This window comes from Lepeophtheirus salmonis, chromosome 7 (assembly GCF_016086655.4).
Source record: "Lepeophtheirus salmonis chromosome 7, UVic_Lsal_1.4, whole genome shotgun sequence".
Taxonomy (NCBI): domain Eukaryota; kingdom Metazoa; phylum Arthropoda; class Copepoda; order Siphonostomatoida; family Caligidae; genus Lepeophtheirus; species Lepeophtheirus salmonis.
The window spans coordinates 14863010-14928909 of NC_052137.2; the positions used below are offsets into that span (position 1 = coordinate 14863010).

Here is a 65900-nt window from a genome sequence, read left to right on the forward strand (position 1 = left end):
TAAGTAAAGGCAAGTGCAAGTTTTTGGCCACATCCCCTCCCATATTATTGCTTTACACAGAGTGGGATTTGTGTATATTTCCTTCTCTTATGTCTGCTTGCAGCTGATCTAATAAAATGTCATGACAGGTAAGTTAATATCCTCCCAAACATTTTTCAAATTATCAGGATTACCACGTTCATTCATGGTTTTTTTATTTTGACATACATTAGGACATATTTTATGTATCGTTATTATATATTTATAATATAAACCTCACTCTGATCAGTTCATCACTAACAAGACTTGTGGGAAACAAGAGGCTTGCTGTTTAAAGGAATCTATATTCATAATTTTTTTATGCTTAATGAACACACTTAGAAAATTTATACATGAATACATATATTATGTATTTATCGTTTTATATATGTACTTATTATAATCACATGACGACTATATTTTAATGACACCAATCAAAGATTCAAAATTCAAATGCAGTTACAGGTGTACATAGTCTAGTCTTATTCGCGTTCCAGTACAATTGTGATACCAGAAGAAAAAGATATTTCAAATGGCACTACACTAAATTGGAATAAGCTCTTGAACTATTACCATTACGCTATCAAAATTGATACCACTTTTAACATAACCCACCACATCCCAATTAATATTAATATTTCTTGTTTTGTCAGATTTTATTTTATTGTATCATTGTCTCATCTTAGTGCCATTTATTGTCCAAGGGATTTCTCAGGGGATGGGCTGGAGGAGCTAAATCCCCCTAAAATTAAGGAATTTTTGATTTATACTAGAATTTTCGATGATCAGTATGGAAAATTTGATACAAAATTCAGTGTAAAATTTTTTTTTATAGATTTATTTTCTTTAAAAAACGTCATTCGGGCATATTATGCAGCACAGAAAAAAAAAATTTGTTTTTTTTTCCAAAAATTTAATATTTAAACTTCTGCAATTTTTTTTCCAAAAAATTTAATTTGTAGATTTTTTCTAAAAATTTGGATTATTCCTTACAAATCCAAAAAAAAGTAACCCTAATCTGTCCGGCTGCTTCCTCGATTCAAACGAATGCCCATCAGAAAGAAATAGACTGATCTTATTGAAAGTTGATGTGTGTTCTTCTGAGAGATGCTACAAACTAAGTATAACCTCGATACACACCAGTAGGCTATCTTTCGGACTTTGTACGTACTTTTCAAACAACCCTCGTAATTAGACAAAATTCATTGAAGATAATTCTTTCCATTGGTCTTTAAAATCCCTAAAACTTAGAAATTCTTACTGCGCATGACCTCCATCAAAACCTGACTACTTATTAAATCATAGAAAGTTTTGTTAGCCCAATATGAGATCTGTGCACAAGGTTTTTAATAGCTTTAAAGCTTGGATAATCCAGATTTCCACAGGTTGTCTCTTTTTAATAGTCCTTGTAAGGACTATTGAAAGCTCTTTAATAATGTTCATTATTCATTTGTTGAATACTCTTTTTTGGCAATACTTCAAGAGTTCTAATTATTGAACATGGATATGACGGATCACAATATTCATGAAATTAAAGACACTAATTTATTTGGTGTTTAATCGAGAAAATCATCCTCAGATAGTCGATCAATAATTTTTGCTCTGTTAAGTACCATGGCTCCCATTGCTTCAAGCAAGCTAATGGTGTAACAGTTCAAAGGCAAGATCTGTGAGCAATAATTATATCTACCTCTACGAGAAATGCCACTTTTTCTATTAAAATCCTATATTTGATTGGTAGCTCCTTGTACTACATATGTCTTCATGTGATTAGGTATCGTATATCTGATTCCCTTCGAGACAACAGTAATAAATAAATAAACGTGGATAATGTTAGACAGAATACAGTGTACTTAACTGTTCTGAAACGTTCCTGTAAAAAGTTTGAGGAACACTGTAATAGAAACTTCCTTTGCTTCATTTATTTTATAATAATTATTCATAAATATATATCATGTACTTATCATTTTTATTTTATGATTAAGTACTTATGAAGCCAATAATTGAAAAATTGAATTATATCTATTCCATATCAAATAGATTCAAAATATAAGCTAAAAACCACATCCTTCAAAACATATTATAATTTGTAATACATATACCATAGGGAAATCCGCCAACAACAGCTATTCAACGTGAACCCAAAGAATATTAGTTCCAGACATTTCCTTTAATACAATAAAATAGTTGAATATTATTTTTTCTTATTGAGACGATTATTTTTTATACTAAAAAAAGTTCAAGTATCCATATTTTCTGCTGCATCAACATAAAAATTTTTTGAAAAAAAATTAAGAATAAGATAATAATTTTATAGACATATTTGTTCTTCATATATCCATATACAGGGGGCGACTGCAGGGGGTGTCTGGAGGGGCTGTAGTTTCCTGCAAAATAAGAAAACTTTTTTGTCAGGATGAAAAAAATAATTGCAAAACTTGAAAAAAATTTGTATTTCCATATTTAAAATTAAATTTTTGAATTTTTTTGTGGAAAGCCTTGGATTTTGGAAAGTTTTTTTCCAGAAAAATTCAAATTTGTATACAAAGCTATAGACTTTTTTTATTATTTCCAAAAAATTTAATATTTGAAACTTGATATTTGAAATTTTATTTGCAAAAAATTTAATTTTTGAAATATTTTGTGAATAGCCATAAATTTAATTTTTTCCCCAAAAACCAAGCCTTCCCCAAAATTTATTCTTGGAGACACCCCTGATACAAGTAAAAATTTTATGGATATATTTAAGCTAATTAGAGGCTTTGTATTCAAATTTGTAGTATGAGTTAAGATACCCTAGAATTTTAACAATAGCTTAAAATTTTTATTTGATTTATAAGACTAATGTGTGCCCCAATATGGCATTAAAACCTTAAAATCTATCTATTTCTTATTCTTTTAATTGAGACAATCAATTTTGGCTAATTAACTTTTTGATTACTATTTTATTTTTAGTTATTTACTATAATATAATATTACAGTTTGTATTTGTCTGTATGTATGTCCGCTAAAAAGACGACTAGCCAGGGTTATTCATTTCACAAACGGAGACAAATACAGCCCTTATTCATAAAATAAAAGTTGTTCAGATATCTGAGTTAAATACCTAACGCTATGTTTCATTCTGCCCCGACAAGATTTTTGACTCTGAAGGGCAAGTTTGTTTTTTCTCTAATGAGTTGATTTTTTTTTTCATAAAAAGAGATAGCTTCCCCTTGTAACAAAGTTTATTTCTAGTTATTTTAGTCGAAGATTCGAAAATGCACCAAAAAAATTAAGAATCCAAAAAAATAAAAAAGGGAAAACGAATATATATTATATATGAATTAAAAAAGAGAATTAGGAATAGAATTAGTAAGTTTGTCTGGGTATGTATTAATAAAATAATAATTAAATATGTATATATAACACGGGTATATACTAGTTATGTATATTATGTTAATAGAAATTGAGGATAATTCATAAAAGAATACAAATGTAATTCAAATTTAATTTTGAGAAACATCATTCTAGCTTGATTTCGTGTTGACATGTGGTCCACAAATGCAGTTAAAATTGGGCTCGACCAATAATTTAACAAGCCCATTATACTTTACAACAGCATTTTTTAAATCCCCATTTGTTAGCGTTATTTAAGTCATAGAACACGAAAATGACCATCAAAATTTTTAATTTTGTATAAGGTTTATCCTTTAGTTATAATATAAAATAGTTAAAAAAATATTTTTTTCCAAATACAATTTTGAGTTTGACTGGATTTTTGTATAGTTAGTCACATTTTGTAGTAACTGTATTATAGATAGGTTTATAAATATTTACTAATTGCAATAAGTAATGAATATTTTAGTGGCAGATAGATTAACTTCAATTTAAATATGCTTCATATACATTTTATTTGGTTAGCATTTATATTATTATGGATTAAGTCATCTAATCGACTTATTGATATTTAATTTCTGAAATTTTTGTCCTCCTAAAATATTCATTACTTCTTACAATTGGATAAATAATTCTAAAAAAATTTCATGCACACGAATATTTATAAGATATTTGTAAAGTTAAACTGAAAAAATCAATCGTAATCAAACTTTTTTTATTTGTGGCAAATCTTTTTAAGTTGTTATATAAGGTTATCCTTTTATTTTAGCGATTATAAAAAAAAATATACAAAAAATATTAACTTCCAAATAAGACCCTCCATTTTACTTGATTTGGCATGATTAGACCCATTTTATAGGAAAAATATTCAAGATTACTAAATAAATAATTAATTTTTCGAAGACGGAATTTTTTGTATTTATTACTATTTTCCTTTAATTTTCATACATATAGTTAGTTCATTTCAGAATATGGCTCTGAATCTGAAGCATACTCAAAAATGTGATTTAAAAAAATAAAATAAAGACTTTAGAAGCCAAATCTAATACAACTTTTAGTGGGGGTTTAGCCAACAGGGGTTCCAAGACCTGAATTTTGTTGCATAGTGTTATAGCTCGTTTGATAAAAATCGGTAGTCGAATAAAGTTTCCGAAGAAAAAAAGATCAAAAGTTGTGAAACTATCCATTTTTTCAGATATGAAATGACTTTTTGTTAACACATAATAATAATTTTTTTTAAATAAATTGCATCCATATTTATTTTAATTATTATTTAATATTATTTTTAAAAAAGAAATACAAATTTCTTTTGTTTCCAGGTTAAATAATTTTTTTAATAATTGATGGTTCTTTCTTTTGAATTTAAGAACGTGCCTCGTAATTTTCTTGTAACATTCCTCATTTTTGATCATAATACAACTGTTGTATTGTGATAAAAATAAATATAATTTATAATCCATTCATGGAGAGGGTCTGTGAGGGAAAGCCCTGGGTAGATACTAGGGTTGGCGTACAGAATGGAAATCTTAGAGGGTTCTGAAACAGTAAACTTAAACTAATTTGTTTTTAGTTCGGTCTGAACAGGACTTGTTGTAAAATCTATGTCATTTATTTTACAAAAAGAGAGATGCGAGGAAACATATTTATTTGCTAACCTTTTTCCTAGAAAAGGAAATTTTGATCTACATAAATTTCGAACACATTTTGGTTAATAGTGAGACATTGGTCCATACCGGACTTAAATGAAGTAAACACTGAAGACCAGTGTTGGATCAGTCTAAAAAGACTGCAGTTCTATCAGTACGGTCCTAGTCAAAATTTTCAGTACTAGCAGAGGTCCTTATCGGTCTTTTATTGTAACTACACAGCGCAAAAATGATGTAGTTACAAACTACTAAGACGTCATGACGTGAAAATTATTTTTAAAGATGAGTGTATAAGTATTCACGTTGCAAATATAGCCAAAAGAAGAAAGGGATTAGTTGGTTAGGAAAAAGCCTCCCCAACTGAAATTGGGTATATTGATGATATCAAAATTTGATTTAAAGTACAAATACGGCACGATCAAATTGACTGAACAGTGTTTTAATTTTATATTAGACTATTTAATTAAAAAGTTATTGCCACACTATTTGTTGTAAATAGCTATGGATTTTTGAAATGTTTTTCTAAAAAACTTAATTTTGTAATATTTTGTAAATAGTGGTGGAAGTTGTTTTAATTTCTTTTAACCAAGTTCCCCCAAAAAAAAGTAATAATAGTAATACGGCGAATGGCCCTCTATTGGATTATTCCCATCCCAAGGAACTGTAAATCCTTCATTTAAATTTATTCATCTAATGTTTTGAGTTAAAACTTGTGCAATGTCCTTTTCCATGTTGCAACATGTACAAAATCGCAACTTGTACAAACCATATAGAAATTTAAAATAGATATATATGCGTAATGGGATTTTTCTTCTGGACTCATACGTCAAAATGACTTTGAGTGATTCTTCCTTCTTTTTCTCTTCACTTTTATCACCCCAAAAGAAGTTGTAGCAATGTTTCTTTTCCCTTCCTCCTCTCTCTCTTGCCTATCATTATGTAGGTATATGTTATATTTTATTATAGGTACATATAACCGCCTTCGTGTGAGAGATCTTCTTAGTGCTTCAACTAATTATTTTTTCTTTTACCATAGCTTATAAATAGGTATATTAGACGTTTATGTGTATGTGTGTAGGATGGGGGAGTGACCTGCTCATTGATTGGATATGTATGTTACCCTGGTTCTCTTTTGATTTGAAGGCAAGTCATTAAAAATAAACGGTTCTCAGTTCTCTCACCTTCTCTCACTGACTAGTATATTTAGATTATCATACATACATATCTATGCACATTAGGGTGAGCCTAATCTCAGTACTTTGTCAAAACTAGATTAACCTCTTTTATACTGCGTAAGAATGGGTAATTTTATTCAAATATGTTAATATCTACCTTGAGAATAAAACCGATTAAATTTTGGAAAAAGTGACAAAACTACATAGAAAATTCTAATTGTTAAGCTTTTGAATGTACTTATTAATTTTTTTTCTTACATTTTATAGGTTCAGATATAATTATTAAAAATATTGGAATCATTTTTTCGAAACAACAACTCAAAACCAATTTATCAATTGTTTAAATAATATATTTAGGTATATTTTTATTAAATATATCTTTATTCAAAAGTAATAACAGTCTCGACAGTCCAGCGAAGAGATTGGCAGCTCTTGACGATGAAGGCTGTGCCCATGGTGTACTATGCCGTAATGATGGCAGGTTGGAGTGATTCTAAATTTTGGGCAGACATTCTTTGCCAAGACGCCTCAAACTGCAAAGTTGTTGGGGTGGAGGTCAGAACTGGGTGTAAGAACTGGCCACATAGAGACAGGCCAGAAGAGAGTAATGTTATTGCTGCAGATATTAAGTTATTCTTAGTTGTAGGGGATATAATGGAGATCTTGACGTTGTAGGCTATCCGGATTGGATATGACAAGGGTATCTGCAGCCTTCTTGCCACTGACACTGGTGTAGAGGAGATTGCACATTTGTAGCTGTATGTTGTTGTGAAATGGAACAAAAATAAACAAAGTTAATTTTTGTTCAGCTGTCGTTTGGTTACTTAATGAAACCTTTGTAGTTAAAAATAACAGGGATGTCAGGAGGAATGTATATGTATATATTTGGTTTTTGAATATTTTTTGCAAAAATATTCCGAACATTAAGTTTAAAAAAAAAATATATTTAATTTTTTTCTTTGCTGCATAGTTTTTCCAAATGACATTTTTTTTTACTTCTATTTTCGCGATTTTTTTTTCATCCTAACCAAAAAAAGGATTTGTTCGTTAAGTTTATAGACAGTGCTCCAAAAAGGTTAAGCTTGTTTGGACAACACTGTGGCACATTAGCTTCACCCTATCGTACAGTATGTACATATACCCTACCCGGTGTGTAATGTATGTCTTAACATCGGATGGTAGGTAGAATAACTGAAATGTAATTATGATCGAAGAATTAGTTCAATAACTTATAATTTATGTTATTATTCTCTAATTTAATAGGTGTTAGGTGTTCAATTTTATTTGTCATATTATTATGACTTTTTGAAAAACAGTCTAATTATATGATACATACATACAATATAATATGTCTTATTTTCTTTTATGGGTAGGTATATTTCAGGGGGTTGTATTAAGAAGAGTTCCTTAAAGAAAAAATAATAAAACAACATTCAACAACAATAACAAACTCTGGATCCTTGTAGTCTGTCAAATCATGTTTTGATTGATGGAATGAGTAGAAATGATTTGCAAGAAGAAAAGAAGTTAAAGGGGCTGTTTTATGTGTACTGTCGTAGCACAGAGTGACATATAGTGTCCCACAAAGGCAGTGGTACTACAAAGGCGTGGCTGTAGTCCACAAAATTTAGGAACTTTTGATTTTTATAAAAAAATAGTCGTTATTTGGGCAAATTGTGCAGCCGAAATTTTTTTTTTTACCTAAAAAAATTTAATATTTGATTTTTTTTGCAATTTTTGTAACTTTTTCGGATAATCTAATATTCAAATTTCATTTTTGAATTTTTTTTTCCAAAAAATTTAAAAATAAATTAATCTTCTTCGAATAGCTATGAATTTTTCAATTTTTTTCCCAAAAAATTCCATAAACGACAAAATTTAGTCTCTCTACGTTGTAGGAAAATGAACTGATGGAACTATTATCAGCCTGAAGCTTCAACTCACTCAAGTAGAACTATCTTCATTCTTGCTACAGGCTGCCAGTCAATATTCCTCGCAGTAAAAACGGGCAGTACAATTTCTGTTATTTTCACCACCACCTATTTATGTGATTCAGGGCTTTCAATTATGACTGTCACAAAATCAAAGACAAGGAACAAACTGAAAGCAAATTTGAACCCTAATCTACGTGTCAGCTTCTCACACATCCAACCACGAAAGGAAAGTCCCAGGAATCTTCCTGACAATAAGCAGAATATGTATTTTGGCCATTACATCCATTACTCATTTATTTGGAAAGTTATGCTTCGGAAATGTTTTGCAATCGCAAATGCGTTTCTTGTTGCAAAATGTTGGGAGCCCCCTATTGAAACGTTTGAATAAGGCATGAAATTAAAAAAAAAAATCATACATCAGTCTGTCAGTTCTAGAGCAGATGAAAGAAAAAAGAGATAACGTTGAGTGACGTAATAAAAGATCAAACTTTATTAGATTTAAGACTAACGTGCAGTAGTGAACGGGACAAGACCGAGGCTGAACTGGACGTCAAAATACTACGTACTCTTGTCAGGGCCTTCCGCAGGATTATATTTGGGAAGGTGGGCTTGATTTTAGATACTTTTTGGAAATAGTGATTTTTTAGTAGTGATGCCAGGGTACTGATGTATTTAAAGTGATACTAAAACTGTTACTGAAAGCGCCATTGCATTATTCAAACATTGATCTGAACCTCCCCTAGTACTAAACAAAATTCTCCTTTATAAACAGAACAATAATGGAAATTGTTCATTATAAAAAAAGTCCTCAATCGAACTGTTTAATATTTCAAAATTTTGGGAGCGTTAAATCCCTAGCAAATACTTAGATAGAGTCGGGATCTCACAAACTATTTCAAATAGGTACCTGGTGGGTTATGCTATAAGAAATGTACCTACATAGTTGCATGAATAATGTACTTATATATATGTATTCACAACTTATATAATGAGTTCATTCACATTTAAAAATAGTAAGAGCTAAAAATTAAAAACAAAACAAAACAACAAAACTTTTATTTAAAGGTATTTTCATTGCAATACATAAACAATCTGGAATCGCCCCCTCCCCTGTATTAATAGTCTGTGTACAACATGTTTCTACCTAACTAATTGAGACGCATCAAACAAACTGACATGTCTTGACTTCACATCATCCATCATAAACTTTATTTTTTCATTTATTTTTTTTCTTACCCACTTGTATCTGTGTGTGTTAAAAAGAATTGTTAAATATATTATTTGTGCCGATAAATGTGTAAAAGTGAATGTATATGAGTAGACTCATGGGTTGAACAGATAGCACGCTATTATATTCATTGTATCACGCAACCTTTTTTCAAAAAGAAACTGAGAAAAAGACTACCATAAGTTGGTAGATAGCAATCCCTCCAACTATTATTCAATAATAATTATTTTTGGGAATGATTCACAACAAAATAACAAGAGCTCAGGGGAATTTAAATTAAGCTTATTTTCCAACTTGTGACCTCTATATGTATATTAATTTTTCTGTGCTACTATCTTCATGTACAGAGTTTTCATGTGACGTCAACATTATTGAATTATATGAGCAATCTTAAGGGTCAACACGTTTAAATTTTATAAGCATAATTACACTTTTGCATTGAGATTAAAGATAATGACAGAACTTCTACTGTCCTATTTATGGATGACAAATAAAAGTAATTCAGCTTTTTCTTTCAAAAATCTCCATCTCTCCTCAGAGGACATTGCTATTTACACTTTTGGGGAGGGATTGGCTAGATTTTAATTATTTTCTTCAAATTTTCCAACTGATATCCCTTTTTTTTTTACTCTAATATATAATAACTTATTAATTTCTAAATAAAGTAAAGGCCTTGTTCCTGAAAAATGACTTTGGTCTTTGAAAATAACTTTTTATAAATATGTATCCAAAGACTTTTTTCTGATTTATTTTTAAACTTTTTTTTACACTTTTTAAGAAAGTGTGCCCAGATTGCATTTGATAATGTTTAAGTTTTAAATATAGAAGATTTTGTCAATATAAAGATTCTTTCTACTTTTAAAAATACCTTTTATTTTTTAAAGTCCATTTTGTTTCTAAACATTTTGTTTATTTTTTTTCGACTCATATATAAAATAACATTTTTTTAAGAACGAGATATCAATTTTTTTATCCAATCATTACATAATTACTCCAAATTTTGAGGCCATTATAAAATTTTTCTCATCTCTAATAATCCACCGTTGCTACGGCCCTGCCTCGAAGACTTTACTCCCTGCAAAAAATCGCATAAAAATGCATAAACTATTTGGTTGATCATATTTTGTGTGTCACAAGAAACACGGTAGATGTTCACCATTTTCCTCAAGACTAATTATGATTCTTATAAAATGGAGTAGTATAGACAACAATGCTGACGTCACACATAGAAAAATATGTTGTCCTAAATATTGGGTGTATTTTATAGCCTGCCCATTATTATAAAATTGGCAAACTGAAGAGGGAATATTCTTTTCCTACGCTGTTGTCGTTATTATTTCACTCATGAGGAGTGAACTTCCTTTTCTGCTACATACAGCATATCATTGATAAATTCAAAACCTGATTGAACATTCGTATGCACTCATAAAAGAAGAGGAGTTACCCCGAGGATTTGTTGTGGAGTTATATTCGTAAGTCCTTGTTGAGTAGGATTGAGGATCGACATTCGACTAATTCTTGCTTATGTCTGTGTTTATTTCTATCTACCCCTCCTTCGTCACAGCTGATTGTAGCTGATATAATGAAACGTCACGACAGCTAAGCTGCTCTCCTTCAAATATTAAGGGTTACCATGTTGATTTTAGGATTTTTTTACACACCCAAAAGACTCCCAATTAACATCACTGATTTCTTTAGATATTTAAACCATTCACAGGGATATATGAAAATAGAAATAAATGTAACATACAAATCTGAATTTCCTAATTGAATAAATATAACTTCTTTTTTCCTTCATTATTTTTTTACATTTCTATAATCTCATCTATGATTCTTAATTGATGATAATAATTACACTACATTCAACATCCATTAGAAAGTATGGATCCTATGCTTTTAATTATTAGATCCCTTCAGGCCGTTTTTTGTTATTTTTATCATAGTAGGTAGGGATAAGGGAGTACTCAGTACATATTGATAGTAATGATAATTATGAAGCTACACACACATATATATAGAGAGAGATATTAAAGACCTTGAGAGGATAATTAGATACGCAAATGATGATTATAACTACTCTATACATACAAATTATACTTACTTATCAACTATGAATTAATTAATATATGTAGGTAGGCAAACGCAGAGATATTACCCAACCTCTGCTCCTCATGGTTGTCCGCTGTAGCCCCTCCCCCTCCGACCCCAAATTAAGAATTTTTTGCTTTTGACTAGATTTCTTTTGGTGTTGATAGAAAAATTTGACGCAAAAATGGGAGTAAAATTTTTTTTTGAAAGATTTATTTTCATAAATAAAGGTAATTCGGGAAAATTATGAAGCAAAACAAATTTTTTAAATTATTTTAAATATTCTTTCAAAAATTTTTTTGTAAATAGCTATAGATTTTTTTATATTATCCCAAAAGTGTAATATTTGACTTTTTTTTCCTAAAAAAAAAATTGATTTTTTTCCTTAAAATTTAATAACTGAATTTTTTTTCCTGAAAATTAATTTTATGAGAAAACCTTTAGATTGTTGAAGTAAAAGTCCGAAAAATTTAATTAATAAAATCTCTTCCCCCCACCAAACAAAAAAAAAATGTATATCATCTTGTGGACGCCCGTAAAAAGTCATTTTACGAGTCCAATAAGTCCTTTAGCCAGACTTAGAGATGTAGAGATATAACCTCTATTTGAAGTCTCCCGGTACGATATTTAAGTAAACGTTTGTTATCCCAAAAGATTTGAGACCCAAACCAGCTTTAGATACCCTAACTTTTACAGATCATAAAAAAGATCTGAGGGATTTTTTTTAGTCTTAAAAATCTAATAGTATTAGTTAATACTTAGTCCCTGTTAAAATAAGTATTATTTATTAATAACTTAAAGTCTATATAAAAAATCGATATTTTATTAAGGCAAATAGGATATATAAAATATGCACTAAGATTATGGAACACATCTTACAAAAGTAATTATTTTTTTCATTATAATACGAACATAAACTATTGTTACTTGGTTATATAATGTATCTTTTTATATAACGGAATTGTTAAAAAATGAAAAACACCCTCATTGACGTCACTAGGGATCGATTTTACCTTTTTTAAGAGCTGACAAGTGGGATTGGACTGGATAAGGACGGACTGTACTGTACTGCGGCCCTAAGTAAGGATCAACACACTAGACGTGATGTCCTTTAACTACACACGCTCGTTAGAAAACTCAATCTAAAGTCACATACATCATTTTTTATATATACTTTACTTTTCTTTTCTAATATGAGGCCCTGAGCTTTAGCTACACACATTCGTTCTTAAAATTGAGACCTCCTCAGAGAAAGAGAAAAACATTAATTAATTAATTAATATGGAAGATAATCTGTTGCTTGACTTCTTCCAAATGATTCTATTTCTATAAAGTTGAAATATCTGCGAGATTGTATATATCTAATCAACACCCTTATGAGCATTGAGCATCTCCATCATCCTAAAATGACTTTCAAAAATCCTATATTTTCCATTCATTAAGTAGGAGATACAGTACTGAGACTCTGTAGAAACAGGACCGACTTAGCTATAAAAAACAACCACCATCACTCTTATTGTTTTAATTGCCTCTGTTAGGCTGCAACACAACACATAGATAGAAGATAATGTTCATGGAAGCTGAATAAATCGATGATTCGTCAGACTTACTACAAAATACCCGTAGTACTAATAACAGCTATGAACTCAATTTCTTAATAATGAACTTTATTTATATACAACACATCTTTTTTCCCGTTGGCTTGTGTTGAGTCATGCCTCGTCATCAAAATGAACATATAAGCTAACCTAAACACTAAATATAATAATTAATACTTTTTAATGTACTCTACATTGCTATGTAAAAGTATATTTGTTTGAATAAATCTCAGCTTAATCAACTTGTGAAAATGGATCAATCGTTTAATCCTTTGTTTGTGAGCTGGGATATTACACAACCCAAAATTTATAAAAATGTTTTTTTTTCCTTTGAATCTACATTTTATTACCTATACTTTTGAGTATGGTCCAAAGCTATTCAAAAATATATGGAATTCTTCATTAATCTTGATAATTCATTGTTAAGGATTTATTCTTAAAGTAAACCATTTTTAATCGAGGTTTAGTGAACTTCATTAACTGTTTTGCTTAAAAGTCCTCCCTGTGTTCTTTCTTGGATTTTACAATGTGAGGAAATGGAATATTGTAGATATTATTTTGTATAATGTACACAATTTCATCAAAATAGATGGGGTCTTATTTGATTCCCCAAATACTGAATGTTTTCAAGAAATATTCTTATTAAAAACAAAAATGTAATGTTTTTACTATTAGAATAACAAATTAAATATTGTCAAAACCCCGCAACCTTCGTTTAGAGTATTTCAAAATAAGGATTTTTTCTCGAAGTTTTATATTAATAGAAATATTTTTAGCTTTTTAACTGATATATACGTGTGTAAAGTTAAATGGCCAGTTTACTGTCAGAGTTATAAAACATGTTGACCTACGCAGGGCGAATATATTTCTAGGTATGATGCAGTCTTTTGATCAAGACTAAAATAATTTAAAGATCTTCAGGGATTGATATTAAATATGGACCAAGGAAAAGTATTTAAAAAAATAATTCTGGAAAACCAAAATTCCACACTAGATGCATTGGTGCTTTGATGCTTGATGTTTTTCGATGACGACTATAAATCAAGTGGCTAAAATATTTTTATGAAAAGATCTGACCTTATTAGAACATTAATTGGAATATTCTGTCAACAAATCTATCTAAATCATTAATAAACCTAAACTACTCAGCCATTCATCGTCAAAATAAATTAATTAGTAGATTATATGGTTGAAAGGACCATATTAGGGCCAAATTAAGTCGCTTAAGTAAAATATACATTTTAACCAGGGATATCTCACCTTTTAATATCATTGAGTGACTGCATCACCACTTGAAATATTTCAAAATGGCAAAATCTTTTTTGAAGACCAAACTACTTCAAAAAAAAACTAATCTAGCAACGCTGCTAGAGTTTAAGAAAATATTTCCCAATGTTTCTAACTCCAGAGTATTATATGAGTTCTACGCATTTTAATCATATTGTGACATTTTTGCTATAAAATATTTCTTTAAGGTAGAATGAGTAGCAGGCCACACTTAAACTTTAGGAGGACCACAGTGCAGTCCACGGGCCAGAGGTTGAATATCTCTGTTCTAAACTATAGCTCACATTCTTAAGGTATCTTAACTCATTCCACAATTTGATCACAAGGCACATAATAATTTATCTAATCAAGTCCATGAAATATTCAGCTGTATTTATATATGTAGTTTGTCAACACAAAATCAAGCTAGAAAGATTTTACCTCACAAATGAGTAATTTCCATTACAAGAATTTCTTATTAACAAGGGGTTAATAAGAAATTCTTGTAATGGAAATTACTCATGCAAATTAAATTGAAAGTTGCAAAAAATTACCGTCACAATAAAGGAATGATAAATTGATCATGTTTATTTGAAAATGTCATAATTGGACCAGATTAAGTCGAAAAAATAAAACAAAAGTTTTTTACTTTGGTTAGCATTCTTGAGTATATTAACTCATCCCACGAATTTGATCACAAAGCACATAAAAGATATAATTAAGTACATAAAATATTCAGCTTCATGTAAGATAAACTTTTATATGAATTAAATGGAGGTATGTGCATTATTTACTTATATTAGTTTGTAAGAAATAGAACACCCTGAAGGATGATATTGTTTAATATATAATATAGGTGTATATTACTCACGTAGAGGGCGCTGTAAAATTTTTTCTCTGCATGCACCATTTTTTTAAACAACTAGTTTAAACTGTTTACCCCCCTTGCGGATAATATATATTTTTTAGTTTGCTCTTGACCTATTATAACTTTTCTATCCCGGGATAACGTATTTAAACCCTTACAAGGAGGTTTCGTGCTGATACACATTTCTCGTAGCTAAGATAGTATTGGTTGAAACAGGTATCCTTTTAGTAAATGAGTTAATATAAACATCCCTTTGTCAAGGAAAGTCGTAAGGAATTATTATTCTACTCCACTTAAATAAAAAATGTTGTTAAATGTCTTTTTTCTGCGGCCCTCTCCCTCATCAGTGTCTTGAAGGTTGATTGGTTGAATTAAAATTAAATCTTCTTAAGTAACTGTGAAAAATTCCAACTACAATAATTAAAAAATAATTATTTAGTTTGAAAGAACAATTGACAAACTACTACCCGCTGATTTTGAGGCTTTTTTCTATTTTTTGTTGGAAAGGTTACTATCGTGTATATTTAATTTAGGAAAAAATTCAAATTGCTTGTGTGTGTGTCTCTATGGGTTTCTGCACAGTTGGGCCTAGGAGGCTGAAACTTTGCAAGGGTAAGGCTAAGATGTGGGTATCGATTTTTTTAGGGGGGTAAGGGGTGCTCATCTTATGGCATACCTTAAAAACAAAAAAAAAATATTGGAGCTTAGGAGACTAGATAGGGGGGGTCAGTTATAAATCAAAAAGTGACTGGCGTCTCAAAAAACAACTATACGAATAAATATATTTTCTAAATTTATTCAAAATCAAAAAAGTAATGAAAAAAAAAAAAAAAAAAAAGTAGGCGGGGAAAATTGCAATATTTTTTTTTCAGGTGCAAAAAAATGGTTTTCAAATCGATATTGGATCCGTGGATAGAACAAAGTTTGAAGAAATTTGCCTGGAAATTCGTTTGCATATAAATTTGATACATAAAAAGTGATGGTTATCAGTCATTTTCTGAAATAATCTTCTTTTTTTTCCCATCAAAGGTTAATTTTGTTTCATCAAACGTCAATTTTCAACTTTTTAAAAAGAAATACCACAAGTGATGTATTTTGGACATCATATTGTAACCCTTAACATTACATTGTAGCATTTTCAATTTTTTGGAACGTTCTTTTACATAATTTTTTCAATATTTGCAACAATAAACCAGTTATTGATAGCTATTTTTTCGACGGCATTATTCTCCAAAACTGTTTTGGTTTTGCAAGGACGAAACAAGTCTTTGTAAGTTTGAAAATTGCATCGACCATTTTCAATGTGATTTCCTACTCCCTTTTAGGCCCAAGCAATCCCAGATAACACATTCTAGTATACAATAAACTAAGCACAAACTAACTTACTGTACTAATAACTGAGGTATTGAAGAAATGACGCATTTAAAACAATATTATGCTGAATTGATATTGGAAACGGTAATTCCAGTGCTATCTTACTGATATTGCCTACTGATAAATTAATAAACCCGAATAAAATATGTATTCTTATAAAAGAAGTTGTATGTGCATTATAATTGCCCTTGGGGACATTTTTAGTCAAAAAGTATCGAAATACAAATAAAATAATATTGTTATCGTTACATCACTACTCGAGACCAAGCCAAGAATAAGAAATCGGAGATTCGGAACCTCGACATGAGATCAAGATTAATCTTGATAACTACATATACATAGTCTCTGGTCTCTTGATGTTATTCAGCGTCGTAACATAAACAATATCCATTATGCTAGTTTGGGTATACATAATAAAATTATGATTAGGTACTGAATGGAAACGATATTTATATTTCCAGGCAATTGAGTTTACAATTGTAATTTAGTTCATGACCAGGCTCAAATATATTAGCCAAGAGCAAAATAATAAAAAAAACCTCAATTAAGCCTGATATGTAATAGAAAGATATGTTTATATGTTTGTTTTTCAGTGACATGAAATTAATTTTAAGACGATCAATATCCATTTTTTAGTTCACTTCAGATGTGCAAGAAAGTTCGTGCGTGGATCTAGGCAAATGGATCCACAGTAAAAATGTTCTCTAAGGAGAAGATTTTCACCGTGGGCCAGGTCGGAACAACCGTTGGCTTAGGGGATGGCCAGAGGAGGTCAAGAGGGGTGTTCAGTACAAGCATCCGGGCCAAACAATGGTCCTGAGGGTAGTGGCGTCCGACAGCAAGAACATGCATCTTTTCTTTTTTAAAGTTGGGAGAAAATCGGCCAGGAGGCCTACTACAAGGTGCTGAGGTATACCATAGTGCCATGGCTCAAGGCCGCCCATCCAGAGGACAATTATGTGTGGACCAAATATGGTGCACCCTCACACACATCGGCCAAATGCGATAAGTTCTGCTCCGACAACATGGCAGATTTTTGGCCCAAGGACTTGTGGTCATCATCTTGGCCGGATTTGATCCCGATGGATTTGGCTGTGTGGGGCACATTGTAGGGGAAGACTAACCAGACATCTCACCAAACGTAGACTCCCTAAAACCTGTTAATTTATCACTCTTTTATTGCGACAATCAATTTTGGTCACTTAAAGTATAATTTGCAACGCTCCCAATGTGTTCATAAAAATAATTTGTGGATGAATACAAAAGTAATCCAGACTCTATCTTAAGAAAAGTCCTTTTAGCTTGCTTTTGTGTTGACATACCACATATATGTATGATCCTTTCCTTACTTCCCTAGGGGAAAAGAATGATTACTTTTTTTTACCAATCAAGTTCATAAAGTAATAAAAAAAAGTTTATTTTTAGAACAAAGACTCTTAACAGACATCAATATAGTTACATGGTTGTAATTGTGCTCTCCCACTGGTCAATAACGCTGTTTGCTTCAAGTACCAGCCCACTTCTACAACTACTCCTCTCCTTACCTTTATGATCCCTCTCTCACTGTTTTTTTTTATAGTTCTTTTAGGTTGAGACAATAAAAAAAATCGTCTTAATAAAAAATGTGAATTGGTATTTTATTTTTGTTCCAACAAAAATTCCAATTAAGAATATTCTGTAGGACTTACACACCTATGTATTAGACTGCTCTGATTTATAGATTATTATGGTTTTCCCTCTGCCCCAAGGAAATTTCTGTTGCGGAAAATCAAAAAGATGACTTTGGCAAGGTTAACTCCTTTGCAAGCCATTTTTGACGTAGTACCATTCATTTTTCTTTAGAAAAATGGTATTTTGGAGTCAAAATTGGCCATATTTAAGCCTTTGAACTATTCCAAATATGGTGGTATATGCCAAAAATTGTTTTTTATATACTTTTTTAGCATTTGTTGTATGAGTTAAAAATATTGTGTACCTTTTTTTTGAATCATTTAAGAGGTCTAAGATTGATATGATATATTCTGCCCTCAGAATCAATGAGTAATAATAAGAGTTTTGAAGAAAAATAATTTTCAAGCAAATTATGATTAGGGGTCGCATCCAGGGAGGTCGAATAAAACACAGTAGCGAGACATATTAAATTGATTAAAATTATGATTTTTGGATGAATAATATCACATAATTCTACTATAGAAATGCTAATTTTTCTAGTTTTCAAGTTACACTAGAAAAAGTTAATTTAAAAAGTAGTCGAAATTTTCAAATTCAGGAATACTTGATTTATTTACTCATCAATAAAAACTTTCATATTTCTATATTACATATCTATTAACATTGTGATCTCTTAAAATTCTTCCCTTAAAGTCGCTAAAATTATATGCTATGTATAGAATAATCAAAAACTAATGGCTAACACTTTAACTGTAGCAGTAGATTACTAGTAAATTGATAAGTTAAAGTATTATAACATATATTTGTGATATTAAGTTAAAAAAGTATGGGTAAAATAAAACTAAAAAAAAAAAACTAAAAAGAAACCATTAATTATTACAAAAAATATTTATTAGAAATTTTAATAGAAGTTATACATAGAAAATCAAACAAATTAATGATGACAAATGATACGATTTAGAAGTTATTAATGTTAAATATTACAAATTATTCACGACCAATGTAAATTATATATATTTACAAAATATAATGATACATTTTTACACAAAAATAAATATGCTAATTATTAATAGGAATAAAAATCCGTCTTCATCCCTTCATACTTCAAATACACTAGAAAGACTCATAATGATCTTAAATAAATTGTACATCCACATGTTCGAATCCATGGATCATACCCGAGTGTTTAACCAAAGAAACAGATGTTAGACATACAACTTTTACACTTTTTGAAGTTAAGACCTTCCATTGAGACCATTCAGGCTGTTGTTCTTCGTTATTCTTAAATCCTGATACAACTTATCTTGCAAAATCAGGCCTATATTTTTGATGTACAACTCAAATGTCGCAACTCCTCAGATATGTTCTCCAAGAGATAAGACCGAAGCCAGATAGAGAAAATCGAAGAAAGATCCTTCTAACATGATCATCCATCTCAAGAGAGCAGATTCGACTCCTTCCTTACGAAAGATATTCCAAGATTGCAATATTGAAGAAATATTTCAAATAGAATTAATATTTACTTTATTTGAATTTGTACAAAGCACAAAGTTATAAATTGATATTAGTTATTATTATTCAATTACGAAGTATAACGCCTTTATTGTTACATTGAAATAGTGAACATTATTAAGATCATTTATTTGAGTATTATAAAATGTTATTGTTATACATATTTGTAATATTTTGTGTAAAAGGCAACGGTTGTTGGAAAAGACAAAAAAAATTATATTTAATAGCATATTTTTTTGTCAAGACTATAAATACATTTTTAAAATGATAAATAACAAAAATGAAAATAATTTTGTTTAAGAAGTAAATACTATATCTTTTATAAATAAAGTTTGTTCTTTTAGACAAAAAGTTAATCCAAAAATTATACCTTTTATTAAAGAAAAAGGTCAATCAAATTTTTTCCATAAAATATATTAAAAAAGTTTTGTCCGAAAGTAATCCGAAGAATAAACCTCGTACCCGGCTTGTATGTATTTACGATAAGGCTAACCGAATATGATGCTTCACGCATTCAAAACCTCCGACAGAAATACTACAAACATAATACTTACCAATAAAATCAATTGAATACAAATCTGACTCAATTTGATACAACCTCCTGTAGATATGGTTTTTAATGGAGCCTACATAATCACTTTATTGTATATTTTTGTATATTATTACCTTACTGTAATTGAAAATCGTGTACTATCTATAATAATCAAATACATTTACTTATAAATAAATTAGTTACGACTATTAACAAGACCAAGACTGACTTGATTGGTCAATAAAAAACTTATTTTTCTTTCAAGTCACGTACATACTAGTGTTGAGACTCGGTCTTTGACCGAATTTTCTTTGGGATTCGGTGTGAAGGGATTTTGGGAAAACGGATTTAGATATATATATTCCATCTCATTCCGTAAACCCAATTTTAATCCTTTCCAAATAGTGGACAAGTTTATTCAGTTTCAATCTCTGAACCCATTTATGAGCTGTACAAATATGGATTATGCAACATATTTAACTTCATATAACATCATTGAAGGTTCATAATTCTGAAGCATAACTGACCGTCATCAATAATTCAACTATAGACCAAATATTAAATGAAACCAATCCATCATACCGAAGTTTTACTTTTGGACCATTTAGACCAAAATTCTTTGAAGGACTGGAACAGATTGGTTCATTAAAAATCTCAACAGTCCCAGACCGGTCTAGGATTTCCAGACGTTAACCTACAAAATAATATTTACAATCTATATACTTTGCTATAAATCCTATTGACTTATTTTTATTTTTCTAAACAGATTCAGATCGATATTTTAGTTCGAAGTGTGATCTTAGAACGGGTATTAGGTACTTTTGCCTCCAGAATATTTCGTTTTAAAATATAAATAAATAATTTATACGCAACATTTCGTACTATCGATATTTTTCTATGTAATGAGTTCACACCAGAGACAAAACACTTAATAAAATTAGTATATTTATAAAAATAAAGACTCGAACAGAGGAATTGGTAATCACTACTTTGTTATTGATCAGATTAAACATGATGGATTAATCACGTTAAAAATACTCAAGGTTTGACGAAGAATATTATTCCGTAATTAGTCCAATAAAAAAAATAAAAAACATTTAACGCGTTTTTAAGTAATTCAAATTACATTTTTTGATAAAGATAAGGTTAAAAAGGAACATCAATTTCAACCACTAATAACAATAACGACGAACAAACCTCATTTATTGATATTTAAAGGCGAAATATCCTTGAGGTAAAATAGCTCTAAGGAAAAACGGGTTAAGACAAAATATCCTGGTGAAAAATAATTTAAGGCAAAAGTACTGGGCACCCTCAGAGCATATATCGAAATTTAATCCTTTTCAAATCGTAAATTGATCATTTTGGCCTCTATCTATACAACAATTTTCTCTCTTATATTGAGTTTAGAGCTGTAAAAATATGATTTATGTAACATTTAATATTTCAAAATATTTAAAAAAAATTTATTGAACTTCATGGTGCTTCTGTACAGATGATCACAATTTTGAAATATGTATGAGGTCATCAACAATTCATCTATAGAATCTGTCTAAATCAAAGACTCTTTTAGACCGAATTTTTTCATTTGGGAATGGTCTAGACATAATTTCTTTAAAGAATCGAATTAGTTTATAAAAATCATCTTAGACCGATCTAGGATTTTCAGACCCAACGCCAACACTTGTATATAAATTATACATACATGAGTAAAATCAACAAAAAACTAAGCAAATTTTTGCATTTCTAATTTAATTGGTATAATAACTTGTCAAAATTTGTACATACATAAATATGTACTTATTTTTGCCAAAAAAGAATTTTTAATCAAATTAAACAACCCTTTGTTATTTACCATAAAGGGGAAACAACTTTTAAATGCATATTTATGTACAATGTATGTATGTTGGTATTTTGGCAATAAAATGAAACTTTGACACTTAAATATGTGTGCATAATTCGATCCAAATTTGGCTTAATGTATGTTTTAAGTATTCAACAATCGTTCAGACTCGGGGATGTTATGTTATTGTTAAAAGTTTGCGGCGATATTTCGTTCAAATTATGTTGCATCAAATGATGTTAAATGGGACATTCTCAGCTGTTGTTTCCCTTGTATAAATTTAAACTAAAGGTTTTAAACAAAGTCCCAAAACAAAGACCACGAGATGCGACATATTATTTGTCTGCTAGGAGCGTTGAATATTACTCATTAACTATCTACACTTCTTCCATGAACTCACCCTTATACCTGAATCAACAAGTCAAAATCAATGAAGGAAAGGAAAAATTGTTTAAGGCATAAGTAAAAATAAATCATAAAGTGATGTCATTGGTAGGATAATTAAAAGCGACATCTCGCGTACGAAAAATATATCACAACGATAATGTATATCCTTAAGTTTCTGACGGGTTTCTCTACGTCATTCTCAAGTTATATTTTAGTAAATTAAATATTAAATCAGCTTAAAGTAAAACACTTTTTTTGTAGGTTGAAACACATCCACATAGACTGATAAGTTCCGAGTTCAACAAAGAAGACACATTTTTTACCGTTTAAAACTTATCCATCAAGAGCAACACAACCATTTCAGCGCCGCTCTAAAATTTCAATGCCTCTTCTATAAACGCATTATCTTTTCCCTCAATGTATGTAGTTCTCAGTATCAGTTATAACCCCTTCAATGGAGCGAAAGTTCTTACAAGCAAACATTTTTTTTAGATTTGTGAATAGCCAGTAGTCTCCGGGAGCCCAATCTGGAGAGTAAGGTGTATGTTAAAGGAATTCGAAGTTCAAATGGTGTAGTTTTGACATTGTATTTTTTTAATTAATTTGTGACAGGATTAGAGTTATCGTGTTAAAAAGTAATTTCTTCTTCTCCAAATGGGGCCGTTTTCCATGATTTTGTACTTCAGACAGTCTAATAATATTCACTGTTGATGATATTTCCCAGTTTCTGTACTTTGAAATATTCTATATAAGTTAACTCTCCAAGACCTCTTCAGTCTTACTCTCCGTTTTTCATGAGCGCACCCACACTCAATATTTAGATGTTCTCTCCTCAAGTAATAAAAAACAATCATAATAGCTTGAGAAAAAATTATAATATGACATAATGAGGCAATAAGTACTTTATTGTCCAGAGCACCACCTGGATAAGATTTAGCTACATACGCTGGTTGCTAAACCTATTTTGAATTCACATACATTATCTTATATAATGTACTGCTTTTTTTTTTTTTTTTAATATGAGCTTTAGCTACACACGCTCCTTATTAAAAATGAGTCATATTTTATAATATATAGTTGTATTAATAAGGATCTCGTGTCTGTGAATAAAAAATGAGAGCAAGCCAGAATTATTGTATTACTGAATTAAGAACTTTGCTTCTAGTGTTGTGTTGATCCTTATATAGGACTGAGGACCACGTTCCAGCTACATTCAGTCCAGTCCAGTACTACTTGTCAGCCCTTAAAGAAGGTAAATTCGATCCCTTGTGACGTCATGGAGGGATTGTTTATACTTTTTTTTATTATTCCGTTAGACATACAATAATCTAAGCACATCATTAAATATAGTTGTGCGATAGATTTTTTCCCCGCAAGATATCAACAATGATCTTAATACATACTTCATATACCTAACTTATTTGCCTTAATACACCATTGAAATTTTCAGGACAAACACAAAACTAACGGTTACTATAAGCTGCCTGCTATTTGGGGGAAGTAAATTAATTACTGCTATAATGAGAACAATTTTCTACATTTAAAATAGCATTAGGTCATAATAAAGATTGCAATTTTATTTAAATTCATAAATATTTATTTAATAGTGTATTTTTAAACAATTTACTCATAAGATCGAGGAGAATGCTTACTTCGGAGGAAGACCATAACACCAGGGTGACCTATTTAATAATGAACAAAAAAAGGAACTGGAAAAAAATATTTTTCTTTACAAAAATAACATCCTTATTTTAAAAATATAAGTGGACCTAAACACCTGCAAGACTTAATTCATTTTTATATCCTGTTCCTAGACTACTCTATACTGAATAAATATATATAGTTATGAATGCTGTGTGTATTTTGGGTATGTGAAAAAAAAAAGAAACCGAAAATCAACATGGCTACCCTGACAATTTGTAGAATGTTTTGGAGGAGAGCAGTTTAGTTGACATGACGTTTCATTAGATCAGCTACAATCAGCTGTCATGAGGGAGGAGGGGAAAAAGGAAATAAACTAGGAGATAGATTCCGATGGCAATCCTTAATTCTACTTTGATTCCAACAAGGATATGGAAATATAACTCTGTAACAAATTCTCAGGGGTTCTCTCCGTCTTTTATCAGTATACAAGAATGTTCAATCAGGTTTTGAATATAATTGATTGTAGTGGAAAAGGAAATTAAAATACTCAAGAGCTAAATAAGAATGACAGTAACTAAGGAAAAGAAAATTCATTCTTCAAGCTACCCACTTTCCCTTCCCGAAAAAACAAAACAACAAAAAACGGCTTGCCAAAAATACACCAGTTTTCATCATTATACCTATAATTTTTTTTTTTTTTTTTAGTATGATGGCACCCTCGATGCCAAAATCTCTGCTTGTATTACATACCTACTAAATTCGTTTGTGTAGATTTCAAAAGTAGGCGGGAATTCAGTCATCAGTAGGACCATCTATTAAAGAATGAACAAAAAAACAAACAACCGATAAACCCTGCAAGTTTTGCCTTTTCTACTCTCAAAATGGTTATATCACTCTATGTACGTTTTGCCCTGGCCCTTATGAATAGGTTAGTGAATAAAAGACTTGGGGAGCCTACGGATTTGTTTGAAGGAGCACATTTATTTTTTCTTCTTGTAATATTCTTAAATATATATTTTTTTTCAGAAAATAAAATATTGAAATAATGAGTAAATAAATAATAATAATAATACACTGTAAAAAAGAAGGGAAAACAACATAATTCTTGCAAATACAAAAAACAACAACGAAAAACAAAAAAATAAGGAGTTGACGGACCTAATAATAATAAGTCTAACAATATGTATTTAAAGGACATTAGTGCATGAGCATCACAAAGTGTACTCATGCACAAGTCCATCCACTACATATCCAAGTATACGTACTAAAAGAGCTCCCATTTTTATTACAATTCATAATTATCATATTATATCATCATGGTATGTATTAATATTAAAAAATAAGCTCTATGTATGTAGATAAAAAAAATTCAACAAAAATATAGGTAAATATGTTTATAGTAATTCATTATCAATTATTATTGTAGGTTGAATCGTACAAAATTAATTAATCCAGAAAGAAAATTAAAAAATGATCAAAAAAAAAAAAGTTTTTGTTTTTATTCAATTTTTTCTATATGTGTATATAAATATAAGAGGAGTAAGTAGAGTCCGGGCCAGTGCCACAAAGGAGGAGGAGGTGGTAACCCCCCATGGAGGCACTAAAATGGGATATCCTTCATAACTTATTTTAGAGGGGAAAAATACAATTTTCTTATAAAAATAAAACAAATTGAATGTTGACAATGTTTGGGAAGAAAAAAGATATAAGAGGGCTCGACCTTTTCCGTAAAAAGGTCATTTAAATAATAAAATAAAACATTCGTTAAAAAAACGACTAAAATTACTCTAAATTTGATTAAAATGGGTGTTTTATAAGAAATAAAATGAAAAGGCTCGTATTGTTTTTTCCATTAAAACACCAGCTATTATATTAGCATTAAAAAAAAGTTGTAAAATTTTAAAATAAAAATATCCCATTTTTAGTCCCATAAGGAGGGGGGAAGTCTCTCAATGAAGTCATTCAAAATGGGGTATTATTGTTTAGAAACTTCTAGGGACAAAATATACGACTTTATAGAAATGTATATAAATATTTTTTTCCTTGTAAAAAACGTCATTAAGTTGAATATTGACAGTGTTATAAAAGAAAAGGACCTTAAAATAATGGACCTTGTTCGAGAAAAAAAAGTTATTTAATAAATAAAATATACCTTTTTATAAAAAAAATGATAATAAGTCAATTAAATTTTATCATTTTAGGGGGAAAATGAAAAGGCCCGTATTGTTTGAAAAAGAAGTATCCCCCCTCCCAAAGAAAAATCCTGCTAGCACCGGTCCTGAGTAGAGTGCACATATTATTTATATGAAACTATCCGTCGTCGTATTCAATCTTTTTTTTAAAACCGGGAGTATGCAAAGATAAAATGAAATAATAATAATAATTAAAAAATATATAAAAAGAGGTTTAGAGAGAATATAATATGTTATCTATATGTATGAAGAATAAAAAAAATCTGGTTTTTTTTTATACATAGAATAAAAAAAATAAGCAAGAGCTGTAGTTGTTGATTTTTCTTACAAAAAAATGTTGTATAAATAATTGAATAGGTAAAAGTAGAGCAGTCCTCTATGCTTTAATTTATGTTAATGTAGACTGTAGATGTTTTTAAGTAATATATATATATATATATTGCAGTCAAGGAGAGAGAGAGAGATGGTACATCCAAGTCTTGCACACATAAACGTATGGTAAAGTTCCAAAGTTTTTTTCAAAAATCAAGGAAGTAAAAAATATACATACTCATCATTCCTTTCCTTTTGATGTCGTCATTTAAAAAAAAACAACAAAAAAAAGAAGTCTAAAAATAGTGTGTGTCAAAATATGTATGTGTTATAAGAATAATATATTATAAAAAGTTTGGTAACAAAAAATAGAATCATAAAGATAAAAAAATTAAAATTAAAAAATGTTTAGAGGTTTGATTTTCTTGTCTTATACTAATGATGAAGAAATAAAAATCCGCGTATCCCTACAGCACGATATATATACCTTCATCCTTCCTCATTTGGGGAAAATGTAGGCTGCCCAAGGTATGAAAACAGTTCGTACACGGCTTACATTTACATGTGACTGACTATTTAAGTGGTTGGGTGGGAGAGGTTGAGTGAGTGGTGGTGATTATATATATATATATATATGTTGTGTACAAGTTGCTAACAGAAAATGAGAGGACTCATTTTAAATGAAGGATTTAGAGTACATTGGGATGAAGATCATGCAATAGTTGAGCATTCCATCATTGGATGATTGACATATTAGTGGTCTAAATATTGGCTGTTTTAATACAAATGACTAAAATATAAGAGTATTAAGTTCAAATGTCCAAAGTTATAAACACATAATACGTAATTAGATTAATCCATCTTGTAATTAAATAATCCAATTTCACGACGGAGAAATTGCAACTTGCATATAAACATGTATATACATAAATAGAGGTGACTTAATAATGGTAATCATTAATATATATTATATAGTAAAAATAATTGTAACTTTGGAAATTTAAAAATAATTAGCAATATGTTTTGTTTGTGATTTATTCATCATTTTAATTAATTAATTATTAGAGTCAAAACGAAATGAGAGGAGCGTAGTTATATGACTAGAACTGAACAGTCATACAAATTATCTAATTAATTGCTGCTCATTTGACCTATAAGTAACAAGTTTTTATACTTGCTATCACTAGCTTGAACATTCATTTTTAAAAAGTCTCTACATCGAATAAAAATATATTATTATTTTGTAGGTATTTGAATTGTATCAAAAAAAATAAATTATATTTTCCTCAAATTTTTGTCTTTATAAAAAGCAAGTTCTTGCTATTGTTATCATTATAGTATCTGTTCTATATAAAAAAAGCATGCAAAAAATGTGCCAATTACTGTTTATAAACTATTTGACTAATATAACAAAAAACAAACAAACAATCCCTATATTGTCGTTATTTAATAATAATAATAGTATTGAACTAAACGTGTACTACAACAGAGAATGTATAATGATACGTTTTTTTTTTTTTTGCTCTTAATGAACTTTGATTTCTTCTTGAAAAAGCTCTAGAAAAATGTAGTAAATATGTGTAAAATATAAATATATGATTTTTTTGGTCTCATTTTTAAGCATGCATTTTTTACATAAAGAAAAAAAAAAGTTTAAAAAAAATTGACTAGCTTCAATAAAATATATGCATGTAAATATTTGAAGATATTGTATACAGTATTAAAGTAACAACGAATAAAGAAGAAAGTCTAAGTTAATATGATTAATTAATGAATAGGAGTCGTATGTTGTAGGAGGAGATGGTGGAGTTGGTGTCCTAAAGAAGAAGGAATATTTCCCATCTTACTATTTATTTTGTTTACTATTTTTGTTTCTTGGTTTTGCTTCGTTCATTGTTCTAATTCATTATTAGGGGGACATAACTTGGTTTGTCTTTGTAAGGGGGGGTATAAGTAATGGGAGAATGATGAAGAAAAAGGAGGTAAGACTATTATTATAACATATGTAATTAATTAATTAATATTATTATGTTGTATTGACTAAGTAAGTGAAAATCTGGACTATTATCATGATGAGGAGAATAAAAATAAAAATTTAAAATTCAAATAGTGAAAAAGGGAATAGACATCATCTTTGCTGCTGTTGTTGCTCTTTAAAAAAAATATCAAAAAAATATTAGGCCTTTTTCGGTATTACATATTTCATTTTTTCTTCTTATGAGGTTAACACCATCGATAGGGCACAGTCCTAGGTCTATCTGCTCCTTCCTTCACAAGAGGCTTATGGAACTCTCTTCCTGGTCGAGAATGTATCGTTGCCCAACATTGTTCGCAGTAATACTATGAGAGGAAAAGAAAAAAAATGGAAATATTATATTAAGGAGTCAAACAAATTGGAAATCTAATAGGTAGAGACGTGACTATTGGTTAAATACTGCGAGTATAAATTTAAAAAAAAGGGTATGTGTTTGTAAGAGTAAGATATGAATGTTAATCCTCATTACAAGCTGTAGTTATTAGACGTCAACGAACAAGCAAACTTTAATTTAATAATATAGAAATAACTCCCTCAGAAATCCTTGGTCTTACTCTCCGTTTTTCATGAGCACACTCACACGGAGTTACTAAACACTTAGATGTTCTCTTCTCAAGAATAATAATAATTTAAATGGCGTGATGAGTAAGGATATGATAATTATATCCAAATCCTCGCAAGCATACGTTTAAAAAAAAGTAATCGTTTGTAATCAGAAATATATTTGTGCTCTTTTTAATTATTTCTCCCTATTTTGAAAATTCAAACGTATTATGTAGAGAGTGAGGAGCACTATACTTTATTTAGTGATATATTAGAGCGTAATATTTGTTGATCCCATATTGAAATCCAATTTTTCTCCATTTTCCTAAATGTTAATGAAAAAAAAAAGTTTTCATTGTTATATTACTTGAGGGTTTAAGCCCCCAAAATGGCCTAGATCAAGAATCTCGTGAAAACGATATATATATATATATACTCCTTTTTCTTTACTTTTTTAACTTGAGGTACTGAGCTTTAGCTATATACCCTCTTAGTAAAGAATGAGCTCACCTTAGACAAATATACAAACTTTGCCTTATTAATAAGGAGTCTTCCCTATTTTGACAATTCTAACGTATCAGCGAACAAGGAGCACAATAGTTTATAGTCATCTCAGTCAGCGAATAAGTCGTCTATCATTCATACCCTATTTTTGAGACATTTTCCCATTGCTCACCGCAATTTAGCCAATATTCACATCCCTACTAACAGTAGTGTTGAGTCTCTGGTTTTCTCTCTCTTTGGTATTAAGTGATTTACTCAACAATTATTTGTACCGATATTTCGATTCAAACTACGGTTCAAATCCTAAAGTACCCATGGACTGAAATTTCCTTTTCTAAAAATGAATTGCTCACACCCCACCTTTTTGTAGTTTCGGTCATACAAAAACTGTAAATGGTCTCAGACCCAAATCCAACACTAGTATCTAATTAGAGTCCACTTATCGTCCTCATCAACCTATTATATACATATATACATACACTCTTGGTACATATAAAATATCTGTGTCTCAAAAAAACTATATATGCGGTTAAAAAATAAAGTAATTCCAATTTTGAAACACGCAAAACACAACAAACATCTATATCATGATTACTTATCACCCTGTATTTTTTTCTTTTTCTTTTATTCTCTTTAAGGCGTATCTAAATAGACAATTATTAGTAGGTAACTCGCCTTTTTTCTCTACAACACATACTACTCAGTAAGTACATTTACAGCGTGAGGTTTATCGCCATCAAGAGAGGTTTTCTTCCTTTCTTTCTTAAATATCTAAAGCCAACCAGTCTGCTGGTGGTCCTTTCTCTTTCTTTCTCTCTCTTTCTATCTCCATTTCTTATAATAAGAATCAAAAAGAAGAGGATTTGTCTGTAAAAACATTGATGTGTGTATACATGCATTGGAGACTCTCAATGAGGCTTAGAAAACGGCCATGTAATGTGTGTGCGAGATAAAAAAGGAGAAATCTCAGAAACAATGGGATTTTTTTCACCCCCATTTACATATTAGGTTCACCATATATTTAATAAATATGTAATTCCTGCTCCATATTTCCATTTTTTGCTTTTTCTATCCAAAAAAATACCTAGACATTAAACTCACTTTTTAAGAGATCTAAAGTACCCAAAGTCGTTAACACTAACCTATGTATCCCCCCCGCACGCACTAGCCTTACATTTACGGTGGTACTAAACGAACAAGGTGGTCTTAGAAAATTACTTGGATAGGTTATTATTATTATTTTTTTTTTTTTGGTGTGTTTATTAATTATAAACACGACAACTAAGGTAAATTGAGTAAATTAATGGTGTAAACGCACATCAATTAATATATAGCCATTAAGGTTGAGCATAACATTGATAGCGGCAATTCAATTCGTCTTTAGTTCGTAGATATAATACACTACTAAAACTTCAAATATTTTCTCATTGCTATCCAGCCTATTTAAATACCTCAATTTTAAATGTATAGTCTTTTAATAGAGCTCTAATAATGAGCCGTAAAATCCTATGTTGTTGATGATAATTGAGGACTCTATAATTAGTTAGATAAAGGACGCAAACGCAATAATAAATAAAAATAAATCCCTATTTACTTGCAAGCATGTAACATTAGCGCAGAAAAAAGGAGCGAATTTTCCTCCACAGCGTGTCCCTTGACATTCATCGCACAACTGATCATCCAGGACGTAAGGCTTCACTTCAACCCTTTTGTCAATCTCTCCATGCTGCAGTTGAACAAAGCGTGCAGAAATAGCAGCGATATAGCTTTGCTGATTTGAAAATGCTACTCGACCAGCTCCTTTGGGGTACTTCAATTCAGGATCTGTATCAATCCCTGCGTAGCAAACACCTCCATAAAGACGATCCATAATCATGGCCAACTCCACTGCAATAAAACAATTAGAGATAATTACGATAATTGCAGAATTTTTCTGTTACAAAACATTATTATCATAAGATGAGGTGAAGAAGGAGGGTGTAACGCCATTTGTGAGGCGAGAATGGGATTATAGGTATGTAATCACGATTATTTACCTATGATACATACCTATAGACAAATACATAATAGATGTAGATATAAATATCTTTCTAATAGCTAAAACAACAGATGGGTGAGTGAATGATTTTGTGGGATTTAAGTACATAACATATCTAACCAACCAATCTCTCAATTTTTGTGAGACTAATAAGAGTTGAAATGTTTCTTACTTTGTCAAACAATCATGTGATACAACTAAAAGACATAATTATCTCAACAAATCAACCAATGATATACAATATTCATTCCATGCATATATATATATATATGTATCTTGTAGGGATTATCACCTCACCTGTCATAAATAACAATAATAATTGAATAGATACAACACATTTTGAAAGACAAACAACATTCAATGTGTTTATCATAATACTGTTATGTTGTGTGTCTATTACAATTTACAAACAAACAATAATAAGTAATTTATTATATTTAATAATAGCATTGACTACATAGGTACTTGGATCAAATATATGTGTAATAATTGATTGAGATGTTAGACAAAAAAAATAAAAATAAAAATAGAAGAAAGAACTCTTTTGTACATATATATGTGTTATCACGATACCCATATTTTTAGTACCAAAATTGATATGAGTAAATGTATACTTTGTTAAGTGTAAAAAAGTCGTTAAAGGGCAATTCTAAAACACTTATAGGGGTGTCCGCAGGGTATTTTTTTCTTTTTGAGGGAGGCAAGGAAACCATTTTCATTATTACTGGTTTGGTCGCACACCATTACCTTTATGATATCTCGCAACCTTCCCCCCACCCAATGTCCAAAATCTGTTAGTAGTTAGCCAATTCTGCCCCAGTATGGGATGATTATAAAATATTTGTTAAGAATTCTTCACCGCTTAATGTGCTGCTAACTATAATTCAACCAATCAATGTTCAAAGCATTACCATGTCATTCCCTTTATTACATCACGCAGCTTTTCCTCCGAAAATAAGCCGAAAAAGGGTCTAAAATCAGTTGGTAGATAGCTAATTCTTCCCAAATATGTAATAATTTTTCACAACTTAACAAGTTATTGGTTATAATTCGACCAATCAACGTTCAAAGCATTGCCACGTCGTTACTTTTATTGTATCCCGCAATATTTCTTCCGAAAAAAACAAATATTGCAAAGGCACAAAATCAGTTGGTAGTTAGCCAATTATTCCATATTATGGAGAGATTGTTCAATAATTGTTCACAGCTTAACAAGCTGCTAATTATAAATAAGCTGACAAACGTTCAGAACACTACCCTTCTGTCGTCTTTATTGTAAAATGCAACCATTTCTTCGAAAATAAACCGAAAAAAATACCTCACATCAGTTGTTACTAGTTAGACATTTATTCCAAGGTATGGAATTATTATTCAATTAACAGCTAAAAAGTAGCAAATTCTAATTCAACAAATCACCGTTCAGAAAACTAATCATAAGAAAAAAAGCAGGCATATCGACAGCGGACAGCAATGTCAACTTGTTTTTTAGTAATATATTTGTTATGTGATATAATAAACAATTTTGTTTAGTGAGTTTAGGGATATCGTTATCAGTGAACCCAATTTTTATGTGACGTAATGGTATTGCAAGACACCGGCTATAGTAGTATCTCGTTTTAGATGCTTCAGTATTCCGGGATCACTACCGTACCGGAGTACCGAAAAACACTAGTACATTGGGGATTTGGGAATTTAAATTTGTAGCATCATTCACCCTGGATGTATTGTACTTCATCTTCGTTTATTAATCTAATTCCACAAAAATATGTAGATATGTATTCTAATATTCGTCATCCATCATGTAAGACTGATTGGACAAATTGATGAACGATTTTGCTCTTTGTATAAATTCCTCACATTTATCAATTCCTTGACTTTTTTTTTTTTTTTTTTTTTTTTTGAACAATATAATTATATATTTTTTACATCAAGGTTGTACAATTGTTTATTATAATTCATATGTGTACCTACACGTTTATTATACAACCATCTGGGGCATGGAGAAATAACTATTTATAGCAGGTTTTACGCTCAAATTAACCAAGAACACACATAGGTCTATTATCTATATCCTCAAGGTAAAATTTAATTAATTTTCTTTCCTCTTTAGTCCTATTTAGGCAAGTTTATCATGTATGTATTATGATTCAAGTTCTAAACGTAAAAATTTTATGAAGAAGTTCTGTGATTATATCTTTGTGATCATGTTCCGATAATAATAATTTTCCCCTTCTTTATAAATTTCAACTAACCAGCTTTTAATGGCCTAGGAACTCCACCAACGAACACAGTTTTCCTTGGATCTAATGGCAGAGATGCATCTAATACAAAATCCGCATCTGATAATCTCCATGGGCGAATTTGCACTGGCTTATCCTTAATCGTGGGAGACGAAACACACAAATAGAGCTTGTCTTCGTCCTGAATACACGCGTCGATTAAAGACTGAACGGAAGTCTCATCCTACAATATATATATATATAAAAGAAGACACATTTAGAAGAAATTCTTCTAAGTAAGTACTTAATAGGTGTAAAACATTATGAATGAATGAGATCAGTGAAATTGGGATTTCAGAACCAAAAATACATAATAATAATAATAATCTTAATATGTAAATATATATTTATTCATATATCCGTAAATAATGCAACCATGCAAGTCATACATTTGTAAACTTATTAAGCATGGTTTTTGGTCGTTAAACGCTACTAATTTATAAATAACTAATGTACTTACTTGAAATAGCAAAAAAGCATAGCCTTTTGGGGGAAAGTATGACTTGCTCTCGGCTTTATGAGGCCAATCTACCACAAGTGGACCAAACCGTCGAAAGCTGGCTGTGATTTCATCTACAAAAAGTACAAATACGATATTTACAACGCATACCGATGTGAATGATTACCTTCGTCTATATCTGGAGGAAGTCCACCAACAAACACCTTTCTTGAGAAGCGTTCATTAGTTGCGTCATATTGAGATGTCTGACTCCTAGGGGAAGAACGAGTAGAAGAAAAGAATCCAGAGCTATTTGCGTCATAACCATGCTCAACTTCTCCGGATGGAACTCCCCCTCCTCCACCTCCATAGTCTTCCCCACTTCCACTCATTAAGTTCATGGGAGGCTTTCCTAAGTTTAAAAATCATAATGAGTATGTTAATTAATTTTATAAAAATGGGATTTACAAATTATAGAATTATATTACTGTAGGTTTTAATCTTGAATTTTAGTAACATATATAGCAGAATAATATGAAATAACATCAACATGTATAAAAAATAATCAAAAGGTTGCGTGAATGTATACATATTGTTCCGTCCAAAAAAAGATATCTCAATAAATATTTCACTCTAATAAAATATTTTAAGTGTGAAATTTCTTTAGTAGTGGTGTTTATCTTTTAGACTTTATACTTTTAATATGTAATATGCACAAAATATATATTAGAAATTAAATGATATTCATTTTATTTATCAAGTCACCTTAATCCCAATGTAATTGAAGATGTGATCAAACAAGGAATACTTTTTTCATAGGTTTAAAAGCATTAAATATCATTTATATCAAATATATTTCAATATATATTAAGACTGATTGTGAAATGATAATTGATAAATATTTTTATAAATGTAAGATCAATTCTCTCATTTTATTTAAAAGGCTTCCAACTAATACATACAATCTACAATTCCTTGTGGTGTTCGGAAAGAAGCCATAATCCTGTTAGACAAATAATTGAATATGTTGACATATAAAATATATTTAGACAAGAGATTCACTTTAATACAACATACTTAGTCTTGAAATTCTTTTAAAAACCTTACTAATGTTCTTACTGAAATAAATAAAATATTCAGATTTAATAGATTTATTGTTTTGGGAATATAATCTAAATTTATATTAATAGAGATTGATCCTCTCATAAAAATGATCAGATATTTCTGGATTTCATTTGAACTCTGTTGTTAAAACTCTCAAATCGACTTATTGTAAGAGTCGTACCAAGGGTTTATGACTCGTATTTAACTCGAACTCAATCATGAAGACTCGAGATTTGATTTGTTAATACCTCTGCAATATTTATATATAGCGAAACTAGTTGAAGTTCTCATAAAAATAGACAGGAATTATCCCGTCGGTATAACCTACATTTGTATGACGTTGTGTGTCCTAGTACTAATCTAACAACAATTTCCCCTCCCTCTGAAATCCCCACATTAAATATTGTTCTAATTTTTTCTTATTTCTACCCTTCAAAACAACATAAAAAGAACCCCTCTATGAAGAAAATAGGACAATGTATCTTTGCAGTTAACTGTAATAACTATTTTAAAGAAATATAATTTCCAAATAACCTAAATGACGACTCATATCCTTAAAAAGTAAAAAAATAAAAACTTTACGCATCATTTACCATTAGAAATTATTTATGAAGCAATGATATATATTTATATAAATTTCCCGTACTACAATGAAATTTGTAAATATTTGACTGCTTCTCCTTAGAGGAAAGTTCCTTATTTCAATTATTTCTCAATTTTAATTAAAAATAACATACTTAATACTAAAATTTATTAGTATTTCAAATTAGATAAGCAATGAAAGTATATAATATACCTCAGTTGCTCTACAACCATGGATCTCAAACTATGTATGGTATGAGTAACAATGGTAGTGCATGACCACTCTCAAGTACTATTTTTATCACAGGAATCTATAATTACTTTTCTAGGACCGACATTAGAAAACACTGGTCCAAAGGACCTATAGTACCGGTCTTAAGACTGGACAGACACGAATAAATAAGGGTCATCACAGCACTAGTTTCCCCTATTAGCAATTCAGTTCCGTCATTATGGGCGTACTTGGAGATTTTCATATTTTCTTAGGTAGTACCGCAGTTTAACAACCACTTTTTCCAAAAAGTCAGATATTCTTTATAATCCTAACAAGCAAACAAAAGAATGAAATGCAAAGTGTTTTTGGCAAGGTTTTGCCTTATCAGTTTAGCAGTTCCGGTTTTTGAACCGATAGAATCGGAACCAACAAAGTCGAACAGAGACCGCAATATATTGCTTATCGGTCTCGGTTCTTGTGCATTTGTTCCTATATAAAGAAAATACAATATATATTATAAAAAATAAATTAGCTGAGTTTTTGTATAATTGCAGCATTTTCCAATGATTTTTTTACGTTGCTAGGTTGATACAGTTGTATCTGAGTGTCAAATACCTAAAGGCTTCTTATGGATCTGGGAAAGTGGTTATGGGTACCAAACAGTGCAAATACACAACGGAAGGGTTGGGGTAGATTATGGATCCAAGTCCGCAACTAAGCTTGACAGAGCCCTATAATATGATGACTATAATATTTGTTAAGTCAGGATTTCCCAAATTGTACTATGCAAATGCCCCCTACACTAATACATTTTTAGCTGAGACCCCTTCATACAAAATATGTTTTATGTATGTGTAGACTGAAATCAATCCTAAATTGTCCATTTTTTGACGCCCCCTCCAAGCCTCCCCTCACGGCTTCACTTTGAAAACCATTGTCTTAAGCAACCTGAGTTTCCGGTACCCCTTCTGGAACTTGACACTCTGCGTATAAGGTAGCTACAGCCCTGTTTGTATCTAATATCATTTCCCGGCTCAAATTTTCTAGCAAAGTCCCTTGTTTTAAGTGCTTGTTATCAAACTGAGCTATATAAAAAGAACCAAGGCCGGAACCGATGCTAATAAAGCTGAACCGAGACTGAACTCGTAGAAATGAAAGAACTGAGACCCATAGAACCGTTGAACATGAAAAAGGCACAATCTTAGTTTTTTGGCATTATTTAAGACTATTTAAAAAATCTCCTTCCAGATCCAAGGATTTTTTCTTCTTTTTTTTATATGTTATTGAATATATATTTGATATCATACGGCTTCTTTAGTATAAAATCACGAGTTAACTATCTTGTAAGTTTAAATTTAACGATAAAATAAGATTTTACTTCTACAGAATGAAAAGGAGCTTATACCTATTTTTACATTAAAATATTGTTAAGGAGGGGCAAAATAAAAGATTGCCTCCGTAAAATTTATGCTTTCAGTAATAAAAAAACAAGTCAGATTAAGCTACATTAATTTAAAAAGTAAAAAAAAATCATTGTAAATAGAGTTGGGTATAAGATGAAGAACATGAAATCAGTAGTGTAAACTCATATTTGTGAAATTTGACCGGATATGACATTTTTATCCTATTATAAAAACCCTTAGTTTTCTTACCTTTTCCAGAATTAGACATTCCTCTGTGAGATCCCTCCGGTAAATATTGTTCTAAATTCCTCATTGTGTCCAATGGACCACCTCCTCCTGGAGCATGCTAGAATTGAAAATTTAAATATAGAAAAAAATGGGTTTAATTTGTAATTGTGTCCACCAATAAATGTTATTTTTTAAAAATAAAAATATATGAACAAAGTTGTGGATTGGAAATATTAATCCGATTGAGCTCATAAGTATATTTAAAAAGGGTTAAAACAGCCCAAATTAGCTAAGAATATAAATATTATAGGAATATATTTTCGTGATAATTGTATGGACCAAATAGTGGCCAGGACATTGCTTGGAAACAATATGATTCGTCATATTTAACAAACGCGATAAAAACAAAGACACTAAATGTTTAAAAGACATTAGTTACATATTCCTGAAACATAAATATAAGCTTCATTTGATTGCTCGTTAAAATTTAAAAAAATCAGTAGCTAATACAAAAGAAATTCGATAAAAAGTATAATCATTTTAAAAAAGGATTACAATAAGCTCTTACTATCATAAATATGAACGAAGTTAGGACTAGCACCTGTCTAAACAATTACAATGTTATTTTTTTCTAAATGATTCCTAATAAATATTTCCTTTATAGGTTCATTATTATTATTTTTTCGCGTATCTGAAAAGAAAGCTACACACATTTTTTATTCGATAATGTTGTTCCCATACTTCCTAAAAATTACCTTGCAATGAAGAAGGCAGACAGTTTAAGGGGGAATAAGAATTAAAATAGGTTGGGATATTTATAATCTATCGCTCAAGTAAATATATTTTAATCAAACAAATGAGTTAGATTGTAGGTATAAATCGTTTTTATTATAATAAGTTACTTACATGGTGTACATCATCACCACTCATCATTTCCATCATGGGTTTGCCACTAAAATTGTGTGGCTTCCTCATTTTATTATTGGATATTCCACCACCGTTAAAACCTTGAGGTGGGGGACCGAGAGGAGAGGAGAAGGGTTGAGAAATGGACGAAGGCGATGAGTTTCCATGCATCATCCTCCCTGATCCTCGATTCATGGTATGCTGCATATTTCCACCACCAGACCAATTTCCAGGAATATTATTGTTGGAAGATGCCCAATTGTTAGGACTTGACCAACCATAATTTCCTTGATGAATACCTCCTCCACGTCCAGTTTGGCCCTGATTCGTCCCTTGTTGTTGATTTGAATTAACTAAGTATTGGTTATGAGGATGATTTGGTGGTGGAGGGGGATAATGTGTTCGAGCACCGGGATAATGCACTGGAGGCCTCCTTTGCTGTTGAGATGCCAGTACATTATGAGGTGGAGGATAGGTGGGGATGTTATTAGTTATATGATGACCACCATCATCCCATTGCGGACTTGCAGGGATTCCGTTTCGAAAAGGAGGATAATCCATTCCATTGGAACGAGACAAATCACTGGGTGAATCAGAGTAAACAGTCGGTTGCTGTGGCTGTTGGGAGGTGGGAGTAGTCTGATGAAAGTCTTTGCTCGGTATTATGAATGCAGACTTTTGAGGATCGGATTGAAATACTTGCGGGATATTTTCAGCAGCAGGACCTGAAGGTGGTGCATGCTCAGTACATGCGCTACTGACTAGAGTTCCGGGGATAGGAACTGGCGCTTGGACGAGTGCCTGAAATTCAGAAGACTCTGTGGATGTAGACTGTGGTTGTTGTTGATTGCTTCCCAGCTGCAGCTGTTCACTATTGTTGTTGATGCTGCTGCTGCCACTACTACTAGCACTGCTGCTGCTCCCGCTGCCACCTCCAAATTCTCCATTTTCTTTCGCATTCGTGTTGTTACTTGAAGGGCTACATGTATTATTGTTGGTTTCAGGTGACGAAAAGGAGGGTGAGCTCAAAGTTGAAGGGGAGGAAGATTCAGGGGAAGTTGGAGCATCATTGATGCCGATGTTGTTATTGACTATGTGTACATTTTCTTTTAAGGATACACTGGTTGGAGGTGATGATGAAATCGGGGAATTTTCGATTGCATTCTGCATAGTTTTAATTCGCCCTGAATCGTATCAATTATTTTCTTCCTACTACAAATTATCCGTTGTTGAGGATATCCACGAGACATCACATACCTACAAATAGTTAAGTGGGAGGCAGTTGATTAAGAAATGTATGTTTAATCAATATGAATAATATGTGTTAATTTAGATTTTGACATGAGATAGAGCATATTGTTATTTGTATAACTGTAAATACTATGCAATCTCCATAATTAGGAAACGAATAATAAGAGAATGGAAAGAAGGAGAAGAGAAAGAAATAAATATAAAAAAAGGGAGAAGAAGCAGTTATTTTGCTTTCTAAACAAAATACTAACATACTTCTTACGGGTAGCTTCCTTGATCTGAGAATATTATTGACTACATAGTACTACTACATGTATGTACATTCATTCGACGAATGCATAGTAATAATAATACTCTTCAATAACTGTATATCCAAGTACGTATTAGAAGGTACAGAAGGAAGGAATTCAGTTGAATCGTCACTTACAATATACAACATTCATAGAAGTTAATTTTAGAAGAAATTATGTACTACATTCAAAAAAAAAAAAAAAAAAAAAAGAGAAAGAAAATACATATCAGAATTTAAATTGCTTTCTATAAGGACTATGACTTTTTTCCCCTCCTCTCTCTCCCTCCCTCCCTGTGTTCTCGAATCTCAATAGAGTCTCAAGACTCAAACAGCAGCTACAAGAAGCAGAATCTATGCGGATCACTCCTTCTACAATGTGTGTAATTTGATCACTTTACAATAATTAATATTATAGTATTATTCTTACTCGTAGGATTGAACAAACTATAGAATGATATAATATAACAAATATATAATAAAATACTTTATATTCTTACCTCAAGAAACACTTTCTCTCTACAATCTTTTTGAAACTCAGTGCGCGTGTGTTTGATTGCGTGTGCGCGCATTAAGATTGCTCTCTCTTTCTCTCTCTATCTCCACTTCTTTTCCTCCGCTCTCTCTTTTCTTAGCTTTTACTATATTGCACATACATAATATATCCAGAGCCAAACTGTCACCCATCCCTTCCCCTACGTAGACCGAAACTCTTCTTCCAGCCCCTTTTGCCTTTTTCACTGGATTGCTCACGCTTTTTACTCTTATTTTACTTTCTACAGATTTTTTTCCCTCAATATATATATATATATAACATTAGCAGAGAATCAAGAAAATCAATTTTTTTTTGCTTAGTATAACAAGGCAAGACTTGAGGCTATCCGGGGACTTTTGCAGTTTTTTTTTTCAAGGCAAAATGCTTTCTAATTTACGTCAGTTGAAAACAATTGTCGCTAGGGGGATGGATCAAGTTTTCTTGAATGTTTCTGTTTCATCTTTTCCACCTCCCTCTCCCCCCCAATGTATCCATGTATATTCTACAGAACCTCGAGGGGTGACATTTTGTTAGGGAGATTCACTTTCGTTGATAAGGAAGGAAAGAAAGTTGTGTTTGTTGTGAGGATATGACCTACATATATCTTACTCGGAAGGGAAAGAAAACTGTGTTTTATATGAATATATACATTTTCCCTCTCTAAGAATAACCAATACCCTGAAAAAATATTAGTGGCTGAGAATAATCAATTTTTTGTTTTTTTGGTGTATGATAGATGAGGAGGGATATTGATATATTTTCACTTTCACCCATACTCCACAGTCTTACAAATATAGTTCATCTTATTCTCGATAGTCAATAGTTTTTTCCATCCATTCACTTTACTTTTTGTTTTAGAATTCCTTTTTAGATGCAGACATGACTCTGTTCATAATTCATTCATATACTTACATTGAACTTAAATATCAATTGAGTAATTCAAACGCTCTAGTCTCCTGCGAGATAATCAATTCTTAAATGTTCGTATTGTTAATAGATTTGACTTTCTCTGATTTAATCAAATACACATACATACTTTTCCAGACGATATATCAAATTAAAGTTTAAAAAAAAAAAAAAAAAAAAACACAAATGAAAATACTTATTTATTATTATCAACTCTGTGTAAATATTTTTTTTAGCTCAAAATCAAGAATCCTTCTCTTCAAACATTTCAATAGTCAATGCTAGTAAATATGAACCTAGAAACTTTAAATATTTTAAGATTTTTAAAGGTAGTATATTGATATCTACTTGCTGACTTGTTAAAACACCGAGCAAAAAACCAGAGTAGGTACCCACAACTTGCTGTAGCATGACTAATTTTTGAAAAATATGATGTTTATAGAATCAGAACTAATTTGTAAAATGTTTACATCTTATATTTAGCTATATTTAATATAGAAAACTAATCCTTCTTCACAATCAATACCGGTCTCGACACGTTGGCGAACAGATTGACTGCTCTTTACGATGAAAGCCGTGCCATGGTGTATCACGTTGTCATGATACCGGCTTGGAGCCATCATAATTCAGATGAAATGTGAGAGAGTCTTTTTTCTTCAAGACGCTCTAAACTGCAAAGTCGAGGGAGTTGTAGCCCTGTCAGCTGGAGGAGAGCTAGATGGAGGCAGATAAGAATTCAGCCATATGCTTGCTGGAGAAGTTTTGGTTCTCCTTGGCTGTATGATGCTTCTTGATACTCTTCTTGATCTTGAAATGGAGATACCAATGTTCTCTGTTGCCTTCTCGGTACAGACAACGCCGCAGAAGAGATTGTACATACGTTACCTTTTTTTGTTGTTGCCCCGACATTTTTAAACTCTAAGATAAGGAATAACAACGAAACTTGTTTATTTTTCTTTCAGCTGTCGTTTCGTCATGTATTGAAATCTCGTAATTAAAGATAATGGAGATAAAATTGTAACTCAGTGCTTCTACCTGTTTTGGGTTCCCACTCTGTCTATGGTGTTAAATAACTGTGAAATCGCTTAGGTAACATACACGTCCATATTCGAAAATTGCACTGTTCTTACTCGCTGTATGTCAACTAAATATTTATTGGGATGTGGATCAAATATTTATCAATCATTTCAATTTTTTCTTTGGATGTAAAGCGATACTTAGAGTATCCTTTATACGAGAAGAACTCAATACAAGCCAAATAAGAAGGGAAATATGAATTATAAAGGATATACTACTTAAAAGTTGATATTTGTTTCGATCGGGGCCATTACTTTTGATTTCTCATTTATAATGAACTCAGGAAAAGCCTTTAGGCTCAGATACATATTTATGGACTAGAAATGAAATAAAAACATCAGAAGACCCTAAACAAATATTTAAGGACTGGGATTTGTTAGCAAAGACTGGAGACTCTATACCAAAGACTTTGTAATCAAATTTGACTTGCAATACATATGAGCTTTCTCCTAACAAGGGTATTATTCTATTAAGAACTGGAGAGAGAAAGTATCTCCTATTTAATGAAAATACGAGTAAAGGGTCTTCATTTTATTAAAAAATAATATATCGATCCCGGTACAAAACATTTTATTCATTTTAAATATCAGCAGGTGTACAAATATATATATGTTTATATTTTAAATATCGTGGACAGTACGTATTTTGAATCGTCTTAAATAATACATACATTATATTTTGATTTAAAACTTAATTAATACGTCATATTAAAATTACGTTATATTATATTATTAATATTAATTGATGCATATTAATATATCAATTTTCCTAGGATTAGTGATCTCACAGCAAACTTTCCCAAAGGAAAATTTTGCAAAGGTGAGCTTTCCTAGATCCCGGTACACAACTTATTCGCCTAACATAACAATATCTACACCGACTCCATGTGCTTAGAATACTTTTTGCCATGTTTAGTTTGTGTTCAAATTGTTTTTTCTCAGTTTTCGAGCATTTTTCATCATGGGTTATTTCATTCCAATCTTTATAAAATTATAAGACTCAAGTAACAAATTTACAGTCTCCTTTTTTATATTTTGATATATATATTAATTTTTTTTTCTCAACTTACAAAAGAATTAAATAATATTACATAACAATTGGTATCGCAAATTAAATATTATTTTCCCGAGGCTGTTGCTGATTCCGGAAAAAACACCAGATTCTCCGATTCCGTTTCCGATTAATCGTCATATTTCTAGTAATAATAATAAAACATTTATTGCTGCACTTCAAATAAAACATACAATCAGTACGAGTACATGAAAACTAACTTTAACTTTTGGTGCCCTTGCAATAGTTTTCTGTATTAGGTATCCTACTGCAGTCCGTCCGGAACTTGTTCTAGGGATGGTGCATTGTTCAGCTAGCTACCAATATCACAATTCATTAAAAGGCTGGAGACGGAATGTCCTTGAAAAGGTTGAATATTGTCTAAAACTGTGTACTCTCAATCATAAATTTAGGGCATTCATAAACTAGAAGAAGTGGTTCTTCATCTCTTAAACTACACCCACGAAATAGTGGGCTAACTTCATAGTGCATGAAATAATAGTGTCGGCGTAAGCAACAATGCCCAGTGATAAACTGAACACCTCGGTTCAGTTTAACTTTCGAAAAATTCAAGAGATGCTTCCACCTCCCAAGTCTAACTCGTGGGAGCATCGCACGACTTTGACAGCAATAGTCAAAGTTGGACAAAAGAGTTTGCCATTTTTCTATGTAATGGGCAGAAACCTTCTCCCTTAGAGATGACCACAGGATTCCAACAATTCGGGTAGGAAGTTGATCCAGAGCTTCAGCTTGAGCCAGCATATTAGCCACCTTATTTTTAGTGATATTACTGTGCTCACTTACCCAGCAGAGGGAGAGAAGGACCTCACTAGCTAACAACCTCAAAAAAAAAAAATCCTATCTTGGACAAGATAACTCTTTGTCTCTATCGACTGCAATGCTCCAGTTGCTTCTTGAGAGTCTGACCAGATACAAAATCCTCTGGGACCCCATTTCTCACGATGGTCTTTAATCCAAGACAGAACCTTTTTATGGCAAGTATCTCGGCTTGGAAAACAGTGTTTTGAGGAGTGAGGGTTATGGAGGCTTCCCCTACAACTTGATCACCTTTAGTGATTACAAATCCCGAACCAACGCCTCGGTCACTCTACGATCCATCTGAGAAAATATGAGTTTTGTCTTCAATGTCCTTATCAAGAAAGTTGCATTTCTATATTTTCTTTCGATTTATTTCGTCCTTTTGGAGGTTACGAAACAAATTGGAGATAATTGTGTCCTGAGCAAAACTAGATGGAACACTTGTTGTATTGAGATGATACCATTTATTAATGCTCTCATTGTAGGTATTGACAATGAGCAGACGAGCCATTGTTGCAAGACGCTCTGCCTCTCAGAAAAGGGGGAGAATTCCTCCAACCCTCGATTGAACGTCGAACACATAGGATGACAGAGACCAAGCAGTCCTGGTCTCTGGATTTTGTCCAGGAGAGTTTGTTGCATTCATATCACTAGTAATAGTTTGGTCTTAAGTAGAACAATTAAACCAATTTTTCCGTCCAAAAACAGGGATTTAGACAGTAAAACAGTATCATCTGGTTTCACTTGAAGTATGGATTTTTTTCAGTCTCATATATGATCAGAGACTGAATTTCTGTTTGTTTTCTAGATAAAATATAATTGTTGTTTTCATTATACAAAACAAAAATCATACATCTTCTCCTTAAAGTAAAGTTAACTTAATGTCTGTATGAATGTATGAAAAACAGTCACAGGGTGCTTTGTATAAAATCCTTTTATACAAACATATTATAACGAAAAAAATGAGTCTAATATGCAGGGAGTACTATATAAAATGAATTAAATCTTGCAGCCGTTTAGTTCAACTCATATTAAAAAAGAGATGTACAATATATGTATAATAAAAATGAATGTGAGTTTAGACGAGGCTTAGCAACAAGCAAAAGTACTCTCTGACTCATCAAATCAATTTTTTTCTCAAGTTGTTATAATTATTGTTTAAATTTTGAAGACGGTTTAATTATTGAGTGAGGTACTAAGTCTAAGTGCGCTCATGAAAAACAGAGAGTAAGACTGAGAATTTGTTGGAGAGCTATCTTAATCTATATTAATGAAGCATAATTTGTATATTCGTCGACACCTAATATATCTGGCCAATACCGGGTACTACCACTAGGTTACTATAAATATCTGGATTATCTTTAAAATATAATAAGTACACGATATGTTATAGAACAAATACTGTATACATATATCAATCAAAACAGTTCAGAATCTATCGATCCATATATGCAATATTAAATAGTAACCGTAAAACTAAAATATATAACAATTTTAAATATTGATATACTTTTTAATTTGACAATTGTTAAGGACTGTGATAATTCTTAATACATTAAGACCGGATTAAGTGGAGGTCTGTGTTCTCAAGGAGTTAGAAACCAAAAGAATATCAATGGAATTATGGGAACATACTTTTAACTTGATTATCCATATCAAGAAATGCTCGAATTCGAAGTTCCGTATTCGAGGAGGGATGACAATTCCACCGAACAATCTCTTTTATAATTTTTTATTACGTCATTGTACCGTGTTCACAATTTGAAAATACATATGGTGTCATAAACGATTTATATATTTAATCAGTCTAGACTGAATTTTAAATAAGATCGATTATTTTTGTATATATATAATCTCATATTTAATTTTATCAAATTTTGGGTATTTTTTTTAATATCATTCTTTTATTTGGTTTAAATATTAAACATAACATACAAATATAAATAAACCTGAGTAATTGCGTTGGTTATTATTTGTACAAAATTGAACATATATTTTGGGTCTATTACGCTTAAATATTGATATGAAACCAACAAATCTGAGTCAAAAGAAATAAAACATTTTCCAATATAAATTTCAATTTTAAATTCACAATACTAACCAACAACAGGTACATTTGTATCAAGTAATTTTTTTATGCCACTTGGTGATAGTATAACTGCTGTTTTTTACCGCAAAATGTAGACATGCTTATCTTTTTGCCAAAAACTTATAAATACATGAATACTATCTTAGGTAATAGTATACTTATGTATATTTTCGTGTCCATTCATTTGGGTGTGCATTTTTTTAGCGGAGATCATTTCAACTTGCTTCTATTTGGCGTAGTATCATTTTGGCGTTTCATATTTATATTATATTGGAATTACTTTACTCAATCAAAAGGTAAGGATCATATCATCACTAGTTGTCCAATAACAACAATAACAAGCACGGAGCCTTCGGATAAAGAGTAGTATTCCATTTATTTAGTATTTATGCAGTATGCCTACATTGAGCCTTGAAATAAACTCCCTATGATGTCGGAGGAGTCTTACCCAACGTGTTGGAAAAACGAAAAGAGCTTTTGCTCTTCTAATGTGCTGCCATTCGCCATTGAAGTTATATCTCGCCCAAGATCTTAAGAGGAGAAATTGAGTGCCATGTGAGATGATGAAAAGTTGATACATTGTGGAGGATATTCTGTTCTAGAGGTTAGTCCGTGGCGAGGAAGAGTCTTTCGATCACTATTTAGGTGATTAAAACGTGCTTTATTTACTAATGTATCACCCTCAGTGCAATAGCCAAGCAAGTATTCCCTTATAACGAAGAACCCTAATTCATCAATTGAATAATATTTATTATTCTATATCTAGCTTCCTCCATGGTTTGTGGTCAATGTTATGAAGTGAGGTGTTGAAGGGATGAAAGATATGAACGAGGCTCGAGGGTCAACCCGTGAACGAAGAAGCTCCCTGACGTCTTCAACTCTTATCTGAATTTAGTTAATCTATCATATATTAGAATAAACTCCTAAATCATTTTTTATACTTTCTGTGCTCATCCTCTAAGGGACTTTGAGAATTAGCAAAATTTAGTGCAATCATTTTCTCGCAAAATTCAGTTTATATCAGTTGAACTATTTGCTCAAAAGGCATGGAACATGATTTATCCTCTCTAACGAGGAATACAAATGGAGTGACATAAGCATGGATTAGAAACCGTCAATTAAGAAGAATGCACACTTGATTCAACTTTTATTAACATTATGGTCAAGATATTTGCCCCCTATAGCATGCGATAAGGGTTCCCTGTTATGGAAATATCATGAAAATTGAGTGTCGATTGATTTGTTCCTCCATGATACTTTTCACCAATCAAAATGTCTTATTTTTGATAATTTATCACGATTGTTGAGCTTTATAGTCATTTCTATTTGTTTATCTTCCTTTTAGATCAAATTTCTTGATTATCCATGTTCAGAACACTGTACTTCATTCTTTCACTCATGTCTTAAATCATCTCCTCTTTTACTAAACTTATTTAACTTTATCTGCAATTAACTATATCATTCCGTTTTTACTATCTCTATCATTGAATTAGGAAATGACATCGCTATCCCCATAAGTTTTTAAAGCCCCCAAATAATGTGATCATATATATATATATATACAATAAAACAATTTATACATAACTATTGTATTCATGTGTTGATAATTTTAGTACGAGGATCCCTGGAGATATCATCCCATTAATATTCTTTATCTTCATTCAGAAGGGATATTATCTCATCAAGCCTAAATAAATACCTTGGACGTATCAAATTGTGTATAAAGTGACTGAAAACGCATTAATTAATAAAGTAATCTACTTTAAGTTACAATGTAACTTTGATCGACTGCATTCAAGTCATTTATGTATATGTTCAATATATTTTCTTTAGTTAGGAATTAACGTTATTTTTTTATGCTAGGTATATTTTTGTCATAAAAAAGTCATCAAAATTTTGGAGAAAGAAGTAGTATATTAAGACTAATCAGATATTATGTAATAAACATAAAATGATCATGTAAAAAAATAAAATAATAAGATCTTAGTTTGTCATTTAGCCTGAATATATTAAATATAGAGCTCAATGTTATGATCTTGCGAACATAATTGAATATGTTGTCTTAAGTAAGACTTGTGATTTTGATTATTCTTTCTTTAGAAATATATATTTTTGCAAATATTTATTTGATGCATAGGAAATAAGATCAGTCAGTTATTCTGTTTTTTTTCTGAAACTCTTTAGTTCTTATAAAAGTATACGATGATTTCTTACAAGATCTGGAGGAATTGATGTATTCTTGAGCATAGTGGCGATGATTCACGAGATCAGAAGTCTCTATCAAAGATCTTGATGTGAACAGAACATGAAGTTGAAGCAGGGATCAGAAGGCATTTCACTAGGATATACAAATAGAATAATATTAATTCTTAAGAATGGAAACAATGGGTGAATGGAGGTTCAGTATAACCGAATGCTTCGTAGAAAAGATTCGCCTAACTTCGTTTATTTATTTTTCTTTCGATCAACTGCAGTTTTGATAAATTTAAATTCTAAAATTATAACAAAATATGGACTTTTTTGAATAGATTTTGGAAATAAATTAATTAAAGTGAAATAAGACAACATAAATAAGGAAAATTTTGATGGCACTGAAAAGAGTTTTAAGGAAAAGAAGCTGTGCTGTAAAAAGTGCGCCAAAAGAGCCCTGCTGAAAAGAATCACGTTGAAGAAAGATTACATAAATGGATTATTATAATATTTCAGTTTGTAGTCTTAACATTTTTGCATCCAATAATAACTAATCTCTCTTTTTATTGATATACCCATTAGGATATTTATAAAATTTATTGAAGAGTTGATGTCATAATTATTGTTTGAACAAATTGTATAGTATAAATACATACAACGGTAAATACAAATTGTACCTAGCTATGACTAATAATCAAGTCAAGTATTGTAAAGAAAAATTAAAATCTTCTCAATTCTATTTCATTAGTGACGTAACGGCAAATTCAAACTTATGAAATAAATATACATAAAGAGTTGTACAAAATATGACCTTGAACGTGTTGTGTATGGCAATACCTAGGTAAATAGACATGATTAATATCGTATACGCGTCGCCGAAGTAATGAGGGGACCAGGAGCACGGGACACACCGTAAGCAAGGCACAAGAAGAAGGGGACGGGAGGAAAGAAAGTAATACTCTGATAAATGGTTAAAACAGAATTGTATTCTAATATTAAAATATTGTATAGGAAAAGAGAATACTTGAAATGTAAAATCAACATCAGCTTTCTTTGTATATGCAACAAGACGGGTGCAAGATTTTTTGTATCAAGGTGCAGCCTGAATAGTGTTTTATGTATATTTTTCAAAGCTGTTATAATTATCCTTGACGAGAGAACACACACACTCACATATATATATAATCTAACTGCGATTGTGTGCCCTCATGAGTGAAAGGAGAGTAATTCTGAGGATTGGTATGGGGATAGTGTTGTGTTGGTGCTTCTTTACTTGGTCTAGTCCTGTCCAGTCTTAAAACAAGTCCCATCGGTCCTTTGGACTGTCGATCATTGGGGCTGGTCCTTGGAATTTTTCATAAAAACATCGGAGGTTTATTAAGCCAAAAAAGACTAATGAAATATTTATTGAGATTAGTGCACATATCTTAAAAACAATATAATATAACGGAATAATTTAAAAAAGGAATGCCACTCTCATTGACGTCATGAGGGATCAATGTTACTTTCTTTAAGTACCGAGAAGTGGAACTGAGCTGGTTGGGACTGTACTGCCGTCCTCGGTCCTAAATAAGGACCGACACACCACTAGTTTTGAGTTAAACGTTCATGTTGGACACAGAGTAGAATTGTCCAATTGAGCCAGTGCTCGAGTTCGCACTCGTGTCTTTTTTAATGAACCCAGGACCGATACTGATGATTTCAACATGACTCAGAAAATATGGACTCCATTTCACTTCCGTTATAAACAATATTATTTAAACATACAAAAAATAAATATTTAGTGTCAAACATACTTAATGGTTTTAGAGTAAACCGCTCGACTCAACTCCTACTGTTTTGAACATGTTATGATAAAATTAAAGTGTATATGCCACTGAAAATGTGTTTATTTCTAAATTGTTACTTTCTATTAAATTTTCTGTACAAACCTGCAAATTTTCATTTTTTGAATTTGTCCAAACGAAGTTTTCTAGTCTAGCTATTTTCTTATTTGTAAACGTAATTATGTGTCCAAAAATGAGCTCAAATAGGTCATTATTATCTATATAAATAGTTATGCATAGATATCGTTGGAATCGGCAGTATTGCACCAATTCTAATACTTCAAAAAAGTCCAATTCTTTCCGATTCCGATGCATCTGTAAATTACTAAAAAATGGATCCAACTAAATATTAACAAGAAATGTAAACTATAAATATACAAAGTAAATGTGACATTTTTAAAGAAACCAATACTGTAGTTATCGAAGATGTCTTCTATTTCACGCTACCTCTCAAAAGTCCGTGCTGTTTTTTTAGTTACATTCAATACATAGAAGAGAAACGAAGGAAATATTATTCCTTTCATTCGGTCATCAATTAATTGTAATTATAATTCACTAATCAACTTGGACACAAGTTGTACTCGTAACTTGACTAGCATTTAACTCAAGGCTTGAAATTCACTTACTCACGTGCCCAAAAACTCGGGACTTGACTTGGATCTCTTATTTTGAGATATTGGACTTTACTTTTCAAACTTCACTCAAACTTTTCTCTCAATAATTGGAACTGTACAAGTGGTCTTAAAAATTACTTCGAAACAGCTCTGTTGATCTGCATATGTATATGCAGATATACTCGTAACATTGAACCTTTATTTAATAAAGTTGAAAGAATTCTACAAAATAATTATCCTTATCACATACAATTCTTAATATGGAACTGAAATCTGTTTACTTTTGAATTCAACTAATATACAAATATATATCTTTGAAGATAAGTCATTTGACTGACGGAAAGAAGAAAATAATACCTTGTTTCGTCATCGTTCATAATTTTCATACAAAGTTTTACAGTGAAGACACAAGATAAATAAATTATATTTGAAAATGAAACTAATTATGCTCTAAATTTCAAAACTTATCAATTTTTTAAATAAATGATTGAGCTATATCAATTAGCAAACATCATTAGATAGATAAATAAATTATATCCTGATATTTAAATAATGATTCTTTAACGTCTTGACATCTTCAGCAGTTTCCTTGATTTCAATAATGGGCAGTGCTTGATTTACTATTTGTGCACATTCATAAAAAAAATTAAATACAATATTACATTATCAGAGATGAGACGATGGGAAAATGACAGTTTCACAATAAAAAAATCATCACAAAATAGGCAAGACTTTATCAATAACAACGGATACCTAAACTCCAAAATAAAAATATATATACTTGTCCTAGATTAAGATATTAGTTTTTTTTCTTGGCCATAAGGCAAACAATTTTATTTAACATTCGACAGTTCAAAGAACACAATAGACTTCGAAAACAATACAAATCATTTAAAAAAAAAGCAACAATAGTGAAGGACTAAAAATCCAGCGAATTTGGTTAAAAAATTATAATATAATTTTACAATAGGTATAATTCCAGTAATGCTATTTTCTTTAATAGTTCGTAATGTATAGATAATATAATGCGCCTTAGTTATAATTGCATCAATTTTTTCGTTGTTCGAAGTAAATAAAAAGTTTTATTTATATATTTAAACTTTTTTTCTTAGGGTTATCGAATTTTGTTATAACTGTCAGCTAAGAGTTTACAATTCCACAGAATATATCTGTCTTTTCCATTGTTGTTTCACAGAAGAAACAATTAGATCGGCTATCTTTAAGGTATTTGCCAGCAACTTCAAGAGTACATGACAAAACTCTATATTTGAAACACTTCTAAGGTGGTTTCCACAATTTCTTTTTATTTTCTTTTTTATACTTTGTTTGGAAGTCCTTACAATATTGAGGCAACTTAGATAAGAGATAAAAGAAGTAAAAGTTGCGCTGTATAAATATATTCTTAGGCTTGCAGTAGTTAGCATGCTTATTTTAATTCTTAAAGGAAGTGCTGGGCGTTGTACGGCTGTTTATTTTACTAAAACTGATTGATAAAATTTAAAAACTATTTTGCTTACCAAAGATTAGGATACTCGTTGTTTGAGAAAATATATTTATTTAACGTATCTCTGGATAGATACAATAAATATTATTTAGTAATAATCATATTTATACAATTTAATTAATCACTTTTGGTGTAACTGATACTCCAAACATAACACCTGGTTCCTAATTAATTGGAGGTGATGTTTTCCATTTATTAATCATTATTTTTCCATGAAAACTTATCCGTAAAAACCATCCTCAGAAATTTTGAATGGAATTTTCATAGGTCAATGACAATTCTCTTGAACTCACTGTGCGTTCGTTCCCATGTGATTCCTTGAGAAAGAAATATATAATACTTTATGTATGTATATGGATTTCACCAAAAGATTCCAATGTTAGATGGAGTAATTGTAATAGTACAAATAATGTTTACTTATACTTAATCAGTGCAACTCCATCTAACCAATTAAAGGAACGTTGGAAAAAGAAAAAAGAAATTGTAAATATAATATTGTTTGTTTGATTCTAAGCGAATAGTATCAGCATATTTAAAAAAATACTAATGAAAATTTGTACGACAATTAAATTAATATTGAATTTATCCCAACAAAAAGGTGGTTATTGAACAGTAAATGGATAATGACAATAAATAATGAATATAATAGGTATACAATTAGCGTTAAGCAATATATATATATATAACTTATAATTGTAACTATTAACCTACTCAACCTACTATATATATAGTAATATGCTTTGACGTTGTGGACAAATTTATACATCAAATATATTTTTTGTTTTTTCACAGATACATATCAACACTGTATTAACCAGATTAGACTATAAAAAAATGCTGATAGGTGTTAATCATATTAATTCTCGAAGTTCTCTCGTCGTGTTGAGAATATTCTTAACGGTTTCTTTAAAAAAGTAAAGATGAATACCATAATTTTTAAATTTTTAATCATGCTAATTTGATCATGTCTAGTTATCCTAAAAAATTATTCGTTATATGAAACATTAATCACAATTTTATGGATAAATTATTTTTAACTACTAAATATAGTATGTTGGATAGAAGAAGAGTAGATACCTTTTTTGTGTGAATGTTTTTTTTTCCTTTCCGACAATTCTATCTAAATTAGACATCTTATTTTAAAAACAAAAGCTGCTTATTAATTGAGTAAACGAATACATATATTGTATATACATATACTAAAGGTTTTAAGAAAAATTGTTTTTTCTTGGTTTGTAGTACAATAAATATTAAACATTTTAGAGTAAGGAACAGAAGGAGATTAAATTTTTCTAACCCCTCCTGATAATAATCCTTAAAAGGATTGCAATTCAGCGGAAGAAGATAGTGGGGATTTAACTGATAATTTAAGTCGACGTCAGTTTTCAAGTGAAGCTGAATATTTATTGTAAAATGATAAAGTTAGTGATAGAGCTAAACAAAATCTGAAGGACACTGAAACATCCAAAGTTTAGGCAAAAAAAGATTAAATCCCTGAATCTCGAAAGTATTATGGAGAAAGTCATGCCAATTTGAATCAGCCGTTGTGCAAGATAATTAAATACTAAACATCTTGAAATGAATATTTCAGAATTAAGTCCTTATGAAAAATTCAATTTTTTTTCATGGCTGACACTATTATTAACACAATAGTCCCAGAATCTCTTAGATTTGCAAATCCTAGATAGAATGGACTAAAGTAACAATAATTATAGAATTCACATTCGAACCAAGAAGTGGTGGTGGCCAATTTTTACCTAGATGGTGGATGTAATCATTCAAAATACCTGGCTTTGACATTGCAAAAAAAAAAAAAGAGTTCACAACTTGAGTTTTGAAGGAATATATCCCGTACATTGATTCATGCAAGCTCCTCCCAGAGATACCATTGGTCGATATAGACTACTAAAGTCTTCCAACAGCGAGACAAAATTTGACATTTATAGATCATTTTGTAAGGCACTTGGAAAACAAGGATGGAAATATGGACGACAAGACTGCAAATCAAGGCCTTCATAAAAGTATTAAAATGCAATTCTCCATTATAAATCAAATACTTCAAAAATACCACACCAAGAATTTATTTAAATATGTAATATCTTTACAGGATAAAAAAACTTAAAAGTAATCAAAAATAAAATTCTATTTTTTAAATATCTATATACGACGGATCTCCCTAACATACTAAATATAGTAGGTGCTTTAAGCATGACCTATAAAAAAATAAAACTATTTTGAATACTTTACTTACATAACATAATTTAAGTACAAAACTTGGTTTAAAAAAATTTGGGCATTAAAGGGTTAATAAGAAAATGAATAGCACGTAGTTCTTGTAAAATACACTCGTTCGTTTTTAACGTTCAAGTCCTGTAATGAAAGATGTTTTTGAGTAATTATGAGTAGAAATATAATCTTTTTTCTTCCTATCATACTTCAAATGGTTATTTCGTCTTGTATGTCAGATCTAAAACTAAATTGATGTAGTCAATATTTAAAATGACTAATACTTTTTTTTCTACCTCGGTACAACTACATTTTCACTAATTATTTCATAAAAATATTAGCTTTAATCTTTTAACATATTAAATACAATGTTCTTCACTTATCTTAAATCCTTAAGTAATGGTGTTCTTGTGAATTTAAACTTTTATAACCGAACTTGCATTTTTGCAGTTATGTAGTTTAAAAAATATCTTTATGCACAAGACTCAGCTTAAAATTGAAAAAACAAAACAAAAAAAAAACTCAAAAAACTTAATCATTTGGTGCAGATTACTAATTATATGAGTACACTCGAATAAAAAATGTTCTACCATATAACTAATCAAGGTTAGTAAGTTGGTAACTACTTTGTACTTCATCCAAAATAATGAATAGTCCATCATCCTATTTAGCCATCTGATTATTTCCCTGACGAGTTATTAAAGCCAACCCTAACTTTCTTCTTCTTTATTTAATCTAAAAGTTGATTTTGTCTTGATTTGCCCACTAAAAGCGTTCTCAGTCTATTGTTTACTATCCTTTTCATACAATTAAAAAAACCAAACAAACAATCCCTAAGGCCAATTTCTCTTCTCTTCAAAACAACTCTCTTTAATATTGTTTATTTTTCCAAAATATCATTTGCCGTAAATTCACCATTTTTATTAAAAACCTTTCCCAAGAACGATATCTTTCTTTTAATAGATATACCCGAAATATATGCCAATCTCCTATTATCTAAAATTCGTTCCTGCCATTCTATTCTTTCTAAAACTTTCTACTAAAGATTCCCCATTAATTGCTTCAATTTATTGCCAGAATTGGCTTATATCCTTAGTTATCTGTATAATTTTGCATGGTTCTTTGACTTTCTCTCCCTCTATTGCAGTGCCCATTATTTCACGGAGAGTTTGTTTCAGTATTTTATTTCATACGGAATACTTATCAAAAATTCGTTTCAAAATATGAGTTGTTTTAGGTAAAATAAGTTAATTCCATATTTAAAATCTTACTGCTATATTCTTCTTTAGAAAAATTATGTATTTGTCAGGTTTTTTTTTTGGATCTTTTGCCTGTATAATTTTCATGTTTTCAGAAGCATCCCTTCCATACAAAGTTATGATTGTTCATAGCACTTTCATCCTTCGTATAACACATATGCCATTCAAATTTTTACAAAAATCATTAAAATCAGCCATTATAGGTATGTGTTTTTTTAGATGAATCTTTAGTCCTGATTTTTTCCTGTTGTTCCCTGAAATATGTAATGTCTGCTTCAAAGAGGTCTTAATATCTTTTTGGTCTTCCTGAATAAATCATAGTAATTAGTGAAAGCTTCAATTCTATTTTCTATCCCTCCTACTTTTATACCCTTTATATATTTTGATGCATTGATTTCCTATAATAATAGATTTAAGGCAATAATGAATAGAGCTGAGGAGATGAGATTTCCTTGACGGCATCCTCTATTCACATTGAAATTATACTCTTCTCTTTTATAAAGGTTATAAGGTCACAAATACTTAATGCCACCATTCTTATAAACTTATCTCCTAGCCCGTGTGCCTTTAAACTTTTTATTATCCATTTGTGTGATATTCTGTTGAATGCATTCATAAAATCAATCGCCATCAGAATTTTGTTTCGTTACCTGTGCAATAGAATCCTTAATTTATCTGACCAAATCCTCCATGACTCTACCTGGAACAGGCACTTTTTGTGACAACTTTAAAATATGAAGCAAAACCTTCTTAGTCTCATTTCCAAGATTATATTATAGATTTTATATGACACATTGAAAAATTGACGAAGGTTCTGTAAATATCTTGGATAGTTTCCTTTTTAGCTATAGGAATTAGTTTTCCTATGGAAATGTCTCTCAAATAATAATAATAACCGTTAGAAATATCTTCCTTGAAAACTTCTTCCAACAATGAGGAAATAAGTGTAGTATATTTCTGATAATATTCCATTGTAAGGCCATCAGGCCCAAGGGATTTTTTTATGTTATTATATGACCTAATGAATTTTCTAATTTCTTCAACACCAACTTTCTCTTCTAACGTCTTCTTAAAAGACTCATCCATTTTTGTTACATTAAATATATCACCATTTTTAACCTCACTAGGAAAGTATGCTGAGGTGAAAGTACATTTTAAGCACTTTTAGAGCATGTGACAGAGATTTTATCCTATTTAGGCTTAATTTGGGAAGAATATCTTTGATAATATATTCAATTTTTGAATAAATCATTCAATGAGCTCGTATTCCATTTCCAATTATTCTTGGTTTCTTCAGTTTGAATGGCTCTAGCTAGATATTGATATGTAATAGTAGCATGAAATGCGTTTTTTAAAAGTCTAGAATCATCTTCCACTTGTTTTTCAAAGACAAAGGATACTCACGAGTAATAAAGAAAGCAGGGATGAACATTATGTGCCTAGGTATATAACTATCCAGGTAGACCATATAGACCACAAACTCTACATTATAAATGGAATTAATATCAATGTGATTGAGATGAGTGGTATCTACTTTATATACATCAAGAGCACTAAAATACTCTTATTAATTAAATAGTTTTCTTAGAGAAGGAGCTTAAACAAAGCTTACTTAAGGAGGAATTAATCTACGAAGGAAGGAGCTCCGGATAGAGGATCCGAACTCTCTGTATTCCTCACTATGTTTTTCAGTTGATTATTATTTTATTTTTTTCTCAACTCCTTAGTTCTTATTGAAATATACGATGATTTCGTAAAAGATCTAGAGCAATTTATGTAATCTTGAGCAAAGAGGAAATGATTCCAGAGGTCATATGTCCCTATCACAGAGCTTGATGGAAAGGGGGATCTGCACAATGAACGCTCCTACCATTAAATGAAATTAGATCCATTGAGTGAGGAATAAAAATGTAAGATCCCTTGAACTGAACATGTAGTTGAAGAAAGGTTAAGAAAACGTGTGGCTCGGCTATCCAAATGAAAAAAAAAAAAAAAATGAACTTCTAGGAGATATGGGTAGATGCAGATCCCATTAATTGCAACATAGATTAGAGGGACCTTTTTAATGACATTTCACTAATAATAGTTATTATATTGCACAATGGTGTGTAGCAAACTATACAATATTCTTTATTCGAGGGAGAAGCTATCGCAACAAGATTTGGGAACGAATGAACAAAACCAAAACATGCACACGTAACAACCATTTTACCTCTTTTTCTAAAAAAAGATATTTATAATGATGTAAATCCTGTGATTTTTTTAGCTGGCCCGTTCTTTTTTATGGTAATCTGACGAATGAATTTTCTTTTCCTTAACTGTTGTTATTATTATTTAATTCCAGAGTAGTGAACATCCTTTTCTAAATAGATTCAATTATTTTTAAAACCTGATTCAACATTCGTATTTGCTCATAGCAGACAGAGCGTAACCATGATGATTTGTTGTGGAGTTATAATTGTAAGCCCTTGTTGGACTAAGAGTAGAATTGGGGATGTATATTGGAGTAATTCTTGCAAGTGTCCTTATTTATTTCCTTTTCCCGCTCTCCTCCAAAACATTCATCAAATTGTCAGGGCTACCTTGTTGATTTTTGGTTTCTTTTTTTTAATAAACCGTTATACACAGGATTTTCACATTGGTTATTTATCAATACTTTTTGCTCAAATCTACTCATCAGTAAGAATTTTCTGATTTATGTAAAATATACACTCTTTTGTTCAATAACTTATTGCCATTTTGAAGGTCAGTTCATCTACCTCTTTCATATTCCCTCGTCCCTATTGGTAAAAAAACAGAGAGAGTCGATTTTGACTGGCTTATTTTTGTTGCGAATTTTTCACCAACAAAGTCATTCGTCCATTTGTTGACAATACAACTCCAAATTAAAAGTTTGTCCAAAGGGGAGGAGCTTATAGTAGATGATTCCCTGCTAATCCCACCAACCACATGGCAAAATCTTCATTTCCGTTAATCCTGGCCTGACCACCGTTTGTGTAGACTCACCATTATTCGACCACCCCCGTTTTCGCTTGATGTTGTCGTAAGTTACCCATTTTTCGTCACCAGTAAAAATCTGCTTCAGAAATTGATCATTTTTGTTGCAATCAAGCAGGGATTCGCAGAGGGAAATTCGGTCTGTGAAGACTTTTTTAGTTAACTCGTGTGGCGCTCTAACATCAAGCTTCTTTTTAAATCCAAGCATTATTTAAGTGGTTCCAAACGGTTTTTTGTGCAAATTTTAGCTCTTGGGGAATTGAAACAGTGTTTACATAACGTTTGGCGTTATCTATTTCCTGAATTTTATCAATGTTTTTGACAGTTGGGCTTCTAAATCTGTAACTTCAAATTGCCCGAACGGAATCGACGAAACCAAAATTGCACATGATTGACTTTTTACAATATACGGACCATATATATTTTTTACATTTTTAGCCATCTGCATTTACAAAAAAAAACACGTAAAATATAGCAGATTTATCTTTGCTTATGTCCATTTTTGATACTCGATTTAGCAATTCTGAGTCATAGAATAATAAAATTGTGTAATAAGTACTTTAATACATAACTTTATACGTAACTAATGCCATCTAGTTTAACCCTATCAGAGTTATACAACGGGAAATCTAGGATATTAAAGCTTTCTATTGGAAAAATATTAGATTTCTTTTTAATAGACATATTATTTAAAAAGAAAACGGAGTACATATATTTAGGATTGTAAATATTAAGCATTCATTTTTAACAACGAGCGTGTGTAGCGTAAGCTAATATTTGGTTAAGAAAAAAGTTTTGAGCGTTTTTGCTAGATGTCTTTTGTAAGTTACATCTCACGATTAAAACATGACATCAAAAAAATCTTAAAGATTCTTAAAGATTAAGCGTTTACTTTTAAAAAGTTCATTTATAGTTTTATGTTTGGTGAAACCAGTTGTGTATTACAGCGTTTCAAATGTAAGTAAAAAAGAAAATTTGATACATTCTTTAGTATCATTACGGCCAAATTGAAAAGGCAGAGCTGTTGGACAAATAATTGTGCTGTTTATGGACCCAATACAGTATCGAATACTACGGCAAAGTGGTGGTTCTGGTAATATAGACGTCAAAAATGTCTGTAAAATAATAAAAATTGTCCAGTGAGCACTTATTCTATTTCCCTGGAAGTTAAGATTAGCCTGAAAACCAATTGGAACCATCTAAATAGGATAATCCTAATTACGTTAATGTTATTTTAAAGATAAAGCAAAAACCTTTGGAACTTTTTACTTCACCTATTATTAAAAAAGAAAAAAGCAGGGTAGTACAAAAACTTTTTACTGTAAATCCCGAATATTTTGAAAGGGTGTGATTTATTTCGTTGTAAGGAATCTAAAAAATTGTTTTCTTTTCTCAACCTTATATTATTATTGTTTCATTTTAGAGAAGAGAACATCAAGTACTATTACGTAATTTGGTGAAAGTCTGCTCATGAAAAAACGTTGAGTAATATTAAAAACTTTTAGGTAGTTATTTTCTATATAAATAAAACAAACATAAATTATTACATCAAATTTTGTCTGTTCACCGAAGCATAATAAGTTCAGGAATGTGCTATCGCTAGTAATATGTAAAATGTGAATTGATTTTTTTTTTCAATCTGGGAGAAATATGAACCTTCTTGTAGAATGTACGCTTGAGTCTAAATGATAATTTTCTATGTCCTCAAATTTGACTAATTTTTTATTATTACCAAACTTCTTTAAACTGTTTTGTACTATAGGTTTTCAAAAGGAAATATATCTGTCTATTTTTACCAAGGGACTCTCTCCAATAAAAAGTTGAATGCTAATTCCACTTAATTCTTAAGACTAGTTTGAAGGGATAGTTTGTATACAATGTGATACTGACATCAATACTTTTTTTCTCTTCTATTTATAGGAGGAAGGTCTACTCTGTAAATTTATATAGAACAGCACATGGGAGACTCATCTGTGTACTTTTTATGATTTAGAATCTTCTCACGTTCTAAGCATTTTATTTTTGATTTATAGTAGTTATTATTAACTCGTACAATTTACATATGATCCCACTCAAAACGAGCAACTTAGATATTATAAGGTAAAATATGCAGACTATCTAAAAATAGTAGTGTAATGGTTTTTGGAGTAGTTTAAGAACACTCAAAAATATCAATACAGTTACTTTTAGATTTTACCGCAATAGCAAAATTGGGGAATTTAGTATCGTGAGATATTTTTAAATTTGCATTATATTACTTCAAACAAGAGAATAGATACTTATACATATATACTTTCAGACCTTTGCCTGTCTATTAACTATAGATAGGGTTATAAATCCTAAGCATTTTCAGCGTTAGGATCGTTGGCAACCCGAATAGTAGTTTTTATCTTCCTAAGCTGTTATCATTACGTTTTCACTCTTAAAGGAAATAAAATATCAATAAAAAAGGCATTGTGTGATCATCAATGACGGGTAATCAGGGTGATAAGCTATTGTAGAGTTCTTAGTTAGGAGTAAAATTGAGCATCAAAAGTCGAGAAATTCTTGCATTTGTCTTTTTTTTATTATAGATCGTTGGGCTCGTATTTATTTCTTTCACATCACAGCTGCTCACAGCTAATTTAATGAAACGTAATGACAGCTTAGCTGCTCTCCTCTCAACCATTCTTCGGATGACCCTGATTAACATGTTCATTTTTGTGTTCATTTTTTAAATTATGAATAGGTTGAGAACGAGATAAGAGAGCCCAGAAGAATCAACGTCTCGGAGACAGGAATGCAAGGCAAAGTATTTCCTGATAATTGATGGGACATATTAAGAAATTCAATAATAGACCAACCAGGAAACTGTAGTTTGGAAGTAACTGATGCATTTCTCATGCATTTATGTTGGTATGTTATTTGAAGTTTAAAACGCGATTTTTCTAAATTCATTATAATACCTTTCATATTATATACAGCCGCTATATTATATTTACCTGCCTAGAAGTGGTCTAAACATTAAGAATAAAGTAATATTCACCATTGCCATTGTGATTATCCACTCTCTCCTTGGCTTGAGCAAGGACGGGTAACTCTTTGCTAGTAATGCAATATCAAACGAATATATTTTGACTAAATTATGCAATTAGTAAAAATATTATTTAACCGCATAATTAACAATAAGAAAACTTAATCAATGAAGGTCTCGTGGGATCAATTTTATCCCCTTTAGGAACTGAAGAGTGGAATTGGATTGGACTGCAGCCCTCAAGCCTAAATAAGGACAGACACAACACAAAGTAGGACCAATTTTAATTCGTATTTTAACGATGGATACACTCCTTTTAAAAACCCATATCCAAATCAATAAAAAATAGCATGGTAAATTTACTAAGAATAAACAACATATCTGTATATGTGTCATATAATTAGATAAAAACTGTTTTCCTTTCGTAAATGAGTTCAAGTATCTATTTATCCTCTGCTAAAAGCTAATTATCGTGTATTTAATAATTGAAAAATATATAAGTGTACTTCAGATATGTTCATTATATTATTTCTGGATAAATATTTTAATCCTATTGTGACGTAAAAGAAATAAAAAAGTTTGTAACTAGCATAAACACACTGTTTAAGCCATTAGTTCATATACAGGGTGGGAGAACATAACAAGTTTTATAAATCAGCAAGGGTTTATTTTTGTTTCGTAATCATAGGTAATTGAATTACTTAAAATAAAATTTTCAAATATTAAATTGTTTGGAATATTTTTTCAGAATTCCATAGCTATTCACAGAAAAATTTCGAGAAAAAATTAAAAAAATGAAATATTTACGGAAAAATTTCAAAAATCTAAATTTATTCGCAAGAAATTTTTTTTTTTTGGAAAAATTTCAAAAATCCATAGCTATTCACCAAAAATTAAATTTTTGCTCTGCTGTATATTTTCCCCGATTGACGGGAAAACAATTCTGGAATTAGGAAGGGGAGGGCCTACAGTTCACCCCTTGCTGACACCCCTTCACATTGTCCATTTACTAAATATACCAAGCTTCGGCGTATTTATACCCCATCATTTTTGGGTTTTTATTGTTTACCTTTAAATAACTTTTCGTTAAGAGGTTTTAAAGTGATAGTTATGTTATTGATAAAAATGCAAAACTAAACTGACAACATATCTTTTTTTCAATTGTGGATGATTTATGAATAAAATAATTAGTAATTTGCGATTCCGAAATACATTTAAAATGTTAGTTTTTCCGAGAAAAATCCCGTTCATACTACCCCATTCGGACTTATCTCACTGATTGAGAGTTTATGCATAATATTGGAGCTAATGGCATTATATGAAGCTCTAAAGCTCTTATCCGTGGAATTATGTGCATTCAAAGAATTTTGCAATTTTAAAATTATGAAAATATCATTTTTTGTATATTATAAATTGAAGAAATTAACTGAATTTCATTAATGGTACTTATAAGAACTTGGGAGTTAAATTACAATTGGTGAAATACAATAAAATATTAAGTCAACAATTTTTAGCTATCTTTATTTTAGATGATATGATATTTGTATTAATTGTATTTTGTAAAAAAAAAAAATACAAAAAAAACTTTAGAATCTTGTCCTTAAAATGAAACTACGCCCGCCCCTTATTATTTTTACAGGCTGTTTGGACCACATGATAAAGTTGTCGCACCTATCTGTTAACCATTTGCGCCCGTATGTGACTAATTCGTGATACTATAAAAAATACATGCTTCAAGAATAAAATAAGAAGTAAAGCTATGCAACTGAATGAGGCCGATAATAAAGGTTCTGTTTACGCCTTAAGTTAGTGTTGCCTCAGAAAAGTGCAGCACTTTTCAGTCAAAACAAAAACTTTGGTGTTGCAATTATGTGTATTTCAGTTCTTCTTGAATCTGTTTCATTTGACTGGAAAGACAACATTTCTGGTACGCTAAGTAATTTTAGACAATCATGTACGTTTATGAAAGTATCCATTTATGCCACTAAAACACATTATAGGTGAGAGAAAGACTAATACAGCAGTTTTTATTGGTGGGATTGTTTTGACTTTAATCGATTTTAAAGATTTTTTGACTGACTGTTTCATCAAAAAAATATATACATATATATATTAACTTTACACACCCTAATATTAATTTCAAATTTAATTCAAGGCGGTAAGGGTTAATGGCAGTTTATAATTATAGAGTTGCATACAATATGCCCTGTCAGAATTTAATAAAAAAAGTGAATATGGTAATCCTGACAATTTGAAGAATCTTTGTGAGAAGATCAGCTTAGCTTTCTTCACATTTTTTTAATACATATTATTAAGGATTTGATTATTGTATTCCTGAGTAGAAGGTTAGTATGATACTGATTGTTATTTTGGATAAAAAAGAAACTGCAAATTAACACGGTATTTAGACATGAGGAAATATAAAAATGTTCAATGATTCGATATGATTAAAAAATCATTTTACTATCTGATTTTTAAAAATTTTGAGCCCCTGAAAACGGGGTTTTCCTTTTGTCACTATCAGCGATGCAAATCCTGTTTTGTTTTTAAGCTGCACGTTTATTTGGAATTGTTAATCTGAAGAATGAATTTTGTTTACCTTGTTTTTTGTTTAGTTGTCATTATTATTTAATTTCTAAGTATATTTCCCAAAATAAATTCAATTATATTCAAAACCCGATAAAGCATTCGTGTGTGATCATAAAAGACCACAAGGATTTGTTGTGGAGTTATAACTTCTAAGAGTAGAATTGAGGGTTGGCATTGGAGTACATCTAGCAAATATTCTTTTTTTTTTTGTCCCTCCTTTCTCCCTTGTTACAGCTGATTGTAGCTGATCTAATGAAACGGCATGAGCATTATTATTCCTCTCCTCCATTTTTTTTTTTGAAATGTCGGTGTTGCCGTATTGATTTTCGGTTTCTTTTTGTTTAACATGCCCATTCTACACTGGATTATCATCACTGGCAATTAATGGTTTGTTACATTCGTCAACAGATTCAATACAACAAGTGTTATCCAAATACAACACCCTTTATTTTTATTAGGCTCTGGAATCTGGCTGTTCATTTTAGAATTGTATCCAGTAAAGAACACTTTGCTCATTCACCTTGTTGTAGCTCTTGTTGTAAGTTAATGTTTTACTTGATCGAAGCGACTGATTTGTGAGGAACAAGCTTATTTCTATAAAAAAATATTTGAGTTATAAAGCATGGATTCATCGATCTGTTATAGGCTTATTAATATTAGTAAGATGATCTTTTAAGAGTACTTTTTATAGATCACAAACTTGCCAAGCCTTGCTAATGAAAAAT

General features: G+C 30.6%; 1 protein-coding gene and 1 long non-coding RNA gene across 5 annotated transcripts; one reads left to right on the forward strand and one right to left on the reverse strand.

Moving 5' to 3' along the window:
• Window positions 1-27687: 27687 nt before the first annotated feature.
• On the reverse strand, window positions 27688-41194 carry LOC121121306 (uncharacterized). 4 transcript variants are annotated; one of them, XM_040716193.2, is made up of 8 exons: window positions 40982-41194; window positions 38942-40198; window positions 38057-38153; window positions 34692-34916; window positions 34526-34638; window positions 34039-34249; window positions 31343-31635; window positions 27688-29006 (listed from the first exon to the last, which is right to left on the reverse strand). In XM_040716193.2, exons 2-8 carry the CDS (start codon window positions 40109-40111, stop codon window positions 28890-28892), a joined length of 2226 nt encoding a protein of 741 aa, XP_040572127.1. In that variant the 5' UTR covers window positions 40112-40198; window positions 40982-41194; the 3' UTR covers window positions 27688-28889. The 4 variants fall into 4 exon arrangements, with proteins under 4 accessions (XP_040572127.1, XP_040572129.1, XP_040572126.1 ...); XM_040716195.2 differs by having other exon boundaries at window positions 40912-40984; XM_040716192.2 differs by lacking the exon at window positions 40982-41194 and adding an exon at window positions 40448-40895 and having other exon boundaries at window positions 28206-29006.
• Window positions 41195-47457: 6263 nt separating this feature from the next.
• On the forward strand, window positions 47458-48735 carry LOC139906050 (uncharacterized). The gene is made up of 2 exons (XR_011781250.1): window positions 47458-47655; window positions 47724-48735. It is a non-coding gene; the product is annotated as an uncharacterized lncRNA (long non-coding RNA).
• The last annotated feature ends 17165 nt before the right edge of the window (window positions 48736-65900 follow it).

Excerpts from the sequence above, each read along its gene's own strand:
- LOC121121306 (XM_040716193.2), bottom strand. The coding sequence starts at position 40,111 with ATGCAGAATGCAATCGAAAATTCCCCGATTTCATCATCACCTCCAACC. Across the intron at positions 34,917-38,056 it reads AATGTCTAATTCTGGAAAAG|GAAAGCCTCCCATGAACTTA; the intron begins GTAAGAAAACTA and ends TTTTAAACTTAG. Across the intron at positions 34,250-34,525 it reads ATGCTTTTTTGCTATTTCAA|GATGAGACTTCCGTTCAGTC; the intron begins GTAAGTACATTA and ends TATATATTGTAG.